The sequence below is a fragment of the Primulina tabacum genome, chromosome 1, assembly GCF_025594145.1.
Source record: "Primulina tabacum isolate GXHZ01 chromosome 1, ASM2559414v2, whole genome shotgun sequence".
Lineage (NCBI taxonomy): Eukaryota > Viridiplantae > Streptophyta > Magnoliopsida > Lamiales > Gesneriaceae > Primulina > Primulina tabacum.
The window spans coordinates 48,051,884-48,106,417 of record NC_134550.1 but is presented as its reverse complement, the minus strand read 5'-3'; the positions used below and the strand labels follow the sequence as shown (position 1 = coordinate 48,106,417).

The 54,534-nt window shown below is 38.4% G+C and overlaps 5 protein-coding genes and 1 long non-coding RNA gene across 7 annotated transcripts; 3 read left to right on the top strand and 3 right to left on the bottom strand.

Moving 5' to 3' along the window:
- Positions 1 to 21,393: 21,393 nt before the first annotated feature.
- Positions 21,394 to 24,121, top strand: LOC142510827 (uncharacterized). The gene is made up of 3 exons (XM_075619627.1): positions 21,394 to 21,435; positions 21,829 to 21,916; positions 22,182 to 24,121. Exons 1-3 carry the CDS (start codon positions 21,394 to 21,396, stop codon positions 24,119 to 24,121), a joined length of 2,070 nt encoding a protein of 689 aa, XP_075475742.1.
- Positions 24,122 to 25,967: 1,846 nt separating this feature from the next.
- On the bottom strand, positions 25,968 to 27,820 carry LOC142519121 (uncharacterized). Of its 2 annotated transcripts, none has more exons than XM_075622055.1 (4): positions 27,661 to 27,820; positions 27,047 to 27,560; positions 26,594 to 26,970; positions 25,968 to 26,516 (listed from the first exon to the last, which is right to left on the bottom strand). In XM_075622055.1, exons 1-4 carry the CDS (start codon positions 27,700 to 27,702, stop codon positions 26,202 to 26,204), a joined length of 1,248 nt encoding a protein of 415 aa, XP_075478170.1. In that variant the 5' UTR covers positions 27,703 to 27,820; the 3' UTR covers positions 25,968 to 26,201. The 2 variants fall into 2 exon arrangements, with proteins under 2 accessions (XP_075478170.1, XP_075478177.1); XM_075622062.1 differs by having other exon boundaries at positions 26,594 to 26,964.
- A 1,694-nt stretch (positions 27,821 to 29,514) lies between these two features.
- Positions 29,515 to 34,167, top strand: LOC142545450 (nucleolar complex-associated protein 2-like). The gene is given in 12 exon segments (XM_075652646.1): positions 29,515 to 29,630; positions 29,826 to 29,888; positions 30,294 to 30,365; positions 30,450 to 30,719; positions 30,721 to 30,996; positions 31,575 to 31,970; positions 32,117 to 32,446; positions 32,526 to 32,732; positions 32,884 to 32,970; positions 33,101 to 33,195; positions 33,281 to 33,397; positions 33,707 to 34,167. Coding segments are annotated over 11 exon segments (2,181 nt in total). The 5' UTR covers positions 29,515 to 29,630; positions 29,826 to 29,831; the 3' UTR covers positions 33,981 to 34,167.
- Positions 34,168 to 42,958: 8,791 nt separating this feature from the next.
- On the top strand, positions 42,959 to 45,239 carry LOC142545427 (delta(12)-acyl-lipid-desaturase-like). Its single transcript, XM_075652618.1, has 2 exons — positions 42,959 to 43,193; positions 43,823 to 45,239. Exon 2 carries the CDS (start codon positions 43,856 to 43,858, stop codon positions 45,008 to 45,010), a length of 1,155 nt encoding a protein of 384 aa, XP_075508733.1. The 5' UTR covers positions 42,959 to 43,193; positions 43,823 to 43,855; the 3' UTR covers positions 45,011 to 45,239.
- On the bottom strand, positions 44,987 to 45,936 carry LOC142545446 (uncharacterized). The gene is made up of 2 exons (XR_012820275.1): positions 45,804 to 45,936; positions 44,987 to 45,698 (listed from the first exon to the last, which is right to left on the bottom strand). It is a non-coding gene; the product is annotated as an uncharacterized LOC142545446 (long non-coding RNA).
- A 10-nt stretch (positions 45,937 to 45,946) lies between these two features.
- Positions 45,947 to 47,169, bottom strand: LOC142545436 (putative E3 ubiquitin-protein ligase LIN-2). Its single transcript, XM_075652625.1, has 2 exons — positions 46,543 to 47,169; positions 45,947 to 46,411 (listed from the first exon to the last, which is right to left on the bottom strand). Exons 1-2 carry the CDS (start codon positions 46,627 to 46,629, stop codon positions 46,094 to 46,096), a joined length of 405 nt encoding a protein of 134 aa, XP_075508740.1. The 5' UTR covers positions 46,630 to 47,169; the 3' UTR covers positions 45,947 to 46,093.
- Between the last annotated feature and the right edge of the window lie 7,365 nt (positions 47,170 to 54,534).

Genomic DNA, 54,534 nt, shown 5'->3' with positions numbered 1-54,534 from the left:
ACGAGGACAGCAGTGCTCCTGAAATATCTAATATGTCAAATTTGAGTAACAAGTTAGACAAAATTCACTTGGAATTGGATAGTGAAGATGATACAGAAGCTAGTATAAAAGATGTTCAAAATCCAGAACCAGACATTCCATTAGCAGAACCAGAAGTACAAATATTAGACATACCAGTACCAGCAGCTGATAATCCAAAACCTGCTACTGGTTCAGATGAGATCAATCCAAATATATCAAATCAGGAAGAAATTCCTTTAAACCCTTTTATTTGGAGAAAATCTCATCATCCCTCTTTGGTTATTGGAAATCCAGCAACGCCTTTAAGAACCAGAAGGCAAATGATTAATGAATATATGCACGCTGCTTTCATTTCTCAGGATGAACCAAAGAAAATTGAAGAAGCCCTTCTGGATCCTAGTTGGATTGAAGCTATGCAAGAAGAGCTGAATCAATTCAAAAGAAACGAAGTTTGGTTTCTAGTACCTAGACCATCTCACCAAGCTGTCATTGGAACCTGGTGGGTATTCAGAAACAAACTAAATGAAGAAGGCATAGTGATCAGAAATAAAGCAAGACTGGTGGCTCAAGGCTTTAGACAAGAAGAAGGAATAGACTATGATGAAACCTACGCACCAGTAGCAAGGCTTGAAGCTATTAGAATATTTTTGGCATTTTCTGCTTTCATAAATTTCAAACTCTATCAAATGGACGTGAAGAGTGCTTTTCTAAATGGTCTACTACAAGAAGAGGTATACGTCGAACAACCTCCAGGTTTTATTGATCATTTCTTACCTCATCATGTATTCAAATTACACAAAGCCTTGTATGGTCTAAAACAGGCACCTAGAGCATGGTATGATACTCTATCACAATTTCTTGTCAATCATGATTTTACAATTGGACTCTAATCAAGAATAAACATATCCTATTAGTACATATTTACGTTGACGATATTATTTTTGGGTCAACTAACCCCAAACTATGTGCAAAGTTTGCTAAGTTGATGCAGGATCAATTCGAAATGAGCATGATGGGAGAATTAACATTCTTCCTAAGGTTACAGATCAAACAACTTGATACTGGAATTTTCATAAATCAAGCCAAGTATACTAAGGAGCTTCTGAAAAATTTTGGTATGGAAGCATGCTCTGCTGCTTCCACTCCAATGAGCTCATCCATCAAACTTGATAAAGATGAAAGTGGAATTACAGTAGAGGTAACTCAGTATCGTGGTCTTATTGGCTCATTGTTATATCTTACTGCCAGTAGACCAGATATTATGTTTGCTGTTTGTATTAGTGCGAGATTTCAATCTAACCCTAAACAATCTCATTATATTGCTGCTAAACGTATTTTGAAGTACTTGAAAGGAACTCAAAATGTCGGTTATGGTATCCTAATGATTCATCGTTCAATCTTATTGGATATTCAGATGCTGATTATGTAGGTTGCAAATTAGACAGGAAAAGCACAAGTGGTTTCTGTCAATTCCTTGGTGATAGGCTGATCTCCTAGTTTAGTAAAAAGCAGACTTCTATAGCCACATCTACTGCAGAAGCAGAATATCTGGCTGCTGGAAGCTGCTGTTCTCAAATACTATGGATGCAACAACAATTAAAAGACTACGGAATTCAGGCCTCCGAATCACCTATCTTCTGTGACAATACCAGTGCTATTGCAATTACACAAAATCCAGTACTTCATTCCAAAACGAAGCACATAGATATCAGACATCATTTCATCAGAGATCACGTGCAGAAGAAGAACATTCGTCTGGAATATGTCCTTACTGATCAACAAACAGCAGACATCTTTACGAAACCTCTGCCTGAGAATAAGTTTTCTTATTTTCGAAATACACTTGGATTGATAGACTTAAATTAATTGTTTGTTATCTTCATTCCATTGATATATTGTGACTTAATCTTCTCTTGTGATTGTTCAGTTTTAGTTTGCAGAAAATAAAAGCTGAGCAAAAGAGACAATCAGTAAACAAAATATAAAAAATTCATTAATGATAGAAGCGGGTGCGTACAATCTTTATTTCTTTTTTAACGTACTCTCTCCAGATTGCCAACCAGGTGGTCAGCTCTCCGGTGGAGGTACGCAGAAACTCCTCTGAAAAAGCAATCTTTTTCAGATTCCTCTGCTCCTTTAAGAGCATGAGGAGGTAGACGCCATCTTCAGAGAAGACGTCTGCGCTATCAGCACTATGGAGACGTCGATAATACTTCTCCATTGCTGACAACTCCTTGGAAGAAGACACCAGCCCACCTTCAAAGGCGGACTGAAGCTTCTGGACCTTAGTCCAGGTAGCAAGTGTCTTCTCCAGCACCTTGTCTTCTATTGCCTCCCTCCTTGCAGCTATCACTTCCTTCATGAACTCCTCAGCCAAATCAGGACTATTCTTTTCTGCCATATTCTTTTTGTTTAAAAGTGACTATATGGCTAACCTCTATGCCTGTATTTATAGATGACAAACCAGGTACCAAAGATCGAGGTAATCATGACTGCAGTAAAGAATGTGAAGCGTTCTGTGTCAAGCTATCGACGGTTCATTTACCAAGAATTATCATTTAATAATTGCATTAATTTAGAGGGAACTTTATTCTGATTATACTTGATTTTATGTCAGATGCAGAAGGCGATTTGTCTTTTTGATAAAACAAGGCATTCTTTATCTTCCAGTAGAAGCTATCATAAGACGACAAACTCCCTTCTGAATCTCTTTTATCATTTATCAGTTATATATATTATTCAGTTGACATTGAGTTATTTGCAGAAAAATAAAGAAACACCAAGTACTTCAACTGAAATTTCATTAAGGAACCATTTCAGTACATTAAGCGATGAAGAAGTGGAAAAGTCTCAAGTCAACCGAAACGTCTTCTGATTTACCAGACTAAGCTTTTCTTACTCAAACTATTTTATTATTCAATGAAAGCAGTAGATAAACAATGTCAAAATATTCTTTAACCAGAAGCTTTACATTGAGTTTGTCTACTACATTTGTTGATATCAGCAGCTTGAAGTACTTTTCTTGTTGCAAAGTACTTCAGCAAGAAAAGGATGGTCTTCTCCGAAAAGATTCCAGCAAGCTTGGGTCTTGTAAGACTCTGGCAAGCTTGGGTCTTGTCAGCACTAATGTATTAGAAAAAGATGTCTTCAAACATCTGCTTACGAGAGACTGAAAATTGTCTTTGGAATTCATCTGCTGATTCTGACTCTAGAGAAGACTCCGAGATATCATTTGCACCTATCATGTGTATTGGTTTGATAAAAGAACTCTTGAATGAATTAGTTTGTAAACTTGCAGGCACTTATATAGAGTCTCAGGAAGCTGAAGAGGCGGCAATTTGGTTACACGAATACCAAGATTCATCCCTCTTGTCCTCAGATATCACATCTCTGCATTTATTGGTTGCATTTATCGAGGGGGAACAGTCTTTTAGTCGGACTAAGATTTTCGTATCTTTTTCCGAAAACAGATAGAATGTCTGTCCTTTTGATAAAACAACAAGTCTACTGGTTTTATCAAAGTGTTCAATTATTTCAGTACTTTAAAACTTCCAGTAGATGTTATCATAAAACAACAACTTCTCTTCTGATTATTTCAAAAATAACCGCTTGGACAGCCCGCTCTTATCACTAAATTTCAAAATTTAAAATCATTGGTCTATCTGACACGTTCTGAATTTTTTTTAACTCAACCGTAAACATATTGACACGTGTCCTTGTGTTTACAATGACGGCTGTAAATTTTCTTTTGAATATTAACTGCCTTTGTTTCTTCTATTCATTTTTTACGTTTCCAGAATCTTATTCTCTAACTACTGTTTTCTTTTGAAATCGTGCTTACTCAATCTATTTGAAGTTACTTTCTTTAAAGGAAACAAATGGCCGGAGCTTACACCCTAAATGCTTACCATGTTAACTTATCCACTGTCCTTACCACCAAGGATGAGAATCTTCTGAAGATGTTTCAAGCCGTATAAAAATTAGGCCTCCAAAAATTCTTGGAAGCACCTGCTACGATATACAAAACTGCTCTTCTGGATTTCTATGCTAGGGAAACTATTCAAGAAGGAAAGATCATTCACTCTCAAGGAGACGCTTCCATCTCCATTGATGCAGCACTATTGGGATCAACCTTCTTCCTCCCATGTTCAGGTATTTCTGAACTCTTCGATATTTCTAAGCAAGAGATGTCTACTGCTCTCAGCACCTTCTCAGCTTCTGGAGAAGAATTGTCTCCATCTTGCTTCAAGAAGCTTCTCAAAATAGAGTATCAAGTGCTTGCTGACATTGTGGCAAAGGCCTTATTGGTCAAAGCTGGCACGTTTGATAAACTGACTAAGGAGAAAGTCCAAGTGATGGTTGCCATCACTTCAGGAATTAAAATGGATTGGAGTCATTTCTTATTTCGAATAATGAAAGATATGGTTACAAGGAAAAGTTCTGGATTTGCTGTTCAGATCAGCACAATGCTAAAAGATGCTGGTTTTGCCCTCACTTCTGAATCGGACGCATCATATGTCACTATGACAGACGCTGCCAACGTGCTTGCTCTTCGACCTAAGCCAACTGTGGCTGAGTTTATTTCTATGGAAAAGGAAGAAGATGATGCTCCAACTAAGGTTGTGGCACTTCAGAAGAAAGATAAAAGAAAGAGAGTGGTCATCTCTACTGATTCTGACAAAACAGTATCCGAGGAGTCTGCTGCTCCTACCAAACCCTCTCAGCCACCCACTCCCCTCAAAAAGAAAGCTCGAACAGTTCTTCGTATCAAGAAGACAACAGCCCTCTCTGATCTGGAAACTGTTCCTTTGAGGCAAGTGTTCCCAAAAGCTGTTCCCTCTGCTCGACCAACTGTCTCTGCCTCTACACCAACCACTACTGTTGTTATTCCAACAACATCTACTGCGTCAAATTTTAAACCCGTGTCTGGAATTGTCTTTCGAGAATCTACTGCAGGGTCTTCTGCGTTTCGACCGATGCCGACTGTATCTGTTTCAGAAAAGGGAAAAGAGAAACTTGTGGAACAACCAAATTTTCAAACTAACCAATCATCTGTCTTGACTGGTGTTGATCTTCATCTCGAAGAAATCGAAAATTTTGCAAATGAGGAAATGGAGTTCTTTGATGAATGGCACAAGGTCATGGTATTTCATCCCCTCACCTTTTTCAAAACTAAGGGTTCGTTTGGACGACTAGTAAGGCATGAGTTAAAGGTCTTTGATCTTGCAAAGACAGAGAATGTGATTGAAGCGATGCGCTGTCGGAGCTTCATTGTTGAGCAGATTAAACGAAACAAACTGGACTCAATCTTAAAGACTCTTAAGTCCAAGTTTGATGCATTAATCCCAACTGCTGCTCACGATCAACAAGTGATCCTTGTACTGACAGAACGTCTGAGAATAATGGATGAGCAACTCAGTGCTCAAGAACAAAAGTTTGGAGAGACTGAACCGTATTCAATAGGCCTTATTCTGGATCTTGGTCAGATTCAGTCAGTTGAGGAACAATCTATAGCTATTCCAGAAGATATAATTTCCAGTACTCCTGCATTTTCCAAGATGCCTATTCCGTCCTTTTCACTTGTATCTATTCTTGAATTGGCTTCAGTAGAGGAAGTCATTCAATCTATCACTCGGGACTCCCCTGCGGTATCGGATACCGTTCCAGCTGATGATTCCGGCCACCCAACAGTCCAACTAGCAGAACCAATTCAGGAAGAATTGCATGCTGACCAGTCTCCTTCCTTGCCGAATTTGGCGATTTTCTCTACTGAACATCAAGAGGAGATGGTCCTGATTTTGAATGATTCGATTCAACCCGATCAACAATTGAACGCCATGGCAGTAGTTCAACCAGCAGAAAGCACACTTCCTACACCTGCTACTGTTTTTGAACATGCTGCTGTTGAACCCGTGGCTGCTGAACAATCCTGCTGGTCAGGAAGGCCTCACTACTGCATTATCTACTACTCTTGTTCCCACTTTTTCTGCTCAAAGCAGAAGCTCAACCCTCTACTGCTTTGGCTTTATCCACAATTGCCCAAACTGCTCGTGATGATCGAATTGAAGAAATGAGGCGTCGTATGCGTGAAAGAACTCCGTCACCAGAACCATTCGATATCGAACATGAGATAGATATTTTACAGAAAAATCTCAACAATCTCTCCGATATAGTTCGGAAGCTATCTCATGAACATGCTGCAGAAGTCAGTGGTTCTAAGTTCTTTCAAGAACACGGCAGAATCTATGAGCAGGATGCATGCTGAAACCATTGCCTTCAGACAAACAATTTCCAAAGGATACGGTACCTTAGTTCTTGGTCAGAATGATATTTTTCAACGTCTCACTGATCATGATGCACTTATCCGTTCGTTCTCTAACACCATGGAATCTTTGGATACCAAGATTGAGTCCCAATCTCAATCTCTCACTACTCTTCATGACCGAGTTTCTACTCAGGCTCCTTATCTGGAAATGGTTACAAATGGGCTTCAAAACTTGTCTGGACGCATGGATGACTTAATTGCTCGGGTTGTTGCCAATGATGCCAAAAAGGGGGAAGAAGAACAAAGAGAAAGAGTTCTAACAGAAGAAGAACAAAGGAGAAACAGAGATAACGCAGAATCCTCAGTCAGACAAAGAGACCAAGATGACCAGAATGAAGAAATCATTTACAGGGATATTGAAACCAATAATTAAAATTCGTGTTAAAACTCTTACTGCTTTCTTATATTTATGTTTTGCATTTATCTTATCTTTATTGTCGTTCTAACATTATCTAGGTTTTGGCATCACCACAAAGGGGGAAATTGTTATATCTAAATTTATTGTGGCGATGAAAATCAAAACTAGTAGATCACTCGTTAAAACAGTAGATAACTAAAAAGCAGAATCAGTAGCGTAGAAAAGCAGAAGAAGTACCTAAACGGATATAGAATCAGAAGCAGAAGAAAAGACTTTATTAGACTCGACATCTTAACGTTATCAGCTTTAAATGTTACCGTTACCTTTTTCTAGTACAAGTATTATTTGCAGCATTAATCACTGTACGAAGTCATTTAATTCACTTTGCCGATTTTAGTATAAAACAGGACTGATTGTTTTATAGCTTTTCTGCAGGAACCTATTTCGGTAATAAAGCTGATTCTATCAGAAGTCAGAAGACAGTTTCTGATTAAAGATGTTGAACTCAGTCACCTATATATATGGAACAAACCCATATAGAAGACAGTGCGAAATATCTCTAAAAATCAATCTGTATTTCACGAAACGAGAAAAACCACGAATCCTTGATATCTTCGAGTTCAACATAAAGAAAAGTGGCACACGCTTCATAGCAGATATCTGATCTATCGAGATCATTTTGTGCTACTGTTTCTTACGCTCTTCACAATTATTCACTGCACTCATATTTTATCAAGAAGAATTTGTAATCTGAAAAGAGTCTTTTCAGAACTTTGTTGTATCGTATTTTCACTGTGTTGAGTAACTAAGAATTTCAGTAGGCAAAGGGTAAGCCCTGCTGAAGTGGGTGGGTACAAGAGTTGTACTGTAAAATCCAAAGTCTTTTAGTGATATCTTCTGGAAACAGAAGAATGGGAGACGTAGAAGACTTTATCTTCGAACTTCCATAAATAACTGCGGTCTACTGATATTACTATTTTCATTCACTCAATCAGATTGTTTCCGCACTTAATATTGTAATCTGTTGGAAGTATTCACGACAAGATAAGCTACTATCCCTAATAGGATTTTAGTACCTTCTTTATCCAAGAAAGAAAAGAAGAAATTGGAGAAGAGTTCATTCACCCCCCCTCTAAACTCTTCCTCGATCCCCAACAAAATGCTTACTGAGATAGTTACAGGCGAATTCTCGATCGCCATAGGGCCCGTTGAACGACTTGTCATATTCATCATAAAATCCTTTAATCCTTCTTGGCGAACGGACAAGCATCGATGCCCTAACTCGAGCCAGCGAGTTGTTAACCTTGAAAGTCACGCTCTCTGCAAATTGCCTCCCACCGTCATCTATAATTGCCCCAAATTGACGGTTCCTTGCATAAAATGATAAATTATAAAAAGTTTAATGCAAATAAGAATATATCAGATGTGGTGTACTAACATGTCGACGTGGTCGTCTCGCCACCTGACATAACCGCATCAGGAGTCACCTAAATATCTAAAAACATAAAGTTTTTGGTTTTTTATACTATACATAAATATATAATCAAAAAGCTGCATTAACTCGCCTTCGGAAGATTCCTCTATTATGAGTGGAAGGCTAGGCTCAAATACCCGTTGTGGGTGTGCTTGGCTACTACTGGGAAACAATGAAAGCGGATCGGTTAAGGTACTTGGATGCACAACGGAAGTTTCAAAAATCAAATTTTACAAGCAAAAATCGAGCACCTAAACTATGATGTGTAGCAAATAACATAAACCATAAAAATGACATTCATAGTGTGTTTAGAAATATACCTATCAATCACAAAGGATTGATGATGGCTCCAACTAAGTTGTTAAACAACTTAGCTCTTCAATGGCTAGACAATCTACAAGCTTCCAAAGAGCACTTCTTGCTCAAAAATCAAGCCCACCACCAACAAGTAAAATCCCCTCTAATTTTGCACTAGAAAAATTAGAGAATTTTTCTTTGAGAAGAGTATGCAATCTTCAACAATTGTAGAAGAAAAAATGAAGGAGAATCATGGGTGGATATTTCGGCCATGAGGGTGGAGGAGAGAAGGGGAGGAAACTTTCTTGGTGTATGAAAAAGTAAAAAAAAAGTATCATGTGCATGTCATGCCTTGTTTAATGAAAAGTTGCCTCCAACCATTCACCTCTCAAGCATACAATTCTATTTGGGCTTGTAACAATTACAAAGCCCATGGATTTTAACTTAATTGTCTCAAACAAATTTGAGACCAATTAATCTTTACTTGATTTTACTCAAGCCCACTAGTTGAATAATTATTTCCTATTTGGCTCTACAAGACCCAATATTATTTAATTAATTCAACACTTGAATTAATTTAATTATCTGGACTCTACTAGGTCTACTAGTGTTTAATTAATTCAACACTTGAATTAATTTAATTTAGTCCATAATAATGTTTATGAAAACCACAATTTTCAAATACATTATTTATTTTAGCATTCTTTTAATTTAGGAATATTTCCATAAATTAAAAGTTACATTTCCCATAATTCTCTTATAGAAGCCATACTTCTATTTTTCTTTGCGCTTATAAACTCCTTTATAAGCCGTTCAACACATTGAACTAATTTCCTTCTCAACGGGATCTAGAAAGTTAGCACTTGTGTGACCCTCAATGGTTCATTGATACAACTAGCCGTGAGTTCACATCTTAATGTCATTCGGGACTAAACATGTCCTTATAAGAGCATACCCCAATTGCTCCATTCTTAATTATCAACTCCTTGATATAAGAACGTCAGAACTCAAGTCTGATAGTACTCAACCAATCATGTTAAACGTCTAGCAGCATCGCTTACATGATTCCCTAGGTATCAAATGATAGTGCCTGCAAGAACCATTCAATTATGGCTAGCGTACAGTACTGGTCCCTTCATCTCATATATCTTGACCGATTCGACAACTATATTGGTATATCGAGAGCTGTCAAAGAATCGATACTATGTGTCATGTCGTAGTTGCATCGATGGTGTAATCTTTGAAACCCCTTTCATAATTACCACCAATATTCTGATCAGAGATTTCAAACTACATACACGTGAGATCACATATGATATCCATACCTGAAGGTAAGTGGTGAATTCCAGACTACAATGCATCGACTCCTATATGGTTCGACAAAATACCCAACCTTGCCACCTGATGACCCCACGAGAGTCGGTAAACAAGTCAAAGTGCAATGCTAGCATATAGAGTCTCAATGTTATCCCGGGTCATAAGGACTAATGGTGTACAACCATAAAATAGGACGTTTCCACTCGATAAGTGAGAACCACTTGGAAAGTCCTTTATGGAGGGTTTTCCAGTGCACTCTACAAGGAGCACCTATCTGCATGCTCGAACATCACAATGTCCCCTATCAATGAAACATGGTACTCACATCGCAGATAATAGTCTCAAACTCGAGCGGCCTTTATCCTTCTTAACGGCGGCTGAATCGACTAGGAACTGTTTAGAATATACAGTATTGCAAATATGAGTTTCATGATACTCATCATATGAGCATCTCATATTTTTTCAAGGACTTTATCTATGCAACAAGCATGAGTATACAGATAAAGATGTGTCAGAACAATAATTTCAAATATTATTAAAATAAAAATTATTTATACATAGAGTTTCAACATGAACCATCGGCCAACACTTGGCTCGACGGGCACCTACTCTAACAAACAATTCCCTGGTCATATTATCATCAACACCTAACAGTATATATCAAACAAATTAAAATTAGAATGACAATTCTAATAAATCAATCACATACGTAAACATAAATATAATTAATAAAATTAACTCACCAAAGTGTGCCTCAAGTACGAATGATTTCATCTTCCGCCCTCTGTAGGGATGGTAATGGGACAGGGCGGGGGCGGGTTTTCCATCCCCATCCTCGTCCCAGAATTCCATCCCCACCCCCATACTCGCCCCCATCCCCACTTTTTCGGGGGTTCAGGGAATCCCCAAACCCGAAACTTTGGGGATCAACTTCTCATCCCCGTTTCAAAAATATTAATACGGTAAGATGATGCCGGATTCAAATATTTTTTCAAACTAAAACTTATTATTATCTATTATTATTAGTGATAATATTAAAATTAATATTAATAACATTATTATTATTAATATTTAAAAATTAATAATATTATTATATTATTAATACTAATAATACTTTTATTTTATTATTGATATTATTTTTGGGGCGGGTTCGGGGATGGGGATAGTAATCCCATAACCGTCCCGAACTACATCGGGGATTTAAAAAAATCCCCGAACCCGAAAAAATCGGGGATCCCTATCTCCGTTTCGGGTTTTCCCCGCGGGGCTCCTAACCCATGGGGAAAGTTGCCATCCCTAGCCCTCTGCTATAGGCTATGCTATAATCTCTCTGCTCATGCACTGGCGTCTGAGACCTAATCTCAGCAAAACCCGCTCTAATCTGTTCACCCAAACTCGATATCAGCTCATCGAAACTAGATTTCATTTCCCCGATAAGCGCTCTGGTCTCAATAAATCATACTCTTATCTAAAGACGCAATGATTTAACGGTATCCTCCAATGCAGTCAACCGTCTCTCGAAACGATGATCTAGGGGTGATGGGTGGCGGGAAGGATTGAGTCCAAATAGAGTCTAGGACCCGTACGTATGGGAGAACGGGTGCTGGAGCTGGATCTAGTGGCATCAGCAGAAGGGGTGCTGGAACCATCCGGAGATGAATGTGCAGAAGGGGTGTTGGAACCATCTGGAGAAAAGGGCGTGTGCTGGACTGAGGGAGACTCCAGAGGGTGCTGGCTACATATGACAGTTTGACCCTGCCTCCATAGCTCGAGTACCCGAGTGATGACCGCATTTGGCGCAGAATTAACAAAAACACCGGTCGTATAATACGGTCAAACAAGCTTCTCAGGAGTAGGAGTCAAACATCCAAGACAATCATATATTTATTTAATAACGTATCAGATAAATTAAAAATTTATGTCCACAGTTATTATATCAAATCAGTTCATATTACTTACAGTTATAGCACAGTCACCAAAGGCTGTACTGACATCAACAGTAGATGGGGCACGGTTTGAGGGCCACGTGTTTGTCACCCACCGAAACATCCTAGGAAACATCAAACCGTCCACCACATCCCTTTTCTTTGCAAACTTTTGTGTCACAATCGGATAATATTCATATGCGAGGATCTATAGCATAAATTTCAAACAATGATATTAGTATAAATAAAGATAACAAATCCACTTTTAACATTCAAAAAATGGAATACCTACAAAGGCAGGACAAAACCACCAAGAATGAAGCTGCCATCAACTTCTTTTCGACCCTGAAAGACTACCCATCTTGAACTTCTCCACATATATCCCATTGTCATTATGCCCTTGGAGAATGATCTTGGCCTCCAAATCACTCAAAAGAATCCCATACTTACCAACGAAATGTCTGAAGCCAAATACACCTCCATCTAGTACATCTGCAGGCTCTATAGCGCAATCGAGATCGGTTATTAAACAATACTCTAACAAAGAAAATCTAACCGACCTCTTGCGCACGATCATCCACAACTCATCACTACCATTATCAACTATCTGATTACTCATTAAATACCAGATAATTTGACTAGAAACATTAAAATCTCTATGATACCTAACAAAATTTCCAAAAAGAAACTGCTCAAAAAACATTGCTCTATCTTCGTTGTTCAGGTAGTGATCTCGGAAATCTCTTTATATCTAGATTCCAGTGTCAATTTGCATCCCTGCCTTGTTTTTTTTGCCAAATAGACTTGTTAAAAATATAGTATAAATGAATTAGAACAATCACATAAACAAATAGGGTCGACCCAATGTTGGGTCAACAAGCATTGGTCGACCCACGCTGTTTTTTGGTCGACTCAAGCTTGGTCGACCCACGCTACGCTGTTTTTGGTCGACCCACAATGTTTGGGTCGACACAAGCTTTGGTCGACCAAGCTTGTGTCGACCAAAGCGTGGGTCGACAATTTCTTCTTCAACCAGTCGATCGACGAACACGATTGACGAACAAAGCAATAAATCGAAATAAACTTTAACCTTATCATATTATTGTTAGCCATTGCGTCGATGCTTAGAATCGTCGGGAAGGGAAACACGGTTTGCGTTGAGAATCATAGCCGGAAAGTAAATGGAAAGGGGTCGACGAAAGAGAATTTAGGGTTAGAGCCAACTGATGAGAATGGATGGATTTAATGAGTTTTAAGTAAATATATATATGTAATCAAATTTAATGATATATTTATACTTAAAACTGAAAGAACATTTATATAAATTGACTTGTGAATATTTTTTTAAAAATAAGTCACGGTACAATCCCATTTCTCAAATTTTCCCATAAGTTTCTTTAAGGGGAACTTGTCAAAAAATCCCTATTCTCATTCTCAACTTTTCTGTTTACTCCCTACCCCACTAAAACTTTGTTTCAACTCCCCATATTTTTTAAATTTCCAAATTTACCCTTAAATCTTTATTTTGAATAATTGATTTTTCATTTGTAAATAATGGCCCATCATGCTTCCGTAAAATAAATTAAATCTTTTACTTCTTTGACCGGAGTACCACCGGGTTATATCCACCGTATTTTACAGACTGCTCCTCACAGCCCAACCACGCGATCGCAACCGATGGTTACCGACGTAGATTCCTTCAGCAGCACTTGGCACAACCCTAATTCGTTTCCTACCTTAGGGTGTACAATAAAAGATAAAATTTTGAAAATAATAAATGAGAGGGGCTAAGAGCAAAGATCTCTTTATTCAAACACCAACATTTTATTAATACATAGTAACCTCCAGTAGAGGAGGAGAAACTTGTTTTAGCTACTCACAGTAGCTGAACTCACTACACACATATACTTGATAGAAAATTATTACAAATGGTTTGAAGAAAAATGAAGAGGTTGATCGATGCTTTCATCTTCCTTCTGCCTGCTTATTTATAGAAGGCCTCATTCGGATTTGAAACTTGGACTTCAAATCTTCATAAGCCTTTACAGCTTGCTTGGGGACCATATAGTAGTTGAGTGGTCCTTACCTGCAATGTCTTTTTCTAGATTATTAATTTAAACATCAACTTTTCCCATTCTTTTATTTCATCGCACTGCCAGTAGGAATGCGTTTGAAAAAGATCAGCTGTAATTTCGTCCCCTTTTTCTTGGAATGTTTGAGCTAATGATCTAAGGGCTTTTAGCTCCTTCCTTTCATACTTGAGTTTTCTTTTTAAAACCTTCAGATATGTAAAATACATTTTCTTTAGGTTTCTTTTTTGGTGTGTTTCACTGGTTCCAATCTGTCATTATTTATAAATGAAAATTTCGGGACCAGTTGTCTTGCTTTTATTCATTGGATTCCCTTTTTAAATTAGGTATTCAATGATCCTTGTCTTTTACCACTCATTATTAGTGGTTTTTTGTGTCATCTTCCACCTATTATTGGTGGTCCTTGTCCTTCCACTCACATGGTGGGTTTTCTTTTTGCTAGTGGGCTGATCACATGTACACCTTTAATTTTGTCGAGGAATCTTTGGTTTTTGTTGTCCTAGAGGAAAACGTGAAGGTGGTCTATCCCCACTTGTGCTTGTGTCGGTAAAGTGTTTCTGATCAGATCTCGGTTTGAATCCTTTACCAAATTCAGGTTCCTTCTGGTTTTGGCATTCAAGGCAGATGTTTTCTGACCATCTTCCTATATGTGCCATGTTACAGAATTTTCAACGAGTTTTTTTACTGGCCGGCAGCTTGCTGTTCTACAAAAGATTTCTCTTTTTCTCGAATAAATCTTCTGCAAAACTTGTTGTTTTTCCTGTCATGGTATTTAACAGGAATGATCCGTTCACTGAATGATTATAAAATTTGAATGAAAACTTGACTTTGTTCATCTCAGTGAGACAGACCCATAGACCCCAAGCTCTTCTGGTAGACATATCATCTTCAGAAATTGAAGCAACCAGGGATGTTTCTTCTATTGGAGGGTCGTTGATAAATTTTTGAACATTTATATCCGTCCTCCTTAACTTAATGAAATGAAAGGCTTCGTGAGAACCTTTCCCTGCTTGTTTCTGCTGCTGCACTGAAAAATTATAGCTCCAAAACATCTCCTCTGGACAAATAATCATTATTCGCCCAAGTTTCATGAACAGCTTCCTGGATCCATTTTGGTAGTCCTGAAATTTCCGGAAAGCTTGGTGAGGTAGTATAAACCGAGGCAAGAGCCCCGAATTCATACCATGCCTTGACCTCCTTTGGATATGAATTTGGTTTCATCCATACCCTGAGATATTTTCCTGAAACATCAACCCTGTTGGTAGCTGGGTTAATGCCTACTCTTGTTTTTAATTTCTCCCAGTTTTGTTGGTAAACCTGAAATGGAGAAATTGCAATTTCATTAGTACCAACCTTAGTTTTGCCTTTGTCAATGCGAGGCCTAAGGTTGATCTCTCCCTCTTCAATCCCCGAGGTGAAGGGTTGACTTGAGGACTCAAGATAAGGATCAGGAGTCTCAATTTTTGTTTCAGCCGACTCATCTGGTGATGATCCCGACTTAACACTTGTGCAATGGGTATTTGAATCCCCAGCTACAGGTATAGAGTCATGTACTTGAAAACTCTCCATTTGGAAAACCAATGGCTACTCAATGCCTTGGAGGATAGGCCTTTGCGTCACAGACCATAACTGAGTATAAGCCTGTAAACATCATGTGATTCGATCAGAGACAACTCTCTTATCGGCTTGTTGTAGTCTTCCCGCAACTTCTGCGTTTACGACTAGCTTGTTAAACTCGTTTTGAAGCATTTCAAGGTGTTCCCTCAAATGCCTCTGCATCTTGATGATAGCATCAATGTCAATGATGTCCATCTCTTGTTAAAAAATCTGCAAAAATATTTTCATGAGATTTTATTATCACAATATCAAAAATATAATTCTGACATAGTGCTTGTCATCTTAATAATCTGGCTTTCTCAGGTTTAGACTCAATTATATTCCTTAAGAAAGCTTTTACCTGTGTATTATCAACTTTCAAAGTAAATTTCTTTGCAAGTAAAAATAATGGTCATTTTTCTAAAGCCATTTTTACTGCATAAAATTCATTCTCGTTGATATGACATCTTATGGTTTCTGCATCGGAGAATAAACCGCTACAATATCTGCGTGGTTGTTCTCCATCTGGTGTGTGTTAACACTGCAGCCCACCAATGATCACTGGCATCGGTATACAATACCAGATCATCTTCATATTGAGGAATTGCCATTTTTGGAAGATCCTTACAAATCTTCTTTAACTGGGCAAGTCCTTCTGTGTGTTCTCTTGTCCATATAAATCTTGCATCTTTTTTCAATAATGGACTGAACACTTTCCTGTGTTTTGCTAGGTTTTTAATAAACATCCCAGCAAAATTAACAACTCCTAAAAAACTTTGAAGTTGTTTCTTGTCTTTGAGACTTTCTGGAAAATTCTGAACCTTTTCGACTATGTGGTCTTGCAGAATTATTCCTGACTCATCGATTTCAATTCTGAGGAATTCAATCTTTCTTGTTGCAATGACTGCTTTCTTTTCAGATAAAACCAGTCCTTCTTTCTTACAAACATTAGAGAAAATCTCCAAATGCTTAACATGTTCATTCATATCTTTAGATGCTATTAAAACATCGTCAATGTAAACAAACATAAACTTAAAATAATCTTTAAAAAGATTATCCATCTTTCTTTGAAATATCTGGGGTGAATTAGCCAATCCCATTGGTAATACCTCCCAAATATAATGTCCTTGAGGTGTGGAGAAAGCTGTGAATTTTTTGCTTTCTTCCTGCATCCGAATTTGATATAATCCGGACTTGCAATCAAACTTAGAGAATATCTTGGCGTTGCGTATGCAACTAATCAAGTGTTCTCTACTAGGTATAAAATATCCATCAAACTCCAGAATTTTATTAATTTCTTGATAATTAATAACCAATCTGGGTTTTCCTCGTTTTATCTCACCATGGTTTCTTACCAGGAAATCTGGACTGCTAAATGGTGACATACCTGCTTTGATTAAACCAATGTCCAAATGTTCCTTGATCCTCTTCTTGACATATTCTTGACATATTCCAATGATACCTTATATTCGAACTCTACTTCATTTGTTTGTAGAGTTATCTTAAGGCATTCTATATCTTCTGGTTGGAGTAATTGATCTGCTCTTAACTGGAGCATTGTTTCTCCAAACCGTCTAGAATCCTTCATTTTTGGGTTCAGAAGTTGTCCTGAATCACCACGCTTGCTGCGAAACTGGATCGACAATTTTCTGTAAAATGCCTCTCGTAGTCTCTGGACTATGATTTTGTGATCACAGGTTGTTGTGAACACTAATCTTCTAGTCTCATTTTCTTGAGTATAGGACTTGAACATTTGTAGGAAATTATTTCCTAACAATATGTCAGCTCTTGTATCATGAAAATAAATTGATGGTGTTTTAACCTTGTACCAAGGTGTTTGCCCATCACCGCCAATCATGATTTCTGTCATCTTAATCCCTTTACATAAGATTAAGATTCTTCTGAAAAAATCTCTTCCAGCAATCTTGGGTAATTCTTCTTCCAAATTATTTGGAAAAAACTCCTCGTTTTGCTGTACAGATTCCAGCACCTGAATCAATATAAGCAGCAAAGTATTCTGCCTTATATTGTTCATACAACATTCCTATGGGAATGTATATGGAGAATGGACTTGTGGTCATTGGATTTTCCACATCTTATCCTCTGTCATAAACTTCATTCCATACTCTAGACGTTTCCAAGGTTTATGTTCCTCGAGAAACTCTAGTCCAAGAATCAGTCGATCTGATTCTTTATATGGAATTCCTTGAATATGAACCTCCAATTCTCCGATATTAATCAGTCTTGGTAAGTTCCTATCATCGGTTGTTCCAAATAGTATATTGAACTACAAGGAAATTGATTCCTTTGTTTTGTAATATAAAATACTATTTCTATTTCCTTCCACCCTTCTGGGCATCTAAGTTTTCCCATTGTAGAGAAACTTTTCGGCTCCTGTTGGGTTTCTATGACAGGCATTTTTCCCCACCTGTAACTCGTTATTCTATCTCCTTGAAAAGATAATCTTTTTGATTCCAATCTAAGACTTTGATTCCTTTGTTTAATCGGTTTGTCTTGTATTTGGATATCTGTTTCCTGTATTAAAGGAAACTCAACTCGCTCTAGATAAATTGCCTGAGCAACTTTTCCGAATATCTCGGGTATTTCAATGAACTTGTTTCTAATAAACAACTCAGAATGATGTGTATTAGATAGAACATATGAAATCTGATAGGTAATATAATATAGTCTATTACCTTCTTTCATCAGCCTCTTTTCCTTGAAATTCTGATGTAATGTCAAGGCTCGGCTGAAATCTCGATCTGCCAAGTTGTAGGCTATCCTTGGATAGATTACTCCTACAATCTTTCCTGCACAGAGGTTTCCTGAGATTGTTCCCAGTACTGAATCTTGTAGATTCCCCATTCTTTTATCGCATATAGCAATATCAATAGGCGAATCTATCCCTTCTTTGAAAGTAGCCTTTATCATAATTTGGATTGCTCAATATGAATCCAGGACATATTCCTTGCTACTTCTATCTTGAGTTTTTGTAATTCCTCCTTAATTTCTTCGGAAGGAATTAACTGCATCTCCATTCTATTTCCCGTAAGTTCCATTGGGATTGCCATTTTCCTTCTTGAAACTTTATAGATTAGATGATGCTTTCTGTTTCTTAGGCCAAGACTTCCTATGAACTTTTCTACCTGTCCCGCAGAGAATCCTTGATATCTCTGTAGACTATTATTTTCTCTCATAATTTTTTGGACCATATTGTGGGAGATTGTTTTCTGGCTAAAGAATCCAGACAGATCTTCATGTGTTTCGTGTCGAAACACCTCGTCCTCAGTCAGATTCCGATTGAGTTCCATCGGATTCTCCTTGACTTAGAACTTCTTCTTCTTCATATATACTCTCATCTGAGGCAATGTCCTCAAATCGGTATACTTGAATAAGATCTTGGTAATAAACTGCTTCTTCAATATCCGGGGTAGGATCGAAGCGTTTAATACCTCTTTTTTCATTTTCTGGACAATTGGTCGAGATATGACCTCTTGCTCCACATGTCCAGCAATTACAATCCTTGAAACTTTCATTTGCTCGAGTATGAGCTCTTCTGAAAGTTTTCTTCGTAGGTGTTCTTCCTGTGCTTTGAGATGTACTCGATGCTTGGGATGATATCCTACTCCTTGATGGTTCGCTTCTTTGTCCAGATTTATAAGATCTGGCTTTCTGTCTAGACCATACAGTTCTTGGTTTCCAAGAACTTCTTCCACTTCGTGCATAAGGATGAGTCCTAAAACCTTTTCTCTTATGTTTATGTGGTTTACTTCCAATAATTGTTAGGAAGATCATTCTCTTTACAACACAAAGGAGTTCTTTTGTTGATACCCCTTAAGCATTTGTAATTCTTTTGTAATGCTGCCATATGACACCATTCTGCTAACTTTCCTTTAAGGAAAGAGGCTCTTCTTGCCAACGTATCTGGATTACCAGGTACGTATTCCCTTATGAGCATTTCTCTCCAAGGGCTTGGCATTTTTGCGAAGAACAGCTGCATAGCCTATATCTTCTTCGACTCTTGAATTCCATCGATATTTAGTGAATAACATAATGTATTAATCCACTAAACATATATCGTGTAATTCAAGACTATACAGAGCCTGAGTATATTTCTTCCTCTTCTCTGTATCTTGATTTTTAAAATAGTCTACCCCTATAAATTGTGCTTTAAATAGGGTAGCCATTTTTTCGGCTATCTCGCTCAGAGATTCTCCAGTCAGGACTGACTCTTTCATTTCTAATGAAGTCATGTCCCAAGCAATCTTCACTGATCCCATTAGACTCATTTCTAAAAGTTTAATGAATCCTTCTTTGTTGAGATCAAGTGTTCCTGCTGCGATTCTCATAGCAGATGTCCAATCATCTATTAGATCTTCTCTGTTTTTGAAATCTAATACATCAAGGTTAAGCATAACCCCCTAAGGATGTATAGGATCTAAAACAGTCTTCCCGTAGGGTGTTTGGTGCAAGAGAATTTGACTTCTCCTTGTCCTTGTACCCGCTGGGTGTGATCCTCCACCAGTATGGAAATCAGATTGAGACTTCTCTCATGTTTACATTCTGAGATCCCACACTTTCCTTGGTGGTTCTTGAGTAGATGACCAGGTTATAGCAGGTATTTCACCTCCTGCTGTGTTCATCTTTAGATCTACAACTTTGAGATTTGCAAAAGATTCCGCAAGCTCTTGTAGATCCTCCAGACCAATCCTTTCTAAAGTTGTCAGCGGATAAATTTCTTTTCTGAGACAGATTTAATTAGATTGATCATCTTTTCTTCTTCAGTCAATGGTTTTGACACCACTCTGGCCTTCCCTTGTTGATGTAACAAAGGTTCGGTGCCAAATGATGGTGGTAACCATCCTCCAGAAGTTCTTTTACTAGAACCTGGTTGTTGTTCTAGTTTCTGAATTCTTGTTTGAATATCCTTTAATATTCCAAGAATTTCTTCCTGGGTTTTAAGGATTTCTTCAACTCGTTGGGGTACAAAATATAGCATGTTGCCATAATTTTGTACTGTTTTCTGGATTTCTCTAAGATCTAAAGAGAGCTTAGAGGAGTCTGGTACTATCTCCAGAAACTTATTTGCTTGAATCATAAGTTTACATGAGATTTTAACTGAGGGTGCGGTTGCTTCGCTTTCTGTTTCTGATATCTAACAATAGTTAGATGAACTTGTTGATATTCCAAAATTTTGGAATAAGTCTTGTAAATTATTTTTCTCGAACCTAAGTTCGGATTCATTATTTTTTCTCGAAATTATCCTTCTCATACAATTAGTTACTAGTAATAATAAAATTTGTGTTTGAAGTAAATCAACCTTTCGCTCTGATATCATTTGAAAAGCGCGAGAATCAATTAAACTTAAAATAGGAATAAGGATATTTTTGTCCATTTTAAGGTATTAGGGAGTTTAAAGAAAGGTTTTGAGTTGTAGAGAGTTTGGGTAAAGTTGAGTTAGGGTTTGGGGACAGCAATTTACCCTTTCTTTAACCAATTGAGTTCTAAACTGTTTCCTTTCACGGGACAATAAAAAATATATGACCCATTTTAAATTTAATTAAATAAAAGGGATTTTGACTTTTTTAAATCGAGAAAAGGGAGTTGACTGTTGTTAGTTAGGTGAGTTCATTAATAAATGATTAATTAGTTAGTTAGATTTTACTTTTCAAAAAAAATATTTTTTTAATTGATATATCGGAACCTTCCCTGTCTGAGGTTTCATTTATTCATGTTATTTTTGTGTTCTTCACGATAAACTAATCAAAAATCATTTGAAAATTTGAAGATTCCTATAGAAGTAAGCATATACTCGACTGTTTTCTTTACTCGACTGTTTTCCTTACTCGAATGTTGTTCAGTTTAGTTCTTGTTGTATTTTGTTAGAATTTTTGTTAGTAGAGTTCGATGAGTATTTACAGTGTAGCAACGTGTTGATTGTGTGGTTCGAGTAGGTGAATGGAATGTTACTATGATAGTATGGGATAGTGATGGATCGGGGTTCACGTGTGGGTGGAGGTGTGTGGGTGGAGGTATGCACAGATTGGTCGAGGTGCACCCACCTCGAACCACACGTGGGTCGAGGACTGACTCGACCCACAGGTCGAGGTGCCTCTACCCTCGACCCCAGTGGGTCGCGGTGGGTCGCGGTGGGTCGAGGTGACCTCGACCTACCTCGACCCACACGTGGGTCGCGGTGTGTGCACGTTTCTTGAAACCTCTCCGCAACCCACGTTTCTTGAAACCTCTAGCTGCACGTCACACTCGTTCGAGCTCTTCACACGTTCATATGTGTGGGTCGAGTGATGTGTTTAGTGATGTGTTGGTCGAGGTTGTAAATATGTTGGATGTTGTAATTCATCAACATATTTTTTTAAATAAATAATATTGTCTATAATTTAATATTCTTATTTATGTTTTTGTAGGTTATGCCAACAGTTATTCTCTTTGAGTATAACGGCGAATGGGAAATTAATGAAGATAATATATTTAAATGGCATTCATGGTCGAGTGGTAAGTGGGCAGCTATTCCTTTGGATTCTGATATTTGTTCAATGTAGTATATATTAAGTGAGATATACAGAATTATGAATCTAGGTGGTACAGAAAAATTGAAATTAAGTTATCTTTCTGACGTGAAGCATTACAATATTCGTCCAATTTATATCGAGGATGATAATGATTTGAAAGCATACTTATATTTTGGATGTGCAAAAGAAAGACCAGTACTTCACGTAGAATTTGAACTAAGTGTTGTTTCTCTTGATATTGTTGAAAGTGAAAATATCATGTCACCGGAATTTAAATTTGACTCATTTGGATGATGAGTATGTTGATGGTGAAACAAATATGTACGATCACTATTTTGATAGAACTTTTGTCTCAAATGACCATAGTACCAATAATGATGTATTAGAAGATATAAATACATCAATTGAAAATATGCAAGAGAATGATGTGAGGAGTACAGAAAATGATGTGGAGGATATAGATGATATACACGTCGATGATAACGATGTTAACATCCACCACATTAGTGTAGCTCATGATACTGAGACTAATGTTCAAACTGATACATATTCATTTACCGATGGTTCAAGCTTATTTATTGGTCAAAGATTTTCAAGCAAGACCGAAGTGAAGAAAGTGCTATCCAAAATTGCTTTGAACTCGTCTTTTGAGTTTGAAAGTGTCAAATCTTCTCGAAATATCTATTCGGTTCGTTGTGTGAATAAAGGTTGCAGCTGGAGAATTTGGACTTCAAAACACGATAACTCAACAGATTTTGTGATTCGTACATATTGCAACACACACAATTGTGACATGACTGGAATGCGTAAAAAGCATCGACAAGCCACCTCATCTATCGTTTGTGATATGTTGGTAGAGAACTTTCGAGGACAACAGAAAACACCTCAACCAAAATCTATTATGACAATGATGCGGAATAAGGGGGTTGACATTACCTATTACAAAGCCTTGAAAGGCAAACAACTTGCTCATGATATATTCACAGGTGATCCTGAAAGAAGTTTTGGTCTTCTACCTTCGTATTTGAAAATGGTCGAGGAAACGAATCCTGGTAGTATAATAGATTTAGTAGTAGATGAGCATAATAGATTCAAGTATTTGTTTTTAGCATATGGTGCATGTGCAAGAGGATATAGATGCATGAGAAAAGTCGTATCTATTGATGGTACATGGTTGAAAGGAAAGTACGACGGTACTTTACTTGTGGCCTCAGCACAAGATGGAGATTTTCATCAATATCCTTTGGCTTGGGCTGTTGTTGATGTAGAATCCATTGCTTCGTGGAGTTGGTTTTTGACGAAGCTCTTGGAAGTAGTGGTTGATGAGGAAGAGTTGGTGATGATCTCAGACAGACATCCGGGCATCATTGTCGCAGTTGCCAACGTTTACAAAAATGCACATCATGGTCATTGTATATGGCACTTGTCACAAAATATGAAAATTTGTTGCAAAAAGAAGGGTTGTACCGAAATGTTTATGCGGTTAGCAAAAATTTACAAGCAAATCGACTTTGACTTGGAGTACGAGAAGTTTAAGAAAATATATCCCGATGCTGCAAAGTTTTTGAGTGAAAGTGATTCATTGGATCGATGGACTCGAGCATATAGCCCAAGATCTCGGTATAATATTATGACAACTAATGGTGTTGAATCAATAAATGCAATATTGCGTGAAGAAAGACAACTTCCAATCATTGCACTACTAAATTCTTTGCAGACTTTGACTATATCTTGGTTTTCAAGGTATCGAAATGCATCCATCGCATCAACAACAAATTTCACTCCAACTGTTGAGTCGATTCTACGTGAAAGGTTTAATATTGCTCGGGCATATCAAGTTTATGAGCTGGGCCGTCTTGAGTTTGATGTTCGAAGTGCAACTAATAGTGACATTGTGGATTTGGAATCAAAGAGATGTACATGTAGAGAATTTGATATTGACAAGATTCCATGTTCACATGCAATTGCAGCGAGTTATTTTCGTGATGTTAATTTATATTCCTTCTGCTCAGAGTATTATTCTGTTATGATATGGTCTTTAGCCTATTTTGAGCCAATTTATCCTGTTCTGAATCAGAACGAGTGGCCTCTTGATGATATGTTAGTATTGCCACATGTGATCAAGAGAAGACGTGGAAGGAAGAAACAAAACAGATTTCCATCCATAGGAGAATTTGGTAGAAGATAGGATTGAATGATTTGTAATTTGTTTGAATTTAAAGACAATCGATTTGATTTTATTAATATGTAATGTGTTTGTGGCGAATTTCTAATTTTGTTCGAGGGTGGTCAATAGGTCGAGTAATCGGCAGATTTTTAAGTTTGGGTCGCGTAGGCTTGTAAATTGTTTAAATTTTGGGTCGCGTGGGTCGAGTAATAATGTTAGGGGTTTGGTTTAGGGTTTTGTCTATGTTTAGGGTTTGGGTCGAGTTTGGGTCTCCATGGGTCGAGTAGGTAAGAGATTTTGATTTTTGATCATTTTATAATATATAATTCACTTTTATATGATTATAATGTAAATATATATAAAAAATTATTTGTGTAAAAATTTTAATATGAGTTATATATTATAATTTAAGTATGTTAGTTAAAAAATTAACAGTAAGTATAACAATGTATCTCTTATTCTAACAATATGTGGGTTGAATTTATACTAGAATAAAATTCTTAACAAATTTTATAATTCCACTAAAATTCTTAACAATTTTTTTATAATAACATAACATAAATAAAAAATTCATTACATATTCACTTTAATGAATTATATCTAAGGATATGAAATTTATATCTAAGGATATGAAATTAACTTTAATGAATGTATATATAAGTATATGAAATTAATATTTATTGTATATAAACATTAACTAATATTTTAATTTACTAAAATTATTTAAAGTATATGAAATTAACGTTTATTGTTCATTTATATGTTTCTCGACCTAAACTCGACCAACTCGACCCACCAAATTTCGGTCTCGTGGGTCGAGTGTAATCACGACCCATAATATGGTCTCGTGGGTCGTGAACTGTATCCGCTCACCTACGCGCACACCGTCCGTGCAGGTGCCGTGCTGCGAGAGCTCGGCAGGCGCTGCCGAGAGCCGCCGAGAGCTCTCGGCAAGCGCCGCCGAGCACCGCAGAGAGCGCTCGGCAGGCCCTGCCGAGAGCGCTCGGCAGCGCGGGCGCTGCACGTGTCCCTTCACGTTTTTTCGTTTCTCTTCGGATTTATCTGGTATTTTTTTACTTCCTTAGTATTGTTTGATGATTTCATTTTGCATACACATTATATCATGCGTTAGTATTTTTTCATTTCCTTAGTGATTTCATTTTGCATATACATTTTAGACAATGAAAATTGGTTTCATGTTTCATTGTTTAAAATAGATACCTACACGACCCAATGAATAGAATCAATTTTCATTGTTTGAAATAGATTGAGTATATGGATCACATACATTAGCTAAAATGAATATAATGTAACTAAAAATCAATATAATGTATCACATAAATGTTTTAATCCAATGACCAGAATTTATCTCAAATACAACAACAACAATAATGCCTAAATTCCTCCATCTTCTCATCGTTAGGTTGATAGGCTGTGAGGCCCGGGGCCGAAGAGGGCGGGGGGTGATCGCCGGTGCCATCAGTTGCACGGACAATGAGCGGCTCCTGGCAAGCTTCTAGGTGGAGGGAACATGAATGAACCGACCCACACGGAAATGAGAGGGATTCCGAGACTGTTCAATGTAATGGACTGTACAGTTGAAGAGGGCTTAAAAGATTTGATTTGTACTACTCATATCACGAATGTGCATCTTCTTTTCGGTAGCTCATCACATAAGAACTTCAAAGTTAAGCGTGCTTGACTTGGGCAATTTTGGGATGGGTGACCTCCTGGGAAATTTCCCAGGGTGCGTGTGAGTGAGGACATAAGCACGCTGGAAAGACTCGTCTTGATACAGTGAGGACAGTCGTCGAATCTGGGACGTTTCATAGGCATTTTCTCTAAACATCGTATAAGCTGCTGCCGCTAAACAATATACTCCACATTCACCGCTGCAATGAAAAACAAACATTAAATACATTGATATACATTAAACAATAATGAAATAATAATTTTTAAAATAAAAAAATTTAACCTGGTCTTTTGAGTAGGAAAATTTTCTGGCCTAACTATACTCCATCTTTTTGAAGCATCAACACCCAACATATGTGGAAGCATAAGAGACAAAGGGTTAATAAGTTTAAGCAATGTCTTGCCCGACCTATCTACGCCTACGGTCTGAATCCATGATTGTGATATTCTTACGGTTAGGCAAAACTTTTAACAAAACCCAATGTCCAGGAAGATGAAAGGGTATCAAAATTATTTTGGCTTTGTTCCATGGAATAGCCGGCCACTCACTAATTTCTGCTCTGACATAGGGCATCAAACATTCTATATTATTCTCTCCGCCGTCATTGAAAACACTCGAAACCAGCTGATGAAAATCGACATCCATCAATGACACCTCTTGTGACATTAAATGTGAGTATGTCCTTTGTAGTTGGAGCAACCCTCGACAACATTCTTGAATATGCTGAAAGTGAATAAAGTGAAATATGTTAATTACTAACTCAACGTAAAAAACAAAAAACAAAAAAAGAACAAACTTACGGTCTCAGTCAGCCAAAAAGCAGGTGTCCCCAATACACGAAACCACGAGCTATCATAGGACGAACACATCCCACATATCCTCGTATTTTCCATACAAGAATTAATCTCAGTACTTACTCGTGGCCACGATCTATTAGCGAACATTCTAGCTCTTTTCTCAAAAGTCAAAGACATCGTATCATTCATAACAAGATGACGCAGTTCCTCGTCTGTTATAAGCTCTTCCTCAACTGTGAACAATCTTAACTTATCGCCCGAAGTTTTTTCAAAAGCTCGAGTCAAAGACGGATCGCTCACAAGTCGAATATTTGGATCCACCTCATCTACTCTCATAAATGGAATATCTTCAAATCTATGCCTTGATGTCTCGCCTTGATCTGAGAGAATAATACATACAATTTGTCATTTTTCATACTCAAAATTAAAAATCATATAAATATTGATAAAACTTACCAACATTGACATTCATCAAAGGTAATCTCCCAATTATATCATTCAAACTCGATATATCGTCATGCACATTTTTCAATTGATTTTTGATATCGGCTTGGTCCTTTAGTATCGTCTCAACTTTATCCTCCAAACTTATGAAACGAAGTTCATACATGTCTGCAAAAGATGTATGATCTCTCATGTGAGTCAATGGAGGAGACAATGGAGGAGACGGTGGATTCATGTGTGAAGGACTACGAGATGACCGAGAAGATTTTCTGACTTTATCTCGAGATGATCTGGAGTATGTATATGTGAATGGCTGGAGAAACGGTCGAGCCTCAGTCTCAGTCTGTACACCCACTACATCCTCTAGATCACCCAATGGATCTTGAGTACAAACTACTTTGATACCTTGGCAAATTAACTCCGTAATGCGATTGATTATCACATTATTAGAATCAACAAAATTTCCAGTCATATAATGTACAGACCCCAGCTCCTCTGAGGTGGGAATGAGCATCCCCAAAATATCCTATATTAATCATTAACAATAAACATGAAATTAGTTAACGGTTAACAAAAAATATATTAGATAATAAGAAAAATAAATAAAATGAATTTTTTGTATTTACCTTGTTATATACATTTTTAAATGCTTTGTTCACATCATCCATGGAAGGTGAATGATTTTTACTCCATTTTCTAGTCAACTAATGACACATCCGAGGTATCGGTACATTGGGACCTTTTCGATGTCCGGCGAACAATTGAGCAATTGCTGGAAAATATTCATAGGCCAAAATCTAGCCCCGAAAATAAACACATTATTACTATGATATAAAATAACAAGGATATTTCATTTAATAAACAATATTTAGTTACCTGTAAAGGATGAATAAATCCACTTATATGGAAGCTGCCGAACCCGCTGAAATCTGGATCATTCCTACGGCGTGCTACCAAATTTTCGTAGCTTCTGAACTTAGTTTCAAGATCTTTTCTAAGTCCATAAACTACTTCTTCAAAAGCTATTCTACCCCAGGGATAGTTTATAAAACTATCAAAATTATTTACTAATCTAATCCATTCTAAATCCACGGTATCATTTTTATTTTTTCTTTATCTCCCTAATACACCTACCACAAACAAAAGACAGGCCAATTTCACTTTTTCAATGTCTATTTCTTCTCCAAAATCATTATCATATTCATCAATTCTATCTATCAAATCCCCCAAACGTATAGAGTAACTCCCACCAAAATGTCTCTCCCTAAATTCATCTTCTTCAGGTATCATAGGATAAACATTTGAACAATTTAAGCCAGTTAACAAACAATACTCTAATAATGAAATCGTAAAGGTCGTTTACGATATATCATCCAAAATTCATCACTTCCACTGTCATAACTTTGCCTACTAATCAAAAACCATAACAATTGATTGGAATTGTTATAATCCTTAGCACATAAAATTAAATTACCAAATACTCTATCTCTTTCTCATTTAAAAATGCTACAATTTTCTTACATATTTCAGTGTATCTTGATCCTAAAGTTATTTTGCATTCAAAGAATTGATTCCTTCCAAGTTTAGCTAGAAAGTAAATCTGCAAAAAAAAAAAAAAAACAAACACAAAAGGTTATTTAGTAAAAATTTAAAATTAGACAGTTGTGTTCATGGGTCGCGAAGCTACCCGTCTTCGCGACCCACAAGACGTGTGGGTCGCGTCGCGAAGCGTGGGTAAGCGCGACCCCTGGGTCGCGAAGCGTGGTTAAGCAAGCTTCGCGACCGATCACATGGGTCGCGAAGTGTGCTTCGCGACCCATCACGACCCCTGGGTCGCGAAGCGTGTAGGTCGCGAAGCGTGGGTCTCGCGAAGCTTCGCGACCCCTTCGCGACCTACACGCTTCGCGAAGGGGTCTCGATGATAGGTCGCGAAGCTTCGCGCTTCGCGACCCCTTCGCGACCGATCATCGAGACCCACCTGGGTGGGTCGCGAAGCTTCCCCCTGAAGCCTGACCCCTTCGTGACCGATCACGACACAGGGGTCGCGAAGCCGCGACCCTGTCGGTCGTGAAGCGTGAAGTGGTTTCACCACCCTCCACCCACCCTGGGTCTTCGCGAGATCCAGTAAATTTCCTATCTCAAAATAAATTTCTTACCAATACATGGTTTTTTCGTGGGATTTGTTGCAGAGGAATTCCTTCTAGACTCATGATTAATTGTTAGCAATGTACGCAGGAGAAGATTTTTTGTGAAGAAGAAATGAAACCAGGGTTGAGTTGAGTCGGGAAAGAGGATTGATGTAAGCTTTTTTTATTTAATTACATTAAAAATTTTATTATATATAAAATTAAAATAAAAATTTAAATACTAAATGAAAAATTAATTTTTAAACAAATTTAAAATAAAGGATAAAAATGTAAATTTACGTTCACTCCTTTTTCTAAATAAACACTTCCCTGACTCCAGTTTTCCTCGTTTCCCCTTCCTTTCACACAGTTCGCTCATTCTGCAAAACCCTCGACCACTTAAAACCCAGAACGGCCACCTCTCCAACTCATCTGTCCGCCGCCGCTCGTCCTCCGCCGCCTCCATACAGGTCTTAATTTTTTCCCACCTTTCATATTGCGATTCAGAAACGCAACCCGCTGTTCTTCGTTTAAAAATCCCGTCTTGCCAAATACTTGAAAAAGATTTGGTTCGAGAATTGTCATTCTTTATTTAACTGCATTGTTAATCATATTTGGGCTGCGCATCCAACAAACTGAAAGAGGTCAGTGGATTGAGGAATCAGGAGGTGATGGGGAAGAAAGAAGCTGAAGAACATGTTGGGACGCTACGGAAGCTTCCCGAAAAGGTATTTTCCCATTGTTAATTTTCTTAATATTTTTTTTCAGTTTTGGTTTCCGTTCACTTCTTTACCACCAAATTCAATTGGCCATAACCTTAGATGTTTGAATCAGAACAGAAGCGACGAGCAGCAGTATCTTCCTGCAATATATCAAAAGTTCAAATTTTAGAATTTCTCACACTCACTAGTTTTCTAGCTACCCATCCAAGAGTAACGATTCAATTTTTATGTCTTTTACCTTGAATTTACGGAACATTTTAGATCTTTTATGTCATATTTATAGTCTCTTCTAGGATACTATGTAAAGCAACTCTCCCATGGTTTAACATTTCGGTCGCTAGTTTATAATATTTGACGACTTATATGTTTTGATGATTAGGGTGTTATATTTTCTGTGGTGCATATCTGCAGGACCCAGACTTCTATGAATTCTTGAAAGAACATGACAAGGATCTCTTGGAATTTGATGATAAGGACATTGATGTGAGTCAGCCAATTTTGTGTGCCTATAGTTTGTAATTAAATATTGTATTCTACAGATCACTACAACTTGTCCCCATATTTTAGGATGATGCCCAAACGGATGCAGAGGAAGAAGAAACTGCCGTTGATCATGTTGAACATGAGGATGATAAACTTGAGAAGAAAGAAGAGCCTTCTAAAAAGGTGATAACTAGTGCAATGGTTGATTCTTGGTGTAATGCAGTTCATGATGGACCAAAGCTAGGGGCAGTTCGCTCGCTTTTGAGAGCTTTTCGTTCTGCTTGCCATTATGGTGATGATGGTGGTGATGACCCAACAACAAACTTTAGTATGATGTCTAGTGCTGTTTTTAATGAAAGTAATGCTTTTTGTTTTAAATGAAATGGATGGAATCCTTCGGGAGCTGTTGAAATTACCATCTTCTGGTGGGAAAAAGGAGATGGTTGTGGATTTGATGAATACAAGACGCTGGAAGAACTACAATCATTTGGTGAAGTCGTATCTTGGGAATTCTCTGCATGTTTTGAATCAAATGACTGACAATGAAATGATAGCATTCATGCTAAAGCGTCTTAGATACTCCTCTTTATTTTTGGCCGCTTTTCCTGCTCTCTCGAGGAAGTATATTAAGGTACGCTTTTCCACATGTTTGTTTGTCAATACATACTTCTCAGTCTTTGATGATAGAGTGCTTCATAGTTACAGTTTTTTTTTAAAAAAAATGTGTATAAATACCATAATGTGCCAGAAAAATGCACAAAATGATGATCATAAGGTAACTGTAAAAGAGAAGGTGTCAGAAAGAGATTAGAAACCGATTTCAATCGGTTTAGACCTCATTGTCGTCAACTAGTTGCTCCTACAGTCCTACTTCCTCACGGCTGTGTCTGGGGCCATCACAGTGAAACACATAAACTTGTGCTTGTGTTCTTTCTGTATGATCTGATACTCTGTATTATCTCGAAAAAATCAGACAGAGTATCATTAATTTTGCTGATTGTCTGTGTGTTCTGCAATGCAGCATTTAGTCATGGATTTCAGTAGAATTTTTATTTAACTGCAAGCACAATTGGGGCTGATGTGAGATGCCAGATATTTTGTTATTTCAATTAGAGTTGATGGCAGAGATTTAGCTCTAATAATTTGATTTAATTGTTTTTCCTGAGCACAGTAATATCATATTTTAGGCAGAAACTGTAACATTTTCAGGTCGCTCTTCATTTCTGGGGTACAGAAAGCGGTGCTCTGCCAGTTGTTTCCTTTTTATTCTTAAGAGACTCTTGCATACGACTTGGTTCTGACTACCTAGATGAGTGCATCAGAGGAATGTACAAATCCTATGTCTTGAATTGCCATAATGTCAATCCAGCAAAATTGCAGCACATTCAATTTCTCGGCAATTGTTTTATTGAACTTCTTCGGGTGGATATTTCATCTGCTTACCAACTTGCCTTTGCTTACATCCGGCAATTAGCAATGATTTTGAAGGAAGCTCTTTCTGGTTCCACCAAAAAGAACACTAATAAAAAGAAGGGGAAGGATGCACCTTCTCGTTCCAAAAAAGAGAAGGGGAAAGAAGCACCTTCTGGTAAAACGACTAAGAAGGTGTGGTCTTGCATATTCATCTGCTGATGATTGTTGCTATTAATCTGAGTTTGTTTGTGTTTCATTGGGATCACGTTGCCTACATTTAGGTTAATAATATAATTTCAACTCTTCATTTTCATACAATTTATACTTTCCCATCACAGGACGCATTCAGAAAGGTTTATCAGTGGAAGTTTATTAATTGCCTGGAGCTATGGACTGGTGTCATTTGTGCATATAGCTCGGAAGCTGATTTGATCCCCCTTGCTTATCCATTGACTCAGATTATTACGGGGGCTGCTCGTTTACTTCCATCTGCTTGTTATTTACCCCTCAGATTGCGTTGTGTGAGAATGCTCAACCGAATCAGTGCCTCAACCAGTACTTTCATCCCTGTTTCTCTGCTTTTGTTGGACATGTTAGAAATCAAAGAATTGCGTAGGCCACCTACAGGAGGAGTGGGCAAAGCCATTGATTTTTCTTCTATTCTGAAGGTACCATCGATAGGGTTCTCACCCATGCTTCCAGGTGTCTTATTTCCTTTAACATGAATTTAAAATGGTCTGTTAACAGGTAAGCAAAGCCACCCTATCTACACGAGCTTTTCAGGAGGCTTGTGTTTTTTCTGTGGTTGAGGAGCTCACCGAACATCTTGCTCAGTGGAGTTACTCGATTGCTTTTTTGGAGTTTTCTTTTATTCCTAGCATTCGGTTACGCAGCTTTTGTAAATCCACGAAGGTTGAGAGATTTCGTCGGGAAATGAGGCACCTCATTCGTCAGGTTTATGATACGATCATTATGATTGTGTCTGCTAATTTTAAGTCTGCATTATGTCAAAAAAATAAGATTTCTTGAAAAGCTTGACAGAGCATTTCGTCTTTGATGCAGTGTTTTTATGTTGACTCTATTAATCTGTTACCCAATGCCGTAGGTTGAGGCGAACTGTGATTTTATAAACAAGAAGCGGACAACATCATCATTATCGCCAAATGAAATTGCGGTTGAATCTTTCCTTGAGGTCAGGAAATCTATGGCAGTTTTATCCTCTTCTCAACAATCTACCACTCTGCATATTTGATATATTAATAGAATCTAATTGACTGTTTCGTATATTGTATACTGATTGATTTTTTTCCCCTGTACGCTAGGATGAGAAGAACTCAGGGACTAGCCCCCTGTCTCAGTATGTTGCCACTCTACGCCAGAGAGCAAAGGAAAGAAATGACTCTTTGAAGGAATCCAGGTAGGTAAAATGTGTCATTTAGTTGATATAATCGTACTGAATTTGGAACTCTCTAGATTTTTACAAAATGATGTCTTTTATCTAGCGTGCTTGTTGGAGACCGTTCTTCAAAATTTGGAAACGGGATAGCAGAGGATGATGGAGAAGATGATTCTGATGATGAAGGCGGCGCTGATCTTTTGCCACCTGAGCCCCAGTCCAAGTACTCTCCTTTTATCTCTATGTCGGGGGTATAATGGGTTGTATGATTTTAGTTGAACTCGACGAAATATCTCACTGGTCGAGATCTAATACTTGAGATCAAGTTTTTTGTTGTACATGGCAAAATTGTTCTGCATGTGTTCATATGACTAGTTTAAGGAAAGTACAAGTAAATTCATGTGTAAACGAGTATTGGAGCCTGGCTTATATGTGCTAGAGATTGAACTGATCTGCTGATGTGAGCTTAGCCAAACTGCTTGTCAGCTTCCATTGTGCAGTGCTTATCTTAATCGAATTATTTGGTTGCTAGGAATAAGCGTCAGAAACATGTTAAGAGGAAGAATGATGAACCATTGAACGACGCAGCCATGGATGAAGATATCGTCGAGGATTTTATTCTCAGTTCTGATGAAGATGGTCCGATTAGGGACGATGCAGAGGAAGAGGACAGTCCCCTGAAGGCAGCTACCCCGATACGGAGGAGCAAGAAACAGAAGCAGCTGGTGGAGATATCTGCGGAGGAGACTAAGGTAGGTAATAAAAAGTCGAAGAAGAGGAAGAGGAGGGGAAAGGGTAAACTTTAATTTCTCTTTTTGAATGATCCACCAATTTTGATCAAAAAATTATTTGTTTGGAAATTACAGAAATTGTAATATTATGCTACTTTGTAGTATTTTGTTTTCCTTTCGAAGTAGATGTTTCTACACGGTTGTGTTTTAACTTTTAATTCTGGCGGGGCATCTTTTTAAGGGAAAGGGCGTATTTAATTTAGTCTATATTATCATCTAATCACACTCTTAAGAAACGAAAAAAAAAACGTGGAAATCTATTAATATTCTTATCTAATTTAGATTTTAGATTTTAAAATCTAAATTAGTTAGCACAACTAACTGGTAATCGATAAGAATATTAATATATATTTATCTACTTTAGATTTTAAAAGTTGATGATTTATTACAGATAGAAAAATGTATTTAAATAATCATTTTTACATATATTTTTTTCAACTAAAGAAAATTATATTAATATTTTTTACTTTTCATTTGATTTTATCCTTGTTCATGCAAATTTTTTTTACTCAATTTATTAATTCTTATTTCTAGAAAATATAAAAATTAATAATGTTAATATCCAATAATTTGGTGAATTTAAATAAATTACATGTAAATTTATAATGATTTAAATTCTTCAATTAAAAAATTAATCTCAATTTTATATTTCAAACTAAAAATGATATTATTTATTATAAATATATGACAAAATCATAATCCGTCCATTAATCATAATTTCACTAATAAAATTGATCAATCAAAATTAAAATTATTTAATAATTATTTAATTCAATCACATCCCACTCAACTTAATTACGTTAAATGAAATACGGCCCAATTTAATGTCTTTGTAATATAATCCCTGAAAAAATAGTTTCAAGTTGCGTACTCTGCAGTGAGATGTTTCGAAGAGTATAATATTTTTTATAGATAAAAATTTTGATTTTGACATAATTGTTTTTCTTTTTGTATTTTATTTTTATTGGATCTTGGTTTCTTTTATTTTTTATTTTCTTTTAAAAAATTTGTAAGTTGTTCTATAAAGTTATCTAAAAAAATTAATTTAATTAAATTGAAAAATACATGTTTATTAATTTTATCCGCACTTTTTAAAGGATTTCCAACCACATACATATATTTAATTGTATTCAATCCAAGTCGGCAAAAATTTCGTAATGTTTTAAAACAGTAAAATAAAAAAAATCCCTAAATGGTTCACGAAATTCGAGGCGTGGGGGTCCAGAGTCACGTGCGGAAACATCTTTGCCATTTGTCCTTTTGGCACCCACTTGTGCACTCCGTGCTCCGGGGAATATTTCACCCTGTGGGGAAGTGCGCATGTGTAGATCTATTGTTCTATTATTTTTTTTTAAATCACAAATGTGACTAGATCTAGATCATCTAAATCCTGTAGAGTACTCGGACGAACCGTGCTGCGGCCAAATCTTTTGACCTCTTCCAGCCACATGCAAGCCCTTTTCCGTCATTCCACCGTCATACATAATTTTTATTTATTCTCGTAATCAAACAACCGCCCACCCGCACTGTCTTTTATTTATGACAATTTTATTTTAAGTGTTTTAACAGTTTTAATTAATAAAATATTTGAAAATTATACGTAAAAATTGAAAAATATTTAAAATAAAAACTATATCTAAAAACATTTTAATTGTTTTCTTTTTTCTTCCTACATATAAATGATACCGCATAGAAAATAAATGACGTTTTATTGCTAATAGATGAAAGCTTATAGGCTTCGTTTGGTTATCGTTTTCGAAGAGACCTCAACAGCTCTGTTTGGAGTAAAAATAGTGAAAATGGAGTTTGGCTCGTTAAAAGTTTAAAAATAGAGTTCAAGCTCGATCAAGCATAGTTTTTTTCCAGCTCCATGTAGCCAAAAAAAAAAATTTATATTACCCGACTAGATAAGATCAGGGTCTCGAGTAATCGGCTAATACTTGATGTAACGCCGCGAAAATTTAAATGTTCACGCGAACCACATGCATGCAATTATTAAATTCTCTTGTATTTTAATTAATTGTTTTAATTACATCAATTAATTATGTGGTGCATATTGACATGTTTAAAATAAATTTTCTACATAGTTGCATTAAAATGTATTTTTAAAGGTTATTCGAGTTGCGATCGAGGAACGGAGACCGATGGCTGAAAAATAGAAAATATTTTTATTAAATAACTGTTTTTAATTATTTTAATTAAGGGTGATGTTTTTTCTTATTTTTTAAAAAAATAAATATTGGTTTTGAGGTGATTTTTATACGCCGGGATGTAATTTTATCAATGTTGGTTTTTTCAACAAAAATGCGAACGTTTTGGCAACCCGGCTAATAAATTCACAAACTTTATTAAACAAAATATTTTTAATATTTAATTAAGCACTAATGGGCCTAACTTGTATGCTTAATGAGCCTAAGCTTGGTTAATACTTAATTAACTATTTAATATGTAAATTAGACCCCATAACCCTGCACTTTTCACACGCCACTTTTCAGAATTTTGCACTCCAAAATCTCTCCAAAAACACGGCACACACCCTCCACAATTTGGTAGAAAATTTCGTGAGTTTCAAAGAGGAATTCAAGCCAAGGTTTCAAAGAGGAATTCAAGCCAAGGTTGTCGTCGCCGTTCTTCGCAATCGTCAACGAGAAATTGTGCGTTTAAAACGCAAAGGCACGCCATATTATCCATTTACTCATAATCACACCATAGTATTTATTTTATTATGTATTGCATGAAAAACAAGTAAAGCTTTCAAATAAATTCGTTCATGCATCAAAGGTTAATTTTTAAAGCACTGTTGTTGATCCAAAAATCATGAAATTCATGTACCTAAGGGGCTGCCATAATTAGAAAGTAATATGAGATTGTTTTACACGAGTTTAAGAGGCTAGAAACACGCACAAACATGAACAATACAAAGCTGGAACCGTATGAATTAATTAAGAATAGATCACCGAAGGTTGCTTGGCTTGTTGTGGTGCATAGGATCGGTGACTTTGCATGGGGCCTTGGGGCTTGGCCAGGGCTGGCTGGGGCTCGAGGAGGGTCATGGGTGAGGGCCTGGTAGAGTCCTAGGGGGCTAGGGCTCGCGCTTAGTTGGCTGGAAGAGTCCCTGCGTGAAGGGACTCTCCACGCGTGAATTCTGGTGGCCGAGAATTGCAGTGGTTGCGGCTCGGTTTGGGATAGGCTAGGTGGTCGGTCAGGTCCCAGAAAGATGGTCCACAGTCGGGGCAGGGTCTGGAGTGGCTTGGGTCGCTGCTGGCTCGAGGGAAAAGAGGAACCCGTGAGGTTCAAGGAAGTGGTGCAGGTGTGCTTCTGGATTCAGGAGACTCATGAGCGGGGTTCAGGGGCTTGGGTTGGTCTGGCTATAGCCTGGGCGTGGTCCAGGGAAGGTTAGGGATAGGTGGGCTCGGTGGTGGCTCGGCTGGGAGAGTCCTAGTTGGGTTAGGAGTCCTAAACATGCAAGGAAGCACACTCACACACACGTACAGAACATGGGTCGAGTTCCAGGAGGTTTTTGGTCGGGCCAGGGCTAGTTTTACGGGCTGGGCTTGGTTAAGAGGGTCCCTAGATGGGTTGGCTAGGTTTTAGCTCAAGGTGGCTTGGGCGTGGCTCGAGTAAATTGGGAGATGGCTCGGTGTGTTCGGTTAAGGGTCAAAAACGAGATTTAAGAACTAAAAATTAATGTTATGGTAAACATGTAGAAGAGAATTAGGAATGCCGAGAATTTATGAATTAATAGTAGGATTCCTGAAATTAAGGACCAATTAGGATAATTTTTGAGGAAATTAAGAATTAGTTTTGCAATTATTACGTAATTTGGGGACTAGTTTAGCAATAAGCTGATAATTGAATGGGTTAATTGATAAGAGTTTTCGATGATTTAGACCTTACGAATATTTGGAACCTTGGGATATCTTGGTTATAGTGTTATAAGGAATGTTGATCATGGGTTTTTAAGGATGAATCAATACTAAGCTTGAAAAATCTAAGTGTTAACGGATGCGTTTGGGATTTTAAGATTGAAATATGATAGGTTGACGAACATTTTTGATATAAAATAAGGAAAGTAATATACGATAAGTATGGTTATCCATCTTTTAATATTGTGAATTGTAAGAAAAATTGAAATTTGAGGTTATAATAGTAATAACACTAAGTCATTTGGGTTTTTTTAAGTTGCGATTTGAAAATAAGGATTTAGAAGGTAAAAATTAATTGGGATTGAGGAGTCGTAAGGACATTTTGGAGTTTAAGTTTTATCAGAGTAGCGCAGCGGAAGCGTGGATTTTTGGGATACTAGAACTAAGCCTAAACTTTGGGTTATCAAGGATAAGCGAATTTCGAGTATGAAATTCAATTTAAGGGGGGAAGATTGTAACACCCCGAAAATTTAAAGGTCCACGCAACCACATGCATGCAATTATTAAATTATCTTGTATTTTAATTAATTGTTTTAATTGCATTAATTAATTATGTGATGCATATTGACATGTTTAAAATATATTTTCTACATGGTTGCATTAAAATGTATTTTTAAAATTTATTCGAGTTGCGATCGAGGAACGGAGACCGAGGGCTGAAAAATAGAAAATGTTTTTATTAAATAATTGTTTTTAATTATTTTAATTAAGGGTGCTGTTTTTCTTATTTTAAAAAAATAAATAAATATGGGATTTTGAGGTGATTTTTATACGCCGGGATGTAATTTTATCGGTGTTGGTTTTTCAACAAAAATGCGAACGTTTTGACAACCCGGCTAATAAATTCACAAACTTTATTAAACAAAATATTTTTAATATTTAATTAAGCACTAATGGGCCTAACTTGTATGCTTAATGGGCCTAAGCTTGGTTAGTACTTAATTAACTATTTAATATGTAAATTAGACCCCATAACCCTACACTTTTCACACGCCACTTTTCAGAATTTTGCACTCCAAAATCTCTCCAAAAACACCGCACACACACTCCACAATTTGGTAGAAAAGTTCGTGAGTTTCAAAGAGAAATTCAAGCCAAGGTTGTCGTCGCCGTTCTTCGCAATCGTCAACGAGAAATCATGTGTTTAAAACGCAAAGGCACGCCATATTCTTCTTTTACTCATAATCACACCATAGTATTTATTTTATTATGTATTGCATGAAAAACAAGTAAAGCTTTCAAATAAATTCGTTCATGCATCAAATGTTAATTTTTAAAGAATGTTGTTGATCCAAAAATCATGAAATTCATGTACCTAAGGGGCTGTCCATGATTAGGAACTAATATGAGACTGTTTTACACAAGTTCAAGAGGCTAGAAACAATACAAAGCTGGAACCGTATGAATTAATTAAGAATAGATCACCGAAGGTTGCTTGGCTTGTTGTGGTGCATAGGATCGGTGACTTTGCATGGGGCCTTGGGGCTTGGCCAGGGCTGGCTGGGGCTCGAGGAGGGTCATGGGTGAGGGCCTGGTAGAGTCCTAGGGGGCTAGGGCTCGCGCTTAGTTGGCTGAAAGAGTCCCTGCGTGAAGGGACTCTCCACACGTGAATTCTGGTGGCCGAGAATTGCAGGGGCTGCGGCTCGGTTTGGGCTGGGCTAGGTGGTCGGTCACGGTCCCAGGGAGATGTTCCATGGTTGGGGCAGGGTCTGGAGTGGCTTGGGTCGCTGCTGGCTCGAGGAAAAAGAGGAACCCGTGAGGTTCAAGGAAGTGGCGCAGGTGTGCTTCTGGATTCAGGAGACTCATGCGCGGGGTTCAGGGGCTTGGGTTGGTTTGGATATAGCCTGTGCGTGGTCCAGGAAAGGTTAGGGATAGGTGGGCTCGGTGGTGGCTCGGCTGGGAGAGTCCTAGTTGGGTTAGGAGTCCTAAACATGCAAGGAAGCACACTCACACACACGTACAGAACATGGGTCGAGTTCCAGGAGGTTTTTGGTCGGTCCAGTGCTAGTTTTATGGGCTGTGCTTGGTCAGGAGGGTCCCTAGATGGGTTGGCTAGGTTTCAGCTCAAGGTGGCTTGGGCGTGGCTCGAGTAAATTGGGAGATGGCTCGGTGTGTTCGGTTAAGGGTCAAAAACGAGATTTAAGAACTAAAAATTAAATCCATGGGTCCACGGGTGTGGCTCATGACTTGGAAGGGTAGAATAAATCATAAAAAGGCTGTGTTTAAATTTTGGGATCAAAATAACGAGTTTTGGATTTATTCAAGATTTAATCGCCGCACGAAACGCTAATTAATAAGTTAATTGAAACGCCTAGTTTTAAGCTTTATAAAATTTTGAAAAATTAGGTTTAAGCTTAAATAATTATTATGAGTCTGATTTTTTAATTTGGGAATTTTATATTAAGTTTTGGTTTAATTCGGGATTAAACGTATCTATACGTCTTATTTAAAGATTAATTTGAAAGTCGTCGAATTAGGCAAAATAAAAATATGTGAAAATTCATGTAAGCCTAAATAATTATTTGGGACATGTTAGAGTCAATGAAATTAAGAAAATGTCAAAAACGTGAAATTTTATGTCCAGGGGTAAAACGATAATTTTACACCTAGAAATTAGTAAACGTCATGGCAGTGTCCTGAATGCTGTTTTATATGCTAATATGATTATTTTTAATGTTTATGAATTTTTACATGTTAAAATGATTATTTTAAATGTTTATGAAATTTTATATGTTTATGGATTTTCATGTCAAAACGTTTATTTTAAATGTTAATGATTTAAATGTTTATTTTAAAGGTTTATAATGTTAAAATGTTATTTTAAAATGTTTATGGATGTTTATGAATTTTTAGATGTTAAATCGTGATTTTTAAATGTTCATGGATTTTTATGGATTAATTATGGATATTTAAAAGATATGTTGCATGCTTGGTTTCAAAAATAAAAACGATACGTATATGCATAATTTTTATTAAGTGATGATCATATGTTGAAGGACGTGAAGGGATTGTGACTAATACGATGATATGTTGGAAATTTTGTGAGGGTTATGGTCCCAGTGGGAGCCCGACGATCGTGTTTCCTTGGATACGGATATGTATATGTATATGTATACGATGATATGTTAATACATAAGGCCCAGTTGACCGGTGAGAGTGTTGCTGGTGTCCCCCGCCGCCCAGTACTGTGGTTACATGTAGATGGATCCATCGCCCAACACGTATATGAACACGAAAGTCACAATCAACGATCTGAATTCAACAAACACGAACATGAATATGAATATGAATATGATGATATGAATATGTTGACATGAATATGGATACGAATATGAATATGTTTATGTTTTTATGAAAAGGTCTATGAAAAATTTTATGCATAAGATTATGAAAACGTTTTTATTTAAAGTTTTATACATCATGAAAATGTTTACGAAAATGTTATGTTTTTAGTTTATGCATCTTCATGAAAACGATATTTTAAGTATAAATATTTTTCACTGTTGTATGTTAATTGTATTACGTATTACATGTTATCAAGGATATGATGTGTTGAGTCTTTAGACTCACTAGGTGTGATTGATGCAGGTTATTATGATAATAATGTGCATGGAGGTCTTGATGGTTGATTTGACTGGAGTGGAGGTGCACATAACCCGAGGACCGACGTTAGTTTTCTGCACTAGTTATGATTTATGATTTCAAGTTATGTCAAAAATATTTTACGACTTTTTATTTATGTTTTGAGAGATTTTGAGAGGTTTAGTATGGGCTACACTTTTCAAATAATGTTTTTGGGTTGATAAAACAGTTGGTTGTTTTCTTTTAAAATGGTTCCAAAATATTTTATGGTTCGGCCGATGCTATGTGAGGTTTGAAATTTTTTTTAACAAATTTTAAGAAAACGATTAAACAGACGTTTCACTTTGATGATCTAGATAATAAATTTCGTGGGTTATATTACAAAGTAAAGTGATTGACGTCATGTCTCGAGGAAAATATTTGACACTGAAGTCGGTAGTTGCTCGATAAAAAAAACCCAAAAATTAGAATATTTGACTAGAAATAGGGTACTTCCAAGTTGGACCCGAGTCATAAAAATAATTTATAATAAAATCCTCGACTTTTTGAAAATCTAGATTTAAAAAGAGGTGATTACAATGAAATTAAGGATAAAATAGTGATTTGGTTATATTTTTAAGAAATAGACATGTGCATTGAATATATAATTTATATATAGTTAAAAATTATCTCATGTGTACATTTGAATTTAATTATAATTTTTTGATTTCGTGTTAAGATGATGGTTAGGATAATGACATAATACGAGATAGAGCGAGAGGTTTTTGAGTGAACTATTTACTTTTTTGTATCTTAATTATTAAATATGTTCGAAGAATGATGAAAGATAATTTGAACATCCTTAATAATAATAAAGAAGTAGATATAGTAAAAATAACACACACAAAATTCAAATTTGAGAGGATGCTAAGTCGATTTTTAACCATAACAAATATAACATTATTTCGTCATTATGTATTACATTTACTTCTTTCTATTATTTTATCATTCATTTATTAATTATATTCAATAATAACATCTTTCGAACAAAATGTGACCTTAAATTGACTAATATCGGCATTTTGATTTGTCCAAACAAAATCAATCATAGATTATTTAATTTCTTTCGCAAGATGTCTTCTCATTATGCATATAAACTTAAAAATCTAATTTATTATTGTATTATAATTTTTATTATAAATTATAAAATAAATGAATTATATATACGTAAAATATACATTTATTAAAAATATAATGAATCATATATGCGTAAAATGTGCGCCATACATATCAATATATATTATTATAATACATAGAAAATTAAAGTTAGGCCAAAAAATAAAAAAGGGATCCAATCAAAAAGCCAACTCGTTTTACTTTTAGTCCCCACATTCGTCGGCAATTCCAAACACGCCCCAAATACACAACGGTGGTGGCGTGTCCCTGAACCAATGAATTAACGACACGTCAGACTCTCCCCCGATTAGATGCGGTTACGTTTGAGTCATGCATGAAAGGAGGGATCTTTGTGGGGCCCACGTAAAATTTGGAAGTGTGTGTCGTCGTCTCAGTAGACGGTTGTTTATTTAAGACACCTCTTTCTTGTTGGAAACCACTGCTCCACGTTTAATTCTTGTTTATCATCAATTTTAGCAGAAAAGTAGCGCCTGTTTTTTCAGTGAAATTTGGGCAGAAAAGGAAAGCGCTTCTCCCCCGGAAGTGCTTTCAATTAATCTTTCAGGTATACTCTGTTTTCTCGATCTACATTATGCGTTTTCATGTTCTTGTTTTTTTCCACTGTGAATGTCTGCGTTAGCTTGTAATCGATAGATCTGTGGAATATATTCTGTAATCTTTCTAAAGAATTAATTTTGTTTTTGGGGTCACAGTTTTCTGGCGTTGGCGCAGTGCGCTCTGGATTCTTGTGTTTATATGGTGATTGTTAGTTAGCTTAATTTTTGTCTGCGTGCTGAATCCTTATGGAAATCTGATACGAAAACGATGATTTTCCTTTAAAAAATTTGTAGGTTTGGTGTATTTTTGAGATGGGGTGCCATCGATTAGTGTGAAGTATGCATTTTCCTGATGGATTGCCTCAAAGTTCAGGGGTTGCATGTGCTTCAAACCTTTCTTGAAATTGATCTCTATTTGTGAAGATCGACACATCGTTAATGTGATTTTTTTAATGGCCACATAAATTAAAGCCAATAAAATAGTGAAGATATTTAAAAGTACAGCTTGCGAACAAAATATATTTTAGAGCATCCACTAGCCACGGGACGGTACTCGCATGATAGAATTACCTTTTAAAAATGAAAAAAAAAGTAACTTTTTCTGTGTAAATACATTAATATATGTCTGTCTGTGCAGGTGCTTTGAAGCAAGTTGGGGTGGTGCAAAAAAATGGGAGCCGGAGGCCGCATGTCTGTTCCAGCAGGCAAAAATGAAGAAAAGAAGAGCAACACCCTCCAACGAATGCCTTACTCGAAGCCTCCTTTCACTCTTGGTGACTTGAAGAAGGCCATCCCACCCCACTGCTTCCAAAGATCCCTCGTCCGCTCGTTTTCCTATGTCGTTTTTGATCTCTTCTTTGTGTGTCTCTTCTACTACATTGCCACCTCATATTTCCACCTCCTCCCACCATCTCTGCGCTACGTTGCGTGGTCTGTTTATTGGATCGTTCAAGGGTGTGTTACTACTGGAGTTTGGGTGATCGCTCATGAGTGTGGCCACCATGCTTTTAGTGATTACCAGTGGGTCGATGACACTGTTGGATTGGTCCTCCACTCGGCTCTTATGGTCCCTTATTTCTCTTGGAAATACAGTCATCGTCGCCACCATTCGAACACAGGATCCATGGAACGTGATGAGGTCTTCGTACCCAAGCCCAAGTCGAATTTGGGATGGTACTCTAAATACTTGAACAATCCACCAGGCCGGGTTGCGACTCTCCTTATCACCCTCACCCTCGGTTGGCCTTTGTACTTGGCTTTCAATGTGTCTGGCAGGCCTTACAGTCGTTTTGCATGCCACTACGATCCCTATGGGCCGATATACAACGATAGAGAGCGACTTCAAATCTACTTATCCGATGCTGGAGTTATTGCCGCCGCATATGTGCTCTATCGTGTAGCATTGGCGAAAGGGCTAACTTGGTTGATATGTGTTTATGGTTTGCCTTTACTAATCGTCAATGGATTCCTAGTCTTGATCACGTTTTTGCAGCACACTCATCCGGCCTTGCCTCATTACGATTCTTCTGAGTGGGACTGGCTGAGGGGTGCATTGGCGACTGTTGATAGAGACTATGGTGCGCTGAATAAAGTTTTCCACAACATCACGGACACGCACGTGGCTCACCACTTGTTCTCGACTATGCCGCATTACCACGCAATGGAGGCCACAAAAGCCATAAAGCCAATCTTGAAACAGTATTATCAGTTCGACGGAACCTCCTTTTACAAGGCTGTGTGGAGGGAGGCAACGGAATGTGTATATGTCGAGCCAGATGAGAATAGCAAGGACAAGGGCGTATTCTGGTACAAAAACAAGTTTTGAAAGCGGCGTGTCTGTGTCTGTGTCTCTGGCATTATGTATCTGTGTTGTAAGAGTCGAGTCTTTAGTGTTTACAAATGGAGAGGGAGGAAATCTTGCTTTAGTTTCCTCAGATAAAAAACGTCCTTTAGTTGGTGCGTTCTCTCCTAAGCAATGAGTTATTAGTTCAAGATAAGCTTGTTTGTACTTGTTGGAACCTTAAAAGTTATTAATGGTTGAGTCTTTTGTGACATTTATGTTGATTCAGCCCAAGGCGATCCTGAAAATTTAATCCAAATCTACCCGTAAATTTAACTTTTTATAAAGAAACACCGAGTTAGAGAGGGTAGAGTTTTGGCATAAATCCATTCAAGAATGTGCTATATTGTACTTGTTTCAACCTTAAATTCAATAATGGTCGTTGATTCTTTTGAAACATAAACGTTGATTCATTACTACAATTGAGACATTGATGTTGACTCATTACAATAGGGGGTATGCTAAAAGAACTAATCGAGGCGGCTAAAAATTTTCATAAAATTGTATCTTTTGTAAAGAAGCACGACCCAAAACGGCACACAAGTGAAGAACTACTACTTCCTCTTCCCGGAAATTATGTTACACAGTTCCTTGGCAGTCCATGTGATCTCTTCCAGGTTTTCTACACAACTGTAAATCTCCTCCGCAATCTTAATCAGCAGTATCCTGCATTCTGCAGCCACAGAAGAAGATAACTCGGGGATCCAATACTGAATCATGATAGACGAAAACAAAGTATCAAATATCGAACATGGGAATCTACAAGAAAATGGCGGACCTGGAAATTTACTGAAATTTAGCAGACATAATGAAGCAATAATCTTGTGCTCGACCAGCTCCCCATGTTCCATACATTTTTTGAGTGGAGAGATGAGAACTGAGAAAGCATAGAGTTGAAATTTTGTATCTGACAATGAGTTGAAATTTTGTATCTGCCAATGAACCAAGTGAAGAACTCAACCAGGCCATTGTTACCTAACACACCCGGACCAAATCCGAGTTCCCTAAATTCAAACACTTGGATACAGTGTCCAAGAATGGCTTATTCTCATCCTCAAGCAGTGAAACTCATAAATTCACTAGCCACTTCTCCCTCGCCTTTTCTTCTTCGCTGTCTTCGATATGAGAATCAACTCTTCCATCAAATGATATATCATAAGATTCATCATCAGCAATATCCCAGTCAGGACCATTGAGAAATCCAGCAAGTCTAAGTATCCGATCCTCTGTCATGAGTTTCCCAGATGAAGAGAAGCAGCCTCCAAGGAATAACAGAGCTCTGGAACACTTCTTCTGGACTTTTTCATCATTTAAGCTTTGTCCCAGAGTGACTGTAAGCCCATCGATGGCCTCCTGTCTATACATGTTGCTCATTTGTGGTTGTGTCTGCAAGCCCAAAACCAATATCTTATCATAGTCTTACTTGAGACATTTCTAAGACGAATACTTTGAAATCAAACTCACTACAGTTTAAATCAATTTCATCGTTAAGAACTAGGATCCATTACAATACTCACCAGAAGATTCAAATGTAGAAGCAGAACAGCAATGACAGGTGTCTCTTCCAGTGTGCACGTCTTGAGATGTATTAGCAGATCATCCATCGCATTTGCTAACTGTTCGTCGTTTACGCCTTCTAAAAAAAGTTGAGAATCCAGTCCTCCTAATATACAACATCATTTTTTTAAAGAATAGCTTCGATATATCAAGTTTAATGCCATTGAATCTGATGTTTATCCGGTTGAATTGGTTGAGCTGAGTTGGAGCAATTCACCGGATGATGATATAAGTGTTGTGTTTAGGAAAGTGAGCAAGGAAATACAACTTGTGATGAAGTTATTTCTCTGTAATATGGCTTCAACTGTAACCTGCAGGCAATGAAATGAACACGTGAATGGACGCCGGAGGAGTGTCTGGTGTAGTCACTCCGATGCTAAAGTCAGCAGGTGAAAAATAGTAAAATGGCTGTATACGTGGTGATATACGTGAGTGCTTGAGAGTTCAAAATTTCAGAATCTGTAAATGAGAAGTATACCTGCTATTTATAGGAGAAAATCTCATTATTACCTAATTTTCAGTGCTCATCTGCTAAGTAGGGTAAGGCGGCTGCCCATACCCTTCTTTTGATTACTTTTTTGACACGCCAAACCCATGTAGTTCTGACAGCAATGATTGCCAAGCACAAGGTAGCCCATACTGATACACTCGAGTATAGGTGCGCTTCTCGAGGTAACCCCGGTAGAAAGTTCCCGGGGTCTTGCATGAGAGCCCGGGGAGAAAATATCCCGGGCATCTCCCTGTCCGGCTGCTAAGGAAAGCACTATTCATTTTGACTCTGATTTAGGCTACCCATTTAATTTTCGGGTCATGGACCCAGGGCTCTAATGGGATATGACCACTCATCCCTTCAATAGTCGGGCTAGAGTCTTACTCGCTGTCCCGATCAGTCATGCTTGGGCTTTAATAGAAAGATAACCAATTCCAGATTCATAAAAGCATCGGGGGCTTCAAATATCCTAGAGATGGGATGAGGTGCCAGGAGATTCAGTCTCCCGGGCTTTAAATAAGATACCAGGGCCTCGTGTCCCCGAACTTTGAATAAGATGCCGGGCCCTCATGTCTCCCGAACTTTGAATAAGATGCTTGGGCCTCATGTCTCCCGAACTTTGAATAAGATGACGGGGCCTCATGTCTACCGGACTTTAAATATTCTTGTCGTTTAGTATTCTCGGGCAGTCGGGCTGATGTCATGATGACGTATGCCCTAGAATTTCAACGGTCCGAAACGTTTCGTATTCCGAGAATAAGATAAGTCTGACGCTTCGATATCCGTGCACGTCCTTTCACCTACCTGCACAATTTCCAAGATGCCTCCTAACCGTCCGATTCAAATTTAGATCAACGGTTGAGATTAACTCCCTCCTTCGCCTATATATAATAGCACACCCCTTCATTTGTCACTTTCCAAAATTCAAATTCTCTCAAATCTTCTCCCACCTCCGCAGCTTAGTGACTCCCCAGCTCCAGCGATCTTCAACCACTGGCACCTTCCTCTCCAATCTATTCACGTAAGTCCCTTCTTTATTTTCTTAAAAAAAAAATGTCAAACTCTACCTCCTCTATCTCAGGAGCAAATGCGCGAGGCTTTCCTAGTGACGAGTCCAACGCGATCCGCTCCGCTTCACCTCCTCCTTCTCCCCCATCACGCCTTTCTGCCCGGTGTTCTAAAAAGCCAAAGACCAAAAAATCCAAGCCTTCCTCTTCTGGCCCTTCCCGAGCACTGAAAAAGGGCAAGGGTAAGGGCAAAGCCCGAGCTTCCTCCCCACCCCAGTCTGATACTCTAGGAGTTCCCTGGTTCGCTTCAATGAGCAGCACTTTGCGCTTGGGAGCGGATGAGGAGCTCAGGACTCTTGGTTCCATCCCCTCTTCTCACCAAATTTCGATACCCGGCCCCTCTGATAGGGCCAACAACCCCCTCCTGGCTTCACCACTTTTTTCCGGGACCAATTCAGAAATGGTCTCCGGTTTCCTGTCCCCTCTTTCTACATCGAGGTCGCCAAGTTCTTTGGTGTACCTGTAAACCAATTTCATCTCAATTCTTTTCGGATTATGGCATCGACCTACGTCTTTTTCAAGATGCATAATCTTCTTATTAACCCCCTAGTTCTTCATTATTTCTTCGTTTGCAGACTGGGAGATAAAGCCTTCTCCCTGTCTGTCCGACTAAATGTCCGGTTCCTTGATGATATCCTTTCTTCCCAGAAGGGATGGAAAGGACAATTTTTCTACATCCACCTCCCGATTCCTCTTACTTGCTTCCACCGAGTTCCTTCCCACTTTTCCCCCACAACTGCCCTCCCCCAATCTTACAAATTTGAAGACCCTTTTCTCCGAAGCCAAACTTTGGTAGAGGGTCACAAATACTCTTCTTCCACCCTCATCTCGGATGAGAATTGGATTGCTTATGGGTTGAGTGCCCGGGCTGAAGACCCGACTGACCGGTAATTGATGAAGTGGCTGGCTCGGGCGCTCAACCCGATAACTTTCCGCTTTCCCCTTTCTCTACTTAGTTTCAATCTGCACACTTTAACTTTTTTAACTCTATGTTCTCCTGTTTCTGCAGATAATACTGAAATGCAAGAGGCATTTACAGAAAACGGGCGGCCGAGAAGGCGGCCAAGGAGAAGAAAATGGAAGCTCGTCGAGCAGCTGCCGAGAAGAAGAGACTGGCTGAGGAGGAGGTGGCCCAGCAGGCTGAATCTGCCCAAGCAAATACTCAGCAGGAAAGGAGAGAGTCTCGAGCTGACTCCCAAAAAGACTCCGAGGACCACGTTCCTCTCCTGCAAAGAAAGCGAAAGGCTGCAACAAGCCTGGAGCTAATATGCTAGAGAGCAACAGAGAGGAAGACCAAGGTAACTCTCAGACCACCCGATCAACCCCTCCTCAGCAAAATTAGCCACTCCACGAGCCCCTTCAATCTGAGCAGCCTCTTCTTCAGGCTGAAGTAGCTACTCGGGGCAATCTCTTCCTAGAGAGAACCACTCCAACCGGGCTTAAGCTCTTCAAACAGATGCTTATTCCTGCCGAGGAGGCACACCTGAAGAGCTCCCTGGCCTACCCCAAAGCTTTTTGAAGGCTGCAACCGGGTTTTCTCTGTAAGTTCCTGATCACTCTCTCCCTGCTCTGCTTTTCTTCTTCCTTTTTTTTACTAACTCCTTCTAAACAGGGTGTTCAACTGCTAATCTCGGTCTTTGAAGAGGTGGCAGCGGCGGCTACAATTGCCAACAACGGAGCCGGTTCCTTCCAGGAGCTTCAAGAGCAACTGCAAGGGGAACTCTCTAGGGCTCAATCAATTCGCCAAGCAACAGTCGCCGGCCTCCAGGCCGCCCTGGAGAAGGCCAATCAGCAGATAGACACAATCTCTCAGCAATTGACCGAGGCTAATGAAGACCTGGAAAAGGCCCGAGATGACATCAATGAGGGCCTCGTCTGGGAGGAGGCTTTACGAGGGACTATCTCGTTCTTAGAATCAAGGATTAATTCTTTGGCCAATGAGGTAGACAGAAAAACTGTACCTGACAATTGCTGCTAGAGATGCCCTGGCTGCTGCCGAACATCAGAAAAAGCAGTGGCAAGACTCCTTCCTCCAATATCCAGAATTTAAGGCGGCAATGGAAGACCGTGCCTATCCTTTCTTCAAGACCGGATTTTCCAAATGCCGAGAACAATTTGAAGAAGCCGGGCTCCTGCCTACGGATAGAAAAGGTTTTCCTGACCTTGATAAAGCTATAGATTCCCTCCCCAAAGATGGAGAAGAGGAGAAGGAGGACCCTGAAGAGGAAGAGCAGCCAGGGTCTGAACAAATAGATTTAGAAGAATAGGCTTGTAATCTTCCTTTATTGTAAACTTTAGCCTATGTGCTCTTTTATTAATGAAATGTTATTCATTTTATATTTGTGTTTTCCCGAATATCTCTTGCATTATAACTTCCATAACCTAGCCTTAAAAAATTCAATCACGAACTGCTTGTGACTAATAAATCACAAAATTTTCTAAGTGTTGGAAATCAGCCGGTCACTCTAAATAAGTAGTCGGGATGTTGAGTTTCTGGACAAAATAAAAATCTATGTACTTAGTAAATAATCGAGGTGTAGAACCCCTAAGTCAAGGTACAGAACCCTGGATTCTTTCCATAACCAGAATGCGCAACCTTGGACCGGGGATCATATCTCGGGCCTTGTGAATGGTCGAGGTGTGGTGCCCCGAGCCAGGGTACGGAGCCCTGGGCTCATTAATAACCAAGGTACGGAGCCTTGGGTCGGGATCATGTCCCGGGACTTGGGAATGATCGAGGTGTGGTGCCCCGAGCCAGGGTGGAGAGCCCTGGGCTTATTAATAACCAAGGTACGGAGCCTTGGGCCGGGAATCATTCCTGGAACTTGGGAATGATCGAGGTGTGGTGCCCCGAGCCAGGGTGAAGAGCCCTTGGCTTATTAATAACCAATGTACGGAACCTTGGGCCGGGGATCATGTCCCGGGACTTATAGATTAACTGGGACTTTGTACCTCCCAGGTTTAGATATAACATTCACATTCATACACTTTCTGAGAAGAACAAAACTTTCATTATATCTTCGATCAATAATTACATCTTTCAAGCAAAATACTTCTTTAAATAAAATGCATTCCATGGTGGCTTGAGAGAGCGTCCTTGAGCATCCTCTAGATAAAAAGCTCACAAGCTAACTTTCCGAGTTATTTTAAAAGGCCCTTCCCATCGAGCTTTCAATTTTCCAACATCTCCGGCTGGATTGACTTTTTTCATCACCAGATCTCCTATTTGAAAGTCTCAGATTTGGACTCGCTTGTTGTATGATTTCATAACCAGGCCTCGGTAAGATTCCATTCGAATAAGAGCCTGCTCTCTCTTCTCTTTTACTAGATCCAATTCCATTGCCCGGCTTTGATCATTGTCATCCGGGTAAGATTCTACTCGGGCAGAAGATTGCCCTATTTCAACCAAAAGAACTGCTTCAGAACCATATACCAGATTAAAAAAAGTCTCTTGAGTAGGTGCTCGAGGAGTAGTTCTGTATGCCCAGAGAACACTAGGCAATTCCTCCACCCAGTCTTTTCCTTTGCCCTGTAGTATAGTTTTCAAGGCCTGTATAATAATTTTGTTCACCACCTCTGTTTGACCATTTGCTTGAGGATAAGCAACTGAAGTGAAAGACTGAGTGATCTTCATTTCCTGGCACCAGGCTGTGATCTCTTTTCCCTGAAACCGGCTCCCATTGTCTGAGATTAGTCTCCTGGGGACTCCGAATCGGCATAAAATGTTCTTCTACAGAAACTTCAAAACTTCATGCTCAGTCATCCTTGCCAGGGGCTCGGCCTCTACCAACTTAGAAAAATAATCAACAGCCACCAACATAAATTTCTTCTGAGCCCGGGCAACTGGAAAGGGACCAACAATGTCCATGCCCCACTGATCAAAGGGCAAAGATTCCTTTATAGGATTCATGAGAGTGGCCGGGCTGTGCTGAAAATTATAGTGATGTTGACAACCCTCACAAGCCCGGACCACTCGAGCAGAGTCTTGGCTAATAGTGGGCCACCAAAATCTGGCAAGCATTGCTTTCCGGGCTAATGCTATTCCTCCGAGATGCTCTCTGCATCACCCTTCATGAATCTTCCGAAGGACATAATCCACCTCTCCTATAGATAAGCACTTTAACAGAGGTCCCTGAAATGATCTTCTGTACAAAATATTACTTAAGAGAATAAATATGGGAGCTTGTCTCTTGATCTTGTGATCTCGAGCTTTGTCTTCAGGTAATTCATTGCTTACAATGAATTTGATCAGGGGTGACATCCAAGAATCCTCTAGGTGCTGGCAATGTCTCTTCTTCCGTGGAGAGGATTAGCCGGGAAACATGCAATACTTCTCGGGTACTGACTTCTGATAAAGAGGCGGCCATCTTCGCCAAAGCATCTGCTTCCCTATTCTCGTCTCGGGGTATCTTCTCAATACTCCAATCCACAAAAACTTATGTCTGGGCTTGAATGAGCTTGAAATATTTAAGCATCATGTCATCCTTAGCTTCATAAATGTCCTTTATCTGCTGAGTGATCAGTTGTGAATCAGAATACAAAATGATCGGGCAGCTCGGATACCGGCGAGAACAGCCTTATACTCTGCCTCGTTGTTAGTCACCCGGGAGTCAATTCTTAGTGCCAGTTTAATCTTATCTCCCGGGGGAGCTATTATCACTACTCCCACCCCACATCCAGAAATGCTAGACGCCCCATCCACGAATACCCTTCATACCTCCTCTTCATCAGGCTGAACCATTTCTGATAAGAAATCTGACAAGGCCTGCGCTTTGATGGCAACCCGGGTCTCAATATCATATTCTCCTAGCTCCACTAACCACTTGATCATCCTCCCAGATACTTCTAAATGAGTCATAATCCTCCTGAGAGGACGATTAGTAAGCACAATGATTTGATACGACAAAAAATAAGGTCGCAGTTTCTGGGCAGTCATAACCGAAGTCAGAGCTATCTTCTCTACTTTACTGTAATGGAGCTCAGGGCCTCTTAGCGCATGACTGACATAATAGACAGGCTTTTGATCAGAGCCTTCTTCCTTTATCAGTACTGAACTAACAGCATACTCAGTAGTGGAGAGATAGACAAATAATTTATCACCGGGCTCTGGCTTCACTAGGACAAGAAGTTCTGCCAGATGACTTTTAAGATCCCGGAAGGCCTGTTCATATTTTTCATCCCACCCAAATTGTTGTTCCTTCTGCAACACCTGGAAAAATTGATAACTCCGATATGTTGATCAGGATATGAACCGGGAAAGAGAAGCAATTCTCCCGGTCAACTTCTGCACTCCTCGGACAGATCGAGGGGACAACATGTTTAACATTGACTTGAATTTTTCTTGATTCACCTCGATCCCCCGGTCAGTGACCATAAAACCCATTAATTTACCGCTCTTTATGCCCAAGATGCACTTGGCCGGATTGAGGTTAATTCCATATTGCATCTGAGTGGAAAAAGTCTATTCTAAGTCAGAGATGAAACCAGAAACCTCCTTGGACTTGCCCAAGATGTCATCCACATACACCTCTACATTTCTGCCCAACTGCTTCCCAACCACTTTGTTCATGAGACGCTGATAGGTGGCCCCGACGTTCTTCAACCCGAAAGGCATGACAATATAGCAGAATATGCCTCCCGAAGTGATGAAGCTGGCCTTGTCTTGATCATTCTTGGCCAGGGGAATTTGATGATACCCCTGATATGCATCCATGAAACTAAGCAGTTCATAGCCAGAGGTGGAATCCACCAACTGATCGATTCTAGGCAGAGGATAATGGTCTTTGGGGCAAACTTTGTTGAGATCCCAGAAATCAACACACATCCTCCACTTCCCGGTAGATTTTGGTACCAGCACCACATTCGAGAGCCAAGTAGGGAATTGTATTTCCCGAATGTAGCCAGCCTGTAGCAAATCCCTAACATATACATCAATTACTTTGTCCTTTTCAGGACCAAAGTGTCTCTTCTTCTGCTTCACAGGTTGAGATCCCGGGAGGATATTCAAGTGATGCTCAGCTATCCGGGGAGAGATCTCGATTAATTCCTGCTGGGACTAGGCAAAAACACTAAAATTAGTTTTCAAACAATTTATTAAACTGACCTGGGTGGACAAATCAAGGTCTCGAGCCACCCGGATCTCCTTGCCTGGCCCAATCTCCACCACCTCCTGCTCTTCTTCTGCCACCAATTGGACTTCCCCCTTCCCGAATACCTGTTAACGGATACCAAACGGAGTCCAAATGAATCGCATCAACAACAGTAACAGTGGCCACCCGTGCCAGGAACATAGCAACGCAACATCAAGTCGCCACTCATCCATGCACGTAGCATCGAGGGTACGGGAGCTACCCACTCAGCCCTCATGCAAGTCATCAGGAGTGCTAATCCTACCC

Bases quoted from the DNA above. Each gene is read 5' to 3' on its own strand.
- LOC142519121 (XM_075622055.1), bottom strand. From the start codon at position 27,702: ATGGATGATGTGAACAAAGCATTTAAAAATGTATATAACAAG. The intron at 26,971-27,046 runs GTAAGTTTTATC...TTATTCTCTCAG, and splicing joins TTTGATGAATGTCAATGTTG to ATCAAGGCGAGACATCAAGG. The intron at 26,517-26,593 runs GTAAGTTTGTTC...ATTCACTTTCAG, and splicing joins CTTTTTGGCTGACTGAGACC to CATATTCAAGAATGTTGTCG.
- LOC142510827 (XM_075619627.1), top strand. From the start codon at position 21,394: ATGGATCGGGGTTCACGTGTGGGTGGAGGTGTGTGGGTGGAG. The intron at 21,436-21,828 runs GTATGCACAGAT...ATGTTTTTGTAG, and splicing joins GTGGAGGTGTGTGGGTGGAG to GTTATGCCAACAGTTATTCT. The intron at 21,917-22,181 runs GTAAGTGGGCAG...TATTGTTGAAAG, and splicing joins ATGGCATTCATGGTCGAGTG to TGAAAATATCATGTCACCGG.
- LOC142545427 (XM_075652618.1), top strand. From the start codon at position 43,856: ATGGGAGCCGGAGGCCGCATGTCTGTTCCAGCAGGCAAAAATGAAGAA.
- LOC142545436 (XM_075652625.1), bottom strand. From the start codon at position 46,629: ATGGATGATCTGCTAATACATCTCAAGACGTGCACACTGGAAGAGACA. The intron at 46,412-46,542 runs GTGAGTATTGTA...TTGGGCTTGCAG, and splicing joins TTCTACATTTGAATCTTCTG to ACACAACCACAAATGAGCAA.